The 72,089-nt window shown below is 32.5% G+C and overlaps 2 protein-coding genes and 1 long non-coding RNA gene across 8 annotated transcripts in view; all 3 read left to right on the top strand.

Annotated features, from left to right (window-relative positions):
* The window catches only part of LOC143081616 (uncharacterized), an 18,680-nt gene extending 10,009 nt beyond the window's left edge, over positions 1-8,671 (top strand). Inside the window, exon 5 of the mRNA XM_076257397.1 lies at positions 8,324-8,671. Coding sequence (XP_076113512.1) covers positions 8,324-8,393 — 70 coding nt within the window. The 3' untranslated portion in view covers positions 8,394-8,671. The remainder of the gene's footprint in view (positions 1-8,323) is intronic.
* Positions 8,672-17,665: 8,994 nt separating this feature from the next.
* On the top strand, positions 17,666-52,466 carry LOC143082700 (transmembrane protein 233-like). Of its 4 annotated transcripts, none has more exons than XM_076258512.1 (4): positions 17,666-17,781; positions 50,016-50,131; positions 50,980-51,090; positions 51,983-52,466. In XM_076258512.1, the coding sequence occupies exons 1-4, from the start codon at positions 17,724-17,726 to the stop codon at positions 52,124-52,126; spliced, it is 429 nt and encodes a 142-aa protein (XP_076114627.1). In that variant the 5' UTR covers positions 17,666-17,723; the 3' UTR covers positions 52,127-52,466. The 4 variants fall into 4 exon arrangements, 3 of the variants coding, with proteins under 3 accessions (XP_076114627.1, XP_076114629.1, XP_076114628.1); XM_076258514.1 differs by lacking the exon at positions 17,666-17,781 and adding an exon at positions 28,246-28,286; XM_076258513.1 differs by lacking the exon at positions 17,666-17,781 and adding an exon at positions 42,966-43,015.
* Positions 52,467-58,111: 5,645 nt separating this feature from the next.
* LOC143082699 (uncharacterized) lies at positions 58,112-66,340 on the top strand. 3 transcript variants are annotated; one of them, XR_012980449.1, is made up of 4 exons: positions 58,112-58,221; positions 63,673-63,788; positions 64,944-65,054; positions 65,849-66,340. It is a non-coding gene; the product is annotated as an uncharacterized LOC143082699 (long non-coding RNA). The 3 variants fall into 3 exon arrangements; XR_012980451.1 differs by lacking the exon at positions 58,112-58,221 and adding an exon at positions 58,326-58,424; XR_012980450.1 differs by lacking the exon at positions 58,112-58,221 and adding an exon at positions 59,816-59,937.
* The last annotated feature ends 5,749 nt before the right edge of the window (positions 66,341-72,089 follow it).

Raw genomic sequence — 72,089 nt, 5'->3', positions numbered from 1 at the left:
TTTTGCTAATTATTCAGATATTACATAAAAATGATATTTGGTTATTTGGAGTATGTCTAAACATAAAGTGTTGCACAGCTCCTTTCTTGTTTAAATGTTCAAAATCACAAAGCCTACACTTCCATACTTTGGTTCCTATGACGTCTGACATTCTATTAATAAAAATTTATCAAAAATTAAAAATTTGTTTTAAAATTTACATATTTTAAATATTCTACTGGTAACTTGCTTTTGACCAAATTGGCATGTTTTCCTTACAGGGTTTTAGTCGATCATGGTGAACTACCTCAGTGCGGAATTCGCCGCGAATCTCATATACAACAGGGCTGAGAATTTTCGTTATTACAAAAGGACCAAGCCATGCATGAGGAACGAAACTTTTTATTTACGGTTTTGTCTAATTTATATACCAAGGCCCCTAACTCATATCTATTGTCAGTCCATCGTGTGTCATGGTCACGTTTTTGTCTTTCTGCATTTAGATTTTCCCTCGCAATCTCATAGACGTTTTGAAAATGAGAATTTATTGTTGCAATGTAATCTTCGTTGTTTTGAGTTCTGTTTTCATGACTTCTGAACATTAAGTTCAGAGGAATATTGACCTCTCTACCTAACATCATGTAGTTTGGTGAAAACCCTGTAGCCGGATGAGGGTACTTCTGTAATCAGTTAGCAGGAGATTAATGTATTCATCCCAATTTGTTACGTTCTTGTTGACAAAGGTCTTGATCATACCACCAAGAGTCTTGGTAAACCTTTCTATTAAACCATTTGATGACGGATGATATGCAGTTGTTCTGGTTTTGTTAATTTGAAATAAATTGCAAACAGATTTGAATAGGTCACTTTCGAAGTTCTTTCCTTGGTCTGTATGAAGTTCTAGTGGTATGCCAAACCTAGCAATAAATTCCATCACTAGTTTCGGTGCTACCAGGTCAGCATGCTGATGCGGTATAGGGTAGGCTTCCATCCATCTGGTAAAATAATCGCCTATAACCAGTATAAATTTATTCTTCTTTCTGGTTAATGTCAGTGGACCAATGATGTCTATACCAATTCTGTCTAATGGGTATCCCACTCTATAGTCCATCAAAGGTGCTTTTGGTTTTTTCCCTGTTCCTTTTATTTTGTTGCATATGGTACAATTCTGTATATGTTCTGTTATATCCTGACTCATCTTGTACCAGGTAAAAACTGTCTTCATTTTCTCTATGGATTTCTTAACTCCCATGTGTCCAGAATAAGGGGTGTTATGGCTCAAGATCAATATATCCTTCTTTAATATTTGTGGAACAATCAACTGTAAATGATTTAGTTTACTCTTAGCATATATCCATTTCTGATAAACAATACCATCTATCAATTCAATATTTTCCCAGTTTAACCAATATCTCCTTGTGGCTGGGCTTAAACTGGCACACAATTCTCTTTCTGGTATTTTTCCTTCTTTTTTCCATTGGTGTAAGTATTATAGATCTTGGTCTTCTTTTTGGAACGCCTGCATTTCTTTAACTGAATATTTTGCCAACCAATCTGGCTGTTCTTGAGACCTTGTTACCACAGCCCTTACTGTGACTTTATAATTCAGTTCCTTTACATCATCTACTTCAGTCTTGAAACTTTTCCATTGCTCATTTATCTGTTCACATGCTTTACAGGTGTCTTCAGAACTGTTTGTAGAATGATTACATACTGAAACATCATGTTCTTGTCTAGACAATGCATCATCATTTTGGTGTTTTAAGCCTGGACGGTGTTGTATCTTAAAATCATACTGTGAAAGGGTTTCAATCCATCTGGCTAGTTGCCCTTGTGGATCTTTGAATCCAAATAACCATTTCAGAGACCCATGGTCCGTTCTGACGATAAACTTTCTGCCAAGTAAATAGTGTCGGAATTGGTTGACAAATGTTACCATGGCTAAGAGTTCTCTTCTTGTGACGCTGTATCTTTGTTGAGTCTTATCTAATTTCTTTGAAGCATATGCGATCACTTTTTTCCTTCCCGTCTTGTACTTGGTGAAGCACTGCGACAATACCAATGTTGGAGGCATCTGTGTCAAGGACAAATTTTCCATCTGGATGTGGGTATGCTAATACTGGACTGGTACAAAGGGCTGTTTTCAAATTATCATAACTTTTCTGAGCAAGTGACATCTTTTCTAGTCAAATGACTTTATGGGGCAGCTATCTCACTGAAACCTTTAATAAATTGCCTGTAATAGTTGTTCTGTACTTCTTTCATTGATGTTGGTACCTTCCAGTTCTTAACACTCTCAATAAGCTTACGGTTTGGTTTTATGCCATCTTTTCCTATAATATGTCCAAGATACAGTGTCTCGCTCTTCATCAGGTTACATTTGGATGGTTTTAGTCTTAAACCAGCCTTGATTAGTTGTTGAAATACCTCATCTAGTCTGGACAAATGCTCTTCATAGTCTGAACTGAAGATGATAATATCGTCAAGATATATTAAAAGGGTCTTCCACTGTAATCCTCTGAAGATAAGCTCCATACATCTCTGGAACGTGCTTGGTGCGCTACACAAACCAAATGGCATTTTACAGTATTCGTACAATCCATATTTTGTGATGAACGCTGTTTTTGGCTGATCTTTTTCTTCTAACTGTAACTGCCAATAACCACTCTGAAGATCAAGGCAACTAAATAGAGATGCAGAGGCCAGACAATCCAGACACATATCTATCCTAGGCAACGGATAGACATCCTTAATGGTCAAATCATTCAGTTTCCTGAAATCTAAGCACCACCTAACAGTGTTGTCTTTCTTCCGAACAAGTACGACATTGGAAGCCCATGCTAATTTAGATGGCTGGATTATCCCCTGTTCCAATTGTTCATCTAGGTTCTTCTTATCTTCATTGTCAAATGCTGCTGGTGTTCTTCTTAGTGGTTGTCTAATAGGAGCAGCCCCAGCTGTATTAATTCTATGTTTGACTTGGGAGCATGTTCCCAAATCTGTTTTTGAAGAGGCAAAAGCCATACTGTTCTTCTGTAAAACTTCAGCTAGTTTTTCTTTTATGCTTTCACTCTCTATGTCTTTACTGCTTCTTTCATAACGATCTTTGAGGTGTTCTGGCAACATTTGATTTTCGGCCTTTTTCTTCTTTTTACCATTCAGCTCATTGATTTTACAAATCAATATCTCTGATTCCCACTTTTCTGGTATGATTTGCCTTTTCTATAGTCTCAGACAATGTGAAGTTTTCTTTGGATAACTCATGTGTTTTACATATCTTGAACTGTTTGCTTGTCAAAGTTTCGACTTTGTCATTCTCAAGTTCAAACATGTTTTCTATGTAATCAACAGGATGAAGTTCACCAAGAAGATAGTTTTTCTTCAAACGTATTGGTTCTGAATCTAAATTTATCAGTCTAACTGGAATATTTTTCATGAAGGGGTCAACTAAAGTCTATGCCACCATAAAGTTCATGCTGTCTTCTATAACAGGCTGTATCATGGAATACCGGGTATCTAACAACTCTTGATTTTGACCGCAACCATAAAGAATAACTTCTGAAGATGGTGGAATGGTGAAATTCGAATCCAAGACTACTCTGGCAATTAAGTCCGACTTGCGTTTTACTTCACATTCTATCCATTTTCCATTCAACTGGATTCCTTTTCTAGAGTTAACTGTAATATCCATTTCATCAAGAACATCGCAGCCTAACAATAATTCATCACCTATAGGTGCTACATATACATCCCAGACAAACTGTAAGTCTCCAAGTGTTAACGTCACTGATGCTACCCCTTTGGTTCCATTTGCTTCCCTGCTTCGGCAACAACTAGGTTTTTCAGTGCTGGTTTTAACTTTGATCTGTTTGTTTTTGGAAGGCGGAAAAATATCTCTTCATTTAATACAGTAACTTCTGCCCCAGTATCAATTACAGCCTTGATTTTCTGAATGCTGACCTCCATTGGTACCTTTATACTGGCTGCTGTTATGCGATCAATCACAATTTCCTCTTTAGTGTTCAATATCACATCTACATCAGCACCTGTATTCTGACCATTTTCATCATGTGAAGAAAGACCTTGGTCCTTTTGCACAGACTCAGCAACAAAATCTTGCTTTTGATTACCACTAGCAAATTTCAACATTTCCTCCTTCTTCTCTCTAAGCAACAAACATTGCAGTATCCTTTCTATTGGATCATCACTTGTCTGGTTTATCTTTACTACTTCTGTCTTACTTTTACTATTGTGGGCTGACACTTGGCCGTCAGTTTCAGCCCTCTTTAGTTTAAATCTTCCTCTTTGTCTTGATTTTTTCCTTGGTTCTGCCTCGGTTTAGGACAGTATCTCGCAAAATGTCCTTCTTCTTGGCAATTATAACATCTGTTGTTATTCTGTTTCTGTGTCTGGAAACGGTCTTTATTCTGCCATTTTGATCTTGGATCAAAGTTTCTCTGATTTTGTTTATGATAATTAAAATTCTTTGGTGCTTGTTGGGTGTTCAACTTGGCATCCATAATTCTCTCAACGGACTTGGTAACCTCAGTAGTTATGCTATCTTTAATTTCCCTCCCAAACTGATTCAGCCTCTCTTCAGACACAAAACGTTTCCCGCCAATTCGTTGTAAATCTAACTTTTCAGTTGTACTGTAATTGACATCACTGTCCTCTGTTTCTACTTCTATGTGTCTTATTTGATTTTTCCCCTTTATACCATTTTTACAGGTTGTATGCCATGCGACAAGGTTGATAGTCTCCTCCATTGTTTTTGCTCTTTTCGTCAGAACATCATATGCTACGCTTTGATCTGGCAACCCATTTAACATATGTTCTATGGCAATGCTATTGAACAATTGTTGATTCATTCCTAGATATGCTTTTTTCACCATTGTCTGTATACGTGCTGCATACTCATTGGTTGATTCTTTGTAACCTTTAGTGACTGTCTGCATTTCCTTTCTGTATGTTTCTGGCAAATTATCACCAAAACGACTTTCCATTTCTCTGGACATGAGTCCAAATGAACTTCTTGTGTCATAAGGCAGCTCTGCAGCAAAATTTGCAGCCTCATCTTTCAGGATTAGCAATATTTCTTCAGCCTGGCGCCTTGGATCCCAGTTGTTTCTGTCTGCAATGATTTCAAATTGCATAAGAAATGTGCTCCAATCTTCTTTGCCGTTGTAAAAGGGCAATCTTGATCGATATCCATCCTGCGTGCTCTACATTGACTCTGTTCTGCCTCTTGTTTCCCTACTTGGCATTCGTTGATCTGTTTGACTGTTTTGCCATAGGAAATCTCTTTCTCTTTCAACTTCTATTATCTTCTCTCTCAGTCATTTCTATCTGATTAGTATCCATGGTGTTACTAGGTGGGTAGATATGTGTGTCGCTGCGTGATACCATTCTTGGTGGATTAACAGTCTGGTCATAAGTCATGTCAATACTTGCTTTATTTTGAGTGTTCAGTACAATACGAGGAATGTTCATTGCACTTGGGGCGCAGTGGTATGGATAATTTGTGCTCAGTGCACTATTTGATTGTGGAAAAGTGTTCTGTACACTTTGATTAGACAAATTTGTGCTCAGTGCACTATAATCTGACAGGTAAGTGCTCGGTGCACTTTGAACATGGGCAATTGTGCTCAGTGCACTATTTGATTGTGAAAAAGTGTTCTGTACACTTTGATTAGACAAATGTGTGCTCAGTGCACTATAATTTGACATGTTAGTGCTCGGTGCACTTTGAACAGGGGCATGTGTGCTCTGTGCACCATACGGAAAACTATAAGTACTTTGAATAGGTGGACTAGTTGTATATGCATGTGAACTTTGACTATTTATTGAAACAATGCCTAATGAATTATTACTACTACCCATATTTAATGAAGATGGACCGGCTTGAACTGGCTCAATATCTTTAATTGTTTTTACATAGGCGGTAATGGTAACGTTTTTTCCTGTAGCTCAGTCCATATCGTAAACTTGGATATGTATGATAGCTTGTTTCGAAGCTGTGACATTTTCACATAAGTGGTGAAATTTTCGGGGTACGAAGTGAGATTACTTTTTCCGTAAATTAGCAAACCCCGAACATCCTTTTGTGATGCGGCTCCTTGTGGTAAAATATCCCCTTTTTAACACAATAAGTTCTTTGAAAATTTAATACTTTGAACACATTCAATAGCTCCATAGTTTTTACACATTTATTCTATGTTCCTCTACTTTCCTAATCACCACAAATAATTAAGTTCAGTCATTTGTTAAAAATAGAAACATGTCCAATATCACTACACAGAGATTTTTTCTTTACACGTGCCTTTGGGTTCCTCATTTCGAGGCGCATTAGGGATGTTGTCCCAACTGTGGATGTATGTAAGCTTGGCGTCATTCTAGAATTTCCCTCAATACTTGAAAATATCGGCAATGGTAGCCTTCTATTCCGTAAATTCATACTGACTTTGGGCAAAAGCAAGGTTTATATCTTATAATATACTGTGTGTAATGCTTTAATAAATCTGTGCACTACAGAGGATTGTGTATCTTGCCCAAGTTTATTGTTTTTGTTGGGTTTTTTTACTGCTGAGTATCAGTTACTCTTATTATGAAAATGATTATTAGACTTTAAAATATCAGAAATCATTCTAGTGTTCACCTTTATGGTTGTTTTTTTTTAAATGGAAAAAACGATACACCTTTGAGTGTCAGTCACTCTTTAGTGCTCACTTATATATATGAAATAATACACCTTTGAGTGTCAGTCACTCTTAAGTGTTCACTAAATAATACTTAAATAATACACCTTTGAGTGTCAGTCACTCTTTAGTGTTCACTAAAAATACTTAAATATTACACCTTTGAATGTCAGTCACTCTTTAGTGTTCACTAAAATATATTCTTTTTTTTTTAAATAACACTTTAAGTCTAAAATAAACTTTTTGTGTTTCTTCATTTATACTTTTAAAAATTATCTTTATTTATTTTTCTCCCCGTTTTTGTTAAAACTCTTTGTGTATCAAGTTACACTTTGAGTATTAATAATTTTTAAATCAAAAGAATTTCAGTGGCAATTTAATAAAAATTAAATTCGTTCACCGCTGTCACCAATTGTAACGCCGACCGTTTATTAAGTTTATTAATTTCAAAGCAATGAATGAAAAACTGGTGTAAAATATATTCCGTTTATTATCACAGAAATAAATGTTAAATGTATTGCAATTTACAAAAAAATAGTATTTAAATAGTCTCTATGTGTTTAATTACCTATAAAATAACTAATCTGTGAAGTTATATATAGTCTGAAGTTCGTTTCTGAAAGCAGCTGATCGTTGGCAATCCAAATTTGAAACTGACTATAGTCGACCTAGTTTACAAAGTGAATACACAAAAATAGATATTCCCTACTTCCGGGTAACGGTTACAATGTAAACATGAACGCTGTATAGCAAAAGACTACAATTATGAAAGATTATCGTTATAAATGAATGTGTAAAAGGTAATTTCATACAACTTTAACATATATAAATGATTTGTTATGCAGTTCCTATGAAAATTACTCCGCATAACATCCGAGTCGCGAATGACAACCTAAAATGTGCTACGAACTCCCGGTAAAATCATTACCAAAATATTGCGGGAATTATGAAATATAAAAATACACAAAGCATTTTCATTAAACAACGTAATAACTTCTATCACGAAAGTAAATTCAGTTAAATAGCTTTGGCACAACACCATTATTCAATACTTCAGTACTGAAATGATTTAAAAATACAACTTTCTACATGTGTCTGTAAATGAAGTTATTAAAACATGTAATTCAAAGTACGGTCTTCAACACGGAGCCTTAGCTCACATCGAACAGCAAGGTATAAAGCCCCCCACCCCCCAAGAAAAACCCATTTAAACGGTGAAACCAACGGTATAATTTATATAAAACACTAGAAACGAGACACAATTATTAACCACATCAACAAACGACAACTACTGTACATCAGATTAATATGAATATTTCAATCAAACATATTTTCTAAAACCACTCCTAACCGAACTGAACTAATGTTTATACATTTGACCTAATATAAGGATTCTTGCACATTGCATTTTGACTTCAATGAACAAAATCGAACGTGCGTTAACAATTTGTTTTTGTATTTCAAAATTATAGGATTCTTTTTCACTTTTTCTTCAAGCTTATAAAAATCAGTAAGCTTTACCGGAACAATCGTTGTTATTCAGATTTTTTTTATGCTATTCCTCTTATATCTTTTTATTAATTAGTACAATTTCCTCTTTAGATCACATAATGTTTCATTATCTTATCATGGTCCATTTTATAATGCAGGCAAATGATGCAAGAGCACAAGGACATTTTGAAGAAGCTAGAAAGAAAAATCGTGTGGCACTTATCCTGATTATTTCCTCAGTCATTTCCGGAATACTTATAGCTGATGCATTCGTCTTTATACAATTTTATTTGCAGCAATAACATTAATTGTCTAAACTTTAAAAACAATCTTTTACGTAGTGAGAAAAAAAAAAAAACGTTTGTCACTACTGATATTTGTTTCAGTAGTTTTCCTTATAAGTATTTCTATTAGGTACTTTTATATTAAAGTCACCAACATTCGTTGTTGATACTAAAGATTGTTTTTCATGCTTACTTTGTTAATTGCTAAAACCAGTTAAATAAAACAACATAATTGTATTCTGCATTTGAATTTTAAGAAATTTGAATCGCAGATATACAAATGCAAACCCTTAAATTAAGTTATATCAATTTCATATTGTTCTTTTGAATTTTCTAACGCCACGAATCGTCTGACGTCACGACCTCATTCATAAAATTAAATAAGCGGAGAACAGCCCCATTCATACAAGGCACAATACACTATATCAAGGTTTAAGGTATAAGGAAATGGTACCGGCCGATCAAATTTTAAATATTAGTTTTCTATGAAAGACATAAAACAGCTTAAGCAAAGGGAGTGAGAGATATAGCTGCGAAATATTTTAATAAAAAAAAACCAAGTGTAATGAGACGTGTTATTACTCAAAGTTTAAAGGATTGGTGCAAATTATGACCTGAACTGCAAATCAAATATAGATCTTGTTTATATTGTCTTTGGAAATTAATGCACAGCCGACTATACGGTATGCGTTTTTCTAATTATTAAAAGCCGTACGCTCGATTATAATCACTTACATTCACTCCTCTTGCCGACTTGTTCCTTTATTATTATGAGGCTGACTGCATGCATGAAGTTGTTAGGAAAGAAGTTAGCAATATCCTTTAACTTTACTTTCCGCTAAATAGATGATGTTCTCTCACTAAATAGTTCAAAATTTGGTGACTATGTTGAACACATCTATCTATCGAACTAGAGATAAACGGTACAACAGATACAGTTAAGTCTGCCTCATATCTTGACTTACATCTATAAATTGACAATGAGGGTCGATTTTATATAAGGACCTGATGCACGTTTCGTTTACAAGAGACTTATCAGTGACACTTAAATATATAAAAAAAAGATAAAAGGGTTAAATAAAGTACGAAGTTGGGGAGCATTGCGGACTAAACATGCCTTAATATTTGCCAAATACAACTAAGGTTATCTATTTAGAGGCAGAAAAACCTTAGTATTTCAAAAATTCAAAGTTTTGTCAATAGTTAATTTATAATTACGACCATATCAATGATAATGTATGCCAACACGGAAGTGCTGACTACTGGGCTGGTGATACCCTCGGGAAATAAAAACTCCATCAACAGTGGCATCGACCCAGTGGTTTTAAATGAGCTCTCTTATAGTTGTGATTTCGATACAATAATAACTATTGGAATAACCGGACAACATTGAAAAACATTGAGGGTAGATATCAAATTGATTGTATTAAGTTATTACATCCGGCATGTAAATTATATTATATCCTTCCTCTTTTGCTAGTTTAATTATTAAATATTAGAATAACTCAACAAGCATCATAACTTATATGTAGCCGACTTCATGTCCGTGTGAAATACAACAATCATGTATGTACATGACATGGTTTTTTTTTAATAATAACGACTAGGAATAGAACATAGTATATGTATAGAAAGATATTGAGAATTATAGCAAATTAACAGTTTAAGATATAATAAGTTATGATTTAGCTTGTTTCAAGTTACTGTATTAACCATTGACGATGTAAAACGATGATATTTACCTTAATAGAATTTTTTCAAACAAACTATAAAGGAAAAACTTTGGGGTCCTAAATTGAAATTAGTTGTTTTTCATTTTTTTCACATCACTGGGTCAATACCTCTGCTGGTGGACTATCAGTCCCCGATCCGAGGGTATCATCAGATCTGTAGTCAGAATTCCGGTACTGACATGATTTAACAAATCTCACTAAAATTATCCGTTTATAAATTTTGAAATTATAGAGAAACTAACGTTTCAACTCCCTCAGGCAAAGTTGGCTTTAGATGAATTTGGCTATTTATTTTGGGTATTTTTGACATATAGCCCTTCAACGGTTTCGGTACTTGTACATCCTCCAATTTCAAATGTTTGGCTTTGGGCGTACCTGATGAAGGTAAATGTATGTACTCTCTTGCTGTCTCTTGGAGATTGGTGCTTGATTCGCAATATTGGATGTATTTTTTCCTGGCATGAATATATCACTGTAAAGGTATCGAAGGCCGATATAGAGCTTAGCTAGAGATGTTATTCGTTCAATCCCGTAGGCATTGATACCTTTTTTAGCTTTATTTAACAGTTCGTCCTTTTTCATCTGAATTTCAAGCCACTCACTTGCATTTCCTAGATCGTATTTTAGCATGATTGTTTTTTACTTCAATAAACCAGCTGTTACTATTCATTGACTTGATGCACAATTGCCTCCTTGCTAGTTGTTTTTCTAAACTTTCGTTGGGTTGGGTACATACATTTATGAATAGGGTCATAACCTTTATGTGTATTTGTGCTTCTACTGGTAGTATTCCCGACAAGATGTTAATTGCAGGATCTGGTGTATTAGTTGGTAGTGACATCAGTTGCTTGAGCATTTTCTTTTGAAATTTTTCCAATTTCTCTAGATCCAGAGATTGTGGTGTTTATAGATCCATTCCATATAATGACACCGGCAAGATGTAGATTTTAAACAGGTGTATTATAGTTTCCATATCCAGTCCATTTTCACGAACCACTGCCAAGTAGAGCATAAGCACTTATTGTTCATTTTTTTTTATATTCTCCTCAATATTTGCTATGATATTTTGCTTCAAAGAGTTCGTTCGGATTATTCCTAAATGCATAGCTGAGTCAACTCTTGGCATAATAGCTTCATTCAATGTATATTCTTCCAGCAGCGTTTCTTTCTTTGTAGGCTTTAGGTTTGATGTTAATAGCGACGCTTTTTTCTGGCTGTAGTTTATATCCTTCCATGCCGGCAAAGGTGTTTGCCATATTGATTTGTACTTGAATATCGGTTGTCTTTTTGCTCATAAGTGCGACATCATCTGCACATGCGCTAGTATTGCAGAGTATATTTCCAATTCTACATCCTAAATTTGATGTTTCCAGCATGTTAAGTAGAGGATTGATGTAAAGCTTGTATAGATCCGTACTTAGGATTTCTCCCTGGCGTACTCCTTGTAGTACATTAAATAGCTCGGAAGTTTTGCCATTCTATTTAACTGCACTTGTTGCATTTGTCTGCATACTCTGAATGATTGTCCAGTGTTTATCATCGATTCCAGCATGATAGAGCCGTTTCATAAGATGGGAATATATAACTACATCAAAGGCTGATTTTGCGTCCAGCAGTACAAGTTCATATTCTTGATTGTTATCTTTGGCTTCACGGTATTTTTCTTCGACCGGTAATGCTGCATTTGCCGGTCCTGACCCTGCTGTAAATCCTCGTTGAGTTACATTTTGTGTTATAAGTACTGCTGGGTTGATCCTTACTTTCACAATTGTTTCTATTACTTTGTTTTACACAGGTAATACAGTGATTCCTCTGTAACTAGTTGCTATGTTTTTCTCGCCTTTGTTCTTAAACACGGGGTCGAGTAATCCCTCCTTTAGCATGTCTGGCACCTTGCCTTTTTTGAATATTATGTTGATGAGGTTCAGTAGCAACATTTCCAAATTTTTTCCTGCATGCAATATATGTTCGACAGTGATTCCATAGATATCAGCTGATTTTCCTTTATTAATTGATTTGATGACCTTTTTGTAGTTCTTCTAGTGTGGCCAGTGGTATATTCTTATCTTTCACTATCTCTGTAATTAATCCTTTTTAATATTATTACTTGCTGGTGATATTGTCTATTTTCTAAGACTGTAGATTCCTCTGGAGTTGCTAAGTTTCTAAAGTGCTGTTTGAAGCCTTCCATAACAATTTGCTCATCAGACATACATATGTCTCCTACGTGCAGATCCATGATAGCATTACCCCTGGTCTTTCTATTGCTCTTTACAAGTTGATGGAATAGTTTTGTATCCTTTGTTCTTGTTTCCATTATGCGTTGTTTCTCAGTTTCTTTGACTTTAGCATTTTCAATTTGCACCTGTCGCCTAACTTCTTTTTTGGTTCTCAATCTTTGTTGGTATATATTATTTTCAGGGTCCTTTATTTTTCCTTGCTTGACCCACTGCGCATAATATTTACGCATCTCATCTAGGGCTAACTTTATATCTGGAGACCATACATTCAGTTTAGGTTTTGCGTTGTACCTAGGCTTGTTTGAGGCACATGTAGCGGCATCATCATTTAGAAATCCATGCACCTGCTCTAAGACGGATGTAGCTTGTTCTAATATATCTAGCGGCATGTTCAGTATAGAATCTGACTGTTCATTTGTCATGGCTACATATAGGTCCATATTAACTTTATCCCATTTGACAGCTCGGTTTGTACAGTCCTTAGTTAGATTTTTACAATCAGCATCATTCGAAATTCCATATAATATTTTCATTTTTATAGGATGATGGTCTGACGTGTTGTTCATAATGCTGTTCAACACTTGCTTGTGTGTTGGCTTGATTTTTCCAAGTTTATGTAGGAAGTAGTCCAATTCTGAGCATTCTTCTCCATTGACCTTTACGAATGTCGTTCCTTCATTGTCGTATTTAAGCCTAGTCTTTTTCACAAATTTTTCAAGATAGTCCTTTCTCTTATTTATTCTATCGATGTTTCCTAAGTCTTCGTTTAGATCTCCTCCAATTATTATGTAATGTATATCTTGATATTTTAGCACTATTTCATTAAGGTGGTCTATAGTGTCTTTAAATTCCTCATAATGATCTCGACTTCCAGTTGATGCCAAATAAATAGATATTAATATCAGATTGTTATTATCTTTTCCAAAGACTTCCACGCATTGTATACGCCCTCTTCCGTCATCTAATGTTTTAATTATACTATCCAAATTCATTTTCCATATTATAGCTACTCCTCCATAACCTCTTGGCAAATATATCGGTGGGGGTGGATCATACTTATCCACACCTTTAGCGGTATAGTTCACATTTGCATCGATTTTTCCTATCCTTCAAATAGCCAATGTTCTTATATAAGTACAAAGTCATTTTGTCTAATCAGATCCCTAACAGTTGCACTGCATGATTTAATACTTTTGAAAGATACTATTTGCAGTGTAGTATTCGAGGCTTCTGTTGGTTGTGCTACCTGATCTGCCATTGGAGGCTTGGTTGGCCTTAAAAATGTTGTTGGTGATTTGGAATTAACGGGTTGGCAACTAAGACTTGTTAATTAGTTGACTCTATGTCGGAAACATCGGTTCTAGCACTATCGTTTCTGCTTTGTTCGTTTCGCCTCCGGTCTTGTACCGTAACATGTTTTCTATTATTCGCTTGTATGTACTGAGACCTGTTGCTTGATGTTAATTTTTGCGATAATGATGGTATAGGTCTTTCCTGTGGGGCAGTATTATGTACGAATGGCATCTGGGTTATGATGATAGGTGTCATTTGTCCTGTATTCTGGTGAGCATTATATATAGGCGGCGGAAAGTTGTACCGAACAGTGTCGTTGTTATTGGTAGCATCAGGGCCTAAGACTTGTCCTCTATGGCCTTCATTTACATTATACATTTTATATCCTGGTGTCATTATATTGCATCCTGGTTTTAAGCTTGAAGACTCTACTCTTGGCGGGTAGTTCATATTTACTTGTGCTACGCCGTTGCTAAGTTTGTTCTTAAAAGGGTTCTGGATGACCTCAGGGTTTGTAAGAACGCTCGGGCTTACTGTTGAGGCTATATTCATTGCATCTCTACTATTTTCTTGATTACTTTCATAGCTTGGGTTATTGACCCTATTTTCAATATGTATGTCTAGTCTTGCATCAGTGATGTTAAGGCTCTCCGCTACTTTCTGTAGCTGATTTTCTACCTGGTCCATAACGAGATTTGTTAATTTTTCTAGAAGGCTAGTATTCTGTTGTTAATTTTTCCTTGCATTTGTTCATTTAATGGTGTTGAATGCTCCATGCCTTGCGGATTATTGATATTAGTACTAGTGTTCATGTCAAGTCTACGTTTCATTGTATTGACTAATGATTCCAATTCACAATTCTTGGATTCTAGGTATTGGCAACGAGTTTCCAGGAGCACTATTTTAGACTGTTCGTCTTTGAATATTTTTTCTTTCATTTTCAGATGTTCTTCAGCCTTTCGCAATTTGAGTTCTCTCTCACGGATCTCTCTTAGTTTTACAATTGCAGCCTCATCTTAAAACTTGCTCAATATGCTCTGATGTTGGTTATTCATGAGTTGGGAATTATCAAGGTTTGTTCTTTGTGTTGTTTTTTTAACCATTTCACTGGTTTTTCCTTTTCTCTTGGGAATATTGTTGGTTGTTATTTGCTATTTCATGATCGTTATGCAGTACCTGCCTTTTAGGAATATTTGTTCTTATAATAGACGTCTCATGGGATTGCTCTGGGTTGTTTTCTTCATTTTCAGGCAATTCATAAGACTTTATAAATGTTTGGCTAGTATCAATCTGTTCATTTTCATCTTGAGTTGGTTCCAGTCTATCGATTGTGTTGCAACAGGAGTGGCATGTGAGACTGTTACCACTGATTTTCATGCACTCAGGATGAGCTATATCATTACAAATATCACAGATTTCATATTTATATTCCGTTAACGTTATGATTGTGTCACATATATTGTATGTTTCAGGACTTTTCTCAGTTGAGTCATCATTACGGCTACTGCTTATTTCGTGGGTGATTGCTGGTACGTCATTGTGATGGTAAGAAGTTTTACTGTTTGCAACTTTTTTTACTGGAGACAATACCTTTTCTAATATTTTCAGGTTGACATCTTGGCATATTCGACATGTGTAGTCTTCAAGTTCTTCCTGTTCTAACAATTCGATCTCCTTTGTTGAGAGACGTTGGCAGTTGCAGTGTACCCTGTGTCGACCAGAGCTACAGAATGTGCTTCTTGTTACATTTGAAACATTGAATGCTGACTTTTTCATCTTTATCTGCATATTTCGGTTGTACTCTTTTTCCTTGTAGAGCTTGTTCAAGTTTGCTTTTCATGATCTCATTTAATTTAGTGATGGTTTTGTTCTTATCTCTATTGTTCACATTTGCTATAAACTTATGTATTTCTTTTATGTCTCTGTCGCCAAAATTACCATATGCATTATTGTACAGGTAGTAAGGTATAGGTTGACTGTGTAGGTTTTGCCACATTTTTCTCTCATCTTTATAGTTATTTGCACCGTTGCATTTTTCGAACTGTCAGTTTCTCTTTGGATTGTTGCTTTGCCTATATTGCATGGCTATTCCTCGAAACAAGCAACAGTTGCATGTTTCAGAAGTTCAAATGTTGCTGCATCTGCTTTTATGACTAGTCCTCCATTTGTTTGCTTGTATTCCATGCTTGTGGAGCGCTGAGTTGCATCTAGCTTTTTTAGCAGTGCTTTATCTACATTAAGGGAGTATCTTTTAATGATCTCTCTGTGTATTTTAGCATCCTCTTTCCTTCCTACGACTTGTATTTTAGAATTGCTCACCATTTATATATTTGTTGTCTGACTTGGAGAAAAAAACCTCTTACTACTGATCAGCAAAAAGGTACGTCGTGGATAATCCCACTATCGACTGAAATTCACTGACCAGCAGTCTTTATTCAGAATTTAATATGCGAGAGTCTATACGTACAAAGAGAAGGTTTCAGTCAAAATTATTTCCTTTTCGATTGTTGATTTATGATTCCCAGCTATTTTGTATGCACTATTTTTATATGGTATTATATCAGTATAATGGATGGCACTTTTTAACTCTTTAAGCTATGTTTTTTTTTATCCTTGTTTCCTCAGGTTGGGATATATGGGTCCAATGCACTAGATTACGATTGATCAGCAATAAGGTAAGTCGTGGATAATCCCACTGTCGACTGCAAATTACTAATCAAACGCACTCTGTGTCTACTCGTGGCCTGAAAATTTATGGAAACAGAAAGTTAATAATAATATAGTTGGTATTGCTTTAAAGTTCTTGTTGATATTGTTTTTTCAGTTGTATTCTTTATTTGAATTTAGGCGAAACAGTCAGTTTGCCAATTTTACGCATCTAAACTCGAGCCAGGAGGGGATCTGTCCTTGTATAGAGTAAAGTTGTGCTTGTCTGCTAGCCTTTTGTGGCGATTTTTTGAGTTTTTGCTTTGGCAGTGGCTTAGATCAACGGATAGTGACGGTGATACATTTTCTAGTCCCTGATTTATAGTCCTAATGTTTTGATTTAGTTGGTAGATGTATCTGCATAAGGCACTGTCTTGATTAATGAATTGGTTGGTATCAGGATGTTTCTATTTAATCACTTAATTCCACTGTTGAATTGAGTATGGAAGAGTTTCAATGAAGGTTAATTAACAGTTGGCATATGCACGTAGGAGTTTTGCAATATTTCGAAAATTTTGAGTGGCGGTTTCGACGGCTTCTTCAGGTTAAGGATGCAAAGTGACGTATCTTTTCTTTGGATCGAATGCTGTCAAATATATATATATTGATATATTATCCAGGTGGCCAATTTTGTGGGCTTAATTTTGCTGTAGCCAGTGAAGTCTTTTAGATGTTGTTCTGGGCTTTGCACAACAAAATTTAATGTGGTGGTCAATGCCTGGTTTGATTTGCCTTTCCAGGTAGTTGCCTTTACTGTCTGCAAAGAGTACAGGTGTTAGTTTCTTCTTTCCAGTTATTGGAGTGGTTGGCTTACGTAAGTATTTATAGTTTTGTTGTTGACATACCAGTTATCTCCACTTCATGGGGAGGGGAAGGGGAGGGAAGACAGCGTTCTCTGCCAGACTTTACTCAAATTTAAATTTTAATTGTATTTACCAGAGAATAATTACAGTATTACAGTATTTAATTATATTTTTACAATAAAATTTAGGAAACAATATAAAGGAAAAGAGTTGCCCTTAGTAAAAATTTTACCTTGACAGATATTAACCCGGTAGTTCTACCGGCCCGTAACAATGGATTTCCAAAAAATCGGTTATTTACACACATTTATGGTTATTTATGGAAATATTTATGTCATAAAATGTATTACAATTAATTTATATGTTTTTAAATTATGTGTGTTGTCACAATTGTTTTGTTTCTACTTATATCACAAAATTGTATCCTGTTTCAAGATTACCGATTTCTTTGCATGAGGTGCGGTCATGACACTGATTAATGAATGTTTATAACTAATTAATGACGTATCTACCGATCTTTGCTATAGGATATAATCAAGTTGAGTGTGATACAATGGGTAAGTAAACTATTATTTAAGTATATTTGATTTAAGATAATTTAGTCTTAATCATGTTGATAATACACAATAATATAATTCTATTAAAAACCACTTAAAAGAATTTTATTCATGTCACTTTTCTTTTCCTGTTAAAAGTTCATTACAGGACGCAGAAATTGTTTATGTCTTTATGAATTTCAGTTGTGTCGGCCCGATGTCTAGTACTGTAATTGACACATTTTCAGTAGAATTTCAGTTTATTGTCACGAAATTGTACTGAAACAATTTTTTTTATTTCTTTTGACTTCTTTGTTTTCACGCAGCCACACAGTTATTTTACGTTGGTTCATAAAAATTTTGTTCATATCAGACACTCAATTAAGTTTATTCTAGTATCAAATCACTTGAACAATGAAACATGCATCAAATTATCATAAAAGCTGACAAACACATCACAGTATACAGAACACCGACATACACATCATACTATTAGACATGTTACGAAAAGGACTATTCACGACGCTGAGGTTGACAAATTACACTTTAAATGTGAGGTCTGTGCCAAAACACAAAAAAGATTACCTGTGTATACATTGAATATTATCTAAAAACTGCATTGATCCTTTTGGAGGCAATTGCGTATGGAACGAATATTCGATAACATTTGAACCATAATAAATATAAGAAATAGACTAGAACACACCCGTGATATCGCGGGTCCGTGACTGAATTAAAGTATATAACTATGCGCAAGCCTTATTTCAGTATTATTATTGTCATCTGATAAAGTCATGCTGATTATAAGATACACAGTTTTCTCTGCTTTCAAATCTTTCTGTTTGAACCTGTCGAACTGGAATTTATCAATTATTGGTAAAATTAATTATTTGGAAAACAAAAGGTCCTGGAATGGAGTATTTTTTAATCAACAGCATTGTCCTATATTAGTTATAAATAAAGTTGAATTCTTTGATTCGCTGTTTTACGTCATGCCCGCTAACAAATTGAAAACTGTACCTATACGCCTTATTTTTAGTCCAGATTTTTAGTATTCGTATTGTTTTCTTAGAAAGTCTTACTGATTATAAAATACTACAATAGGTAACAATTTGACAATGATTGATCGAATTTAGTAGTGTCAACCCTGTGATTAGTATTCGTATTGTTTTCTTAGAAAGTCTTACTGATTAAAATACTACAATAGGTAACAATTTGACAATGATTGATGGAATTTAGTAGTGTCAACCCTGTGATTATGACCCGTGTAAATAGCATAATCCTAAAAACACCGTTTGGTGGTGCGCCTGTCAGATGCGGAACGTACATATAAGGTAATAGGTAACAGGTGAATATACTATTGGTATCGGTATCGGACTCGACACGGAACTTCTTAATTATTGGCAATATTAATTACTTGGAAAACAAAAGGGCCTGGAGTGGTGTAATTTTTAATCTACACCTTTGTACTATATTATTTATATATAAAGTTGAATTCTTTGATTCGTCGTTTTTACGTGATGACGGCTGACAAATTGGACCTCGTTATTTTAGTATTATAGATATTAATAAATTCCATAATATTTTGAAGAAACTATAATTCAACAAAAATGGGGGGAAAAGGGGGGGGGGGGGCGGTCATGTAAAAGAAAAAGGTGTGCGGGGCAACAGAGACACGGGTACATACGTGTGTGAATTCTTCGGCGAGCCCTTAATATACCTTGCAAATAATCTGAAGTATTATAATCTGTTTTATACCTACGCGTGAATATACATGTAACAGTATTTTTTATATAGTTATGAAAAGCAAACAAAGGAGTGTATGTATTTTGATCCAGTTGGTTACCTCCTAAATTTATGCAATTTCAACTTGAAACATGTTGCATTATAGTTTTAGAAAATTTACCGCCGATCATATAGCTTCGAAGGCATGCATTTTCTTCCTTCATATCCTTCCAACTGTGTCTTAATTTAAAAAGTTTCAGCTCAATGTGTATTTTCTTTATAAGGGGTTTGTGATTGATTGATTGTTGGTTGCTTAATGCCCAGTGGCAAATATGTCATGCATGTTCAAAACGGTATGAGGTTTGTGTAAAATATGACTCGCTACTCACATGTTGAACATCCCTGCCGAGTTTTAAAAGCATTGCATAATGACTTTGCATGTACAGCTTAACCCCACCTTATGCAGACATTGCATTCATACACAGGTGATTGTGGACAACAAAATAATGTAAGATTTATTCAAAGTGGTTTCCTAGGACACCAAAATGATGCCCAACAGTATAACTTATTGCCTTTAATTGGACCAGGTTTGGAGTTAGATTTCCCCAAGAATTTTGTCATCTTAGCGGATAAAATTCATCGATGTCGATTGCTCTTCTTTATCGCCTACAGACGCCATCAACTAAAAGCTAAACCACGAACAGAAAGAAGAAAATGAAAAAAGGAATTTTTGTATATCAGAGTGTCGGGTATATGTCGAACATGCTATAAGGCGCTTAAAAACTTTTAAAGTTATTGGGAGCTAATTGACACACCCGAGAAAAAAATAAACCTGACTGTAGAGCTTTGTTGCGGGATTAGTGGAGTGACAGATTGAACTTTTTCATGAACTGTATCAATCAACAATAAAACTAATATCTTACTGGCTTACTATATATATATGATTAAACTAAAATCGAATGAACTCTCAGCCCCCTTATTCTAGCCCACATTTCATGTCTTATGATAGCCAGCAATGATATCACAATAGCAATTGTCACTCATAAAGGATGTTACATAATGATGTACTAGATAAATGTGATTTGAATTAACCAAACGCACAGAATTTAATTTTACCTATTTAAATCTATAATCCATGTTTGTACACCGTCCCTAAATCTAAAGTCTAATTTGTCAACCTCAGTGTCGAGAATATACCTTTTCGTAACATGTCTATTAGAACACCGACATACGAATCTCATTATTAGAACGCATCGGATTATTAGAACCACGACAAACACATCATTTTATTGGAATAACGACATACGTATCACATTATTAGACCACCGAATACGCATCATGTTATTAGAACACCGACATACACATGACATGTTAATGTAACTAACATTAACACTGTTTTTTGTATTGTTATTTTACATATTACCATTGAGGCTATACATAAACAAATGTCTATATAATCTACAAGGTTTAACTGTATTCTTCATGTAGTTCCCTAATGCGAAGATATCAATAAAATTGAGAAAGGAAATGAGGAATGTGTCAAAGCGAAAACAACCCGACCATAGATCAGATAACAGCCGAAGGCCACCAATGGGTCTTCAATGTAGCGAGAAACTCCCACACCCGGAGGCGTCCTTCAGTTGGTCCCTTAAAAATATGTATCCTATTTCAGTGTTAATGGACGTTATGTTCTCTGTCTACTTTCTGTCAGTTTGATTAAGTGTTAAAGTTTTGAGGGATGTCGACACTCTGTGGTTGATTAATACATGCGTCTTATTTGTAAGAGCCATAGGTAAAAACTTGTTTAAGACTCAAATCATTTGGTTTCAAAATTACATGTATTGTTATTTGAATGGTCTTGAATATCAACATCACACATAACGATTAAGATTCAACAAGCAGTAGCTGGAAAATCGATATCAACTGGTTTCTTTCAATTTAGAAATAAAGAACTATAATTTCTTGTAAGTTATCAAAGTCATATGGAACGAGTTTCCTGAATTTCTAATGTTATCGAAACTATTAATTTCATGCATGCATATATACTAAACTAAGTCTTGCATGCCTGGGGTTTTGTGATTAAACTAATTATATGATAAATTTAACGAGTCGTTAACAATTAATCACATGATTAGTAAATACAATGATTAAATTTTGTTGTTCAAATTAATTTAAACATTGTATTAACTACTCATTGTATTAGTTTTTAATCTAATGATTAAGTTTGTGTAGTTAGCAAGTGCTTCCCACAATGCATTGTAAGTCAGAATTCTGCTTTGAAAAATAACATATTTCTTTTAACCAGTGTTTGGGTGCCAATAATTATTAAATAAATATTTTATAACATGTTCATATTTTTTATGAAAATATACGCATATTTTAGATTTGTTTCCAGTTCAAAATGAAATATGCTTGAAAGGACAAATAATTACAGCGAATGCAGAAAGTAATATTTTCGTTTGTTTACCATGGTTTAGGATACAATTTTGTATTTATAATATATTTTATTTGTCAAAAATTCAATCCTAGAAATATTCAACACCCAAAAGTTAAATTTTGTTAATGTAAATGTGGTTATAATGAAAAATTTAAACCAACATACCATTACTATAAATACAAACATTTTAACAAAACTGATTATCATGCTTTGTACTTATAACAAAATTGTTTTTATTTGTTATACATGTATGTGTATATGCAAACATGTGTATATACAAATGGTTCTTTTTAAATATGTTTTGAATATGTATTTCAAGTTGAAGTGCATATGTGTTTATATTTATTTGATCCCAACAGACACTGAGTGTACTCAAGTTATGATGTACATGTCAATGACTGTTTTTGAAGTCACAAGGATGACCCAAATAATTGGTTTTGAGGTCAAAGAAAACAACACATTTTTCTCATTTTTGAATATAACTTGTAGTTATATGTCTTCAGTAGAAATAAACTATGCTAATTTTTTACATGATAACACATGTAAAACCAGTAAAATTAAATACGCAGGATGGACAAATCATCCTTTTTGTAGAATGAATTTAAACACAAAAAGTACAGGTAAAAAATTAATAATGTCTGTAAACATTATTTATAAAGTTGATAAGTGTAAAACCTGTAATGATTACACAATAAACACGTTCAGTTACAAATGTAAAAGAATTATAAATATCTTGCTCCTATTTATAATACAAAGAACAAGTCAATTAATAAATAAAAGTCCCTTTTAAAACGGGAATAGTGTCAAAAATAAAACAACTGGAAAAATGTCTATTTATAGTCTCTGTGAAGGTCAACTAAAATGTAACCTAATTATTAACACTCCAAAGGGGATTTACCTAAGTTTACTGAAGCATAATGGATGTTACAAATAAATATTAAAAATACTCAACAACTATATATGGTATTAAACAAACATCTTCATATCTGTACAGTAAATTGTAAAGGCTTACAACAACCTGATAAACGAAAAAGATTGATTGAATGGTCAAAAACCCCAAAAAGTGACATTCTTCTTATGCAAGAAACACACTTTACAGTTAATGTGACAAACCATTTAAATATCGAATTTGAAGGCAAACTTTTACTAAGTAATGGTTCAAGCAATTCAAGGGGCCAAATAATCCAAAAAGCAGAAACATTTTTTTTAAAAACTGTACATGCTGTAATAGAAGAAAAAAGTTTGGGTCAACTAATTCTAGGAGGAGATTATAACGAAATTTTATCCCATATTGATTCAAAAGGCAAACTAAGCACCAAAAAAACAAACTGCTCACAACTTAAATAAACTTATAAAGTCCCTTAAACTAAGTGATGTGTGGAGAAAAAGAAATCCAAACAAAATTCAATATACATGGAGTAGAAAAGATAGATCGGAGTCGACAAGAATAGATTATTTTTTAATTTCTCCTGAGGTATTCAAAAACTGTGTTTCATGTGATATAAGACCAATAGTACTACAATACACAGATCACAACTGTGTTTCCTTAAAAATAAATTTAAGTAGAGGACAAAAAAGGAAGGGGATACTGGAAACTTAACAGTAGTGTACTTCAAAATGAAGACTACATTGAAATAATTAATAAGATAATAAAAAATTCTAAAAACAAGGCAAAAACTAAAACTGAACTTGACATTCTGTGGGACAATTTCAAAATTGAAGTTAGAGACCAGACAATCAACTATTGTAAAATAAAAGCTAAGAATAAAAAAGACCAAATCAGCAAATTGGAAAAAATGATAACGAAATTAAATAAAATTATAGACAAATCATCATGCAATGATAAAAACAAAAGCAATTTAGTACAGAAAGTAGAAAATATAGAAAAGGAAATAGGAAAACTCTATAATGAGAAAATAAAAGGTAATCATATAAGGGCAAGGGTAAAATGGGTTGAAGAGGGAGAAAAAAAAAATCAGCATATTTTCTAGGGATGGAAAAATCTAGACATAGTAGAAAAACAACAATCCAATTATATGATGATAAGGGTCAAGTTTCAAGAGATCAAGACAAAATATTAGAATTAGAACCAAATTATTATAAAAATTTGTTCTCTACAAAAAATCCTGATATAGAAGAAACAAAAAAAGTATTTAGAATCTCTAAAAGAATATAAAAAATTAAATAACTCTGAAAGTAATACTTGTGAAGGGGAAATAACTGTTGATGAATGTACTGATGCAATTTTTAAAATGAAACTTAATAAAGCTCCTGGCATGGGCTTGATGGATTAAATGTTGAATTTTACAGAAAATTTTGGGAAGAATTAAAAACTGTTATAGTCGCTACTTTTAATTATTGTTATGAAAAATGAAAGCGATCAAACACTCAGAAGGTAGTTTTAATATCCTTAATTTATATTAAAAAAAGACCCTCTTTCACTAGATAATTATAGACCTATAACTCTTTTAAATTATGATGCTCACTTATGCATTAGCACAAAGATTAAAACCCCGGCTACCCCAAATTATACACACTGACCAAAAAGGATATGTAAAAATAGGTATATTGGTTTTAATATTCGACAAATACAAGATGTTATAGATTACTCTGAAACTTTTAAAATAGATGGGGCAATCTTATTCCTTGACTTAACAAAAGCATTTGACTCGTTAGATTGGAACTTCTTGTTTGAGACTTTAAAGAAATTTGGCTTTAAAAATAATTTTATTAGATGGGTTCAGACAATGTACTCGGATATTAAAGGATGCCTTATTAATAACGGGTGGGTTTCTGCTCGATTCAGTGCTTCTCGTGGAATCCGACAAGGATGTACGTTATCATCGTTACTATTTGTTCTAGCAGTAGAAGTAATGGCAATTACGATAAGGGAAAATAATTTAAAAGGACTAGAATTAAAACTAGACGGTAAAAGTAATAACTATGAAAATTTGTCAACTAGCAGATGATACTACTTTATTTCTTCAATCAAAAAAAGATGTTACTCTTGCAATTAATTTAATAGAAATATTTGGTACTTTCTCTGGTTTAAAATTGAATCAAACACTATAATTCCTAAAGAAATGTTGCAAAATTTTAAAACTTTGATATATCATTTTATATGGAAAGGTAAAAAAGACAAAATAAAAGATCCACACTTTCAAAAGATTTCTTGGAAGGTGGACTTAAAATGACAGACATTGATGTTTACATAAAATCACTGCATATCAATTGGATTCTAAAATTAAGCGAAGATAAAAATGATAATTGGACAATCATTCCAAAATTTTATTTTAACAAATTAGGGAAAAATATTCTTGTATTCAAAATGAATTTAAAGAGTATTAAAGACATTGATAAAAATAAGTTACAAAATATGCCAGACTTCTATAAGCAACTAATTAAAGATTGGATTAGTGAAAAAGGAGGGAACACAAAAGATCCCAAAAGATTTTTTGAAATTAGAAAACAAGTTTTGTGGGGAAATGATAATATTAGGTTTAACAGAAAATGTCTAAACTTTGACGATTGGATAAAAAGCGATATAATTAATATAAATGATATCATTGATGAACAGGGTAAAATCTCTGAAACTACCATCTTATCTAAGCTTAAATATAAACAAAATTGGATAAACCGAATATATATGTTAAAAAAAGCTATACCAATGAATCGGAAATTAATTCTTTCTACTGAAGAATCCATCAAAACTAAAGTTAAAGTTGTCAACGACTTAAAAATGAGGTACACAACAATAACTCCATTAACGAGCACTAGAGAACTGTATAAAATGTTCAAACTAAAAGAAAATCATGAAAAACCGAACGGTTTTCATTTGTGGGAAAAATTATTTGACAAAAATTTAAGTTACAAGTTCAAAAATAACTTTGTTTTTATTTTTCAATATCTCACTGATAACAGATTGAAAATATTTAGATGGAAACTTATTCACTATATTCTGCCATGTAATGAACTTTAAAAAAAGTGGAAAATTACTGAAGACAACTTATGTAAGCATTGTAAAGAAAAAGATAACTATGAACACTTTTTTGTCAACTGCTTATTTAATACAGACTTCCTAAAAATAGCAATGAAATTAATGAAGGTATAGACAAAAACATTATAAGTCTTGAAAATCTAGTAATAGGGTACAAAATTGAAGACTCAGCATACTTTGATATTAACTTCATATTAACAATAATATCCTTTTCATTATATAAAGCATATTATGTCTCAGAAAAGAAAACAAAAAAAATAAACATTTTGAAATTTTCCAAAAAGAAATTTCAGATATTATTGAAATGAACAATTTTAATAACAAAAATAATAGTAAGACAATTTTAAAAACATATAAATTCATTGAAGATTATAAAAAAAATCAGAATTAAATCAATTTTAAATGTTTGAAACATTATTTTATAAAAAGTACAAAACGTAAGCACTATTGTTGATTGTTTAGAAGCCATATATGGTCATGTTTATTCACAGGTTCAATCATGCATGTCGGCATGTGTTACAGATAGGGTTGTAATAATGTTCAACCATGCATAAGTAACGACATGGTACACATTGTTGTTTTATTCATAAACAATAGGGGAAAAAAAGATAAACATGTGTAATCACGATTATTTAATAATTTATTCATAGTGTAGACAAATTGTGAATTGTGCATGCTAAAATGAATGATTTAACTTGTGTAATACATATACACGACGACATACAATAGATCAGTAGAAACTTAAACAAAAATTGTATACTTACCAAATTTTATAAAATAAGTTAAATCCTGTTTATAGAAGAATATTTAGACACAATCGATAATGTGATAACGTACATGCTTGCCGCACCAACACTATGCCCAATTTCTTTCAATGGAACACGGATCATTTGATAAAATCGATAACGGAAAAGATTCTGGAAAAGCTAATGTATAAATTTTTTTTTTTTTAACAAAGATCTGTATGTATATTCACAATATTTACTTTATATAATTGTGAAATCAAGTATACTATAGCTACTAATATTATGAATAAGTTATATCTTACCAAATAGTTCTTCCCTAAACTATTACGTAAACTAACATGAGGGATACTAAGTTACAAGCTGTAAACTTAGTAAATTGTTACAGCAAATATGCAATAAAGATATTATAACGTTAAATAAAAAAGCAATTTTGTATTTATGACACATCTATAGCATATTATCGCCAAATAATATTTCTTACAGTGGTTATTAGCTTATCAACTTTAGAGTTTGATGCAAGGGGTTTACCGGACCATGACATTGATAAACAATAATAGATAATAAAAAGAGCACGTGGGAAATGTGAAAGATAAGTGAATTGAAAGAGCAATGACATTTGTAGTGATATTTTCCATGGGTTTCCATTTGTTAATTTAAATATTTACAGTTTTTAAATTATGTGTTGTGATGAATTTGTTATTTAAAATACGTATTGCTATCCAAATATTTTTGTGACAAAGTTAAAATGTGTCCATAGCACGATGTCTTCTTCTTCGAAGTGCATATAACAATGATCTATCTTTATTTAAACAATATTTATTGTCAAAGTAAGATAGTTTTTAAGTGGAAAATAGTTGTTAAAAAATGTTTATAATAGGTAGTACCATTCTTAAAGATGCAAAAAAATACTATAAAAAAGTGTAGTTTTTAAAATTTGATCCTTGTACTTTTTTTACAGACGACGGATAACGACGACGACGGACGATCGACGACGATCGACGACGGACGACAAGTAATGGCAAGAGCTTACACTGGCTCTTTCGACCAGGTGAAATAAAAAGTCGAATTAACTATTTGATCAATTTGGATAAAAAGTATTTTAACATGAAAACTCAAAAGGATTTATCATAAAAAAAGATATTTGTTTCAAAACACATTTTGCTAAATTTAATCAAAATGCACAATACATGAACATTTCACAAAGATCTTGTCAAAATACATCTAAAACTACTGGTGTATAACATGATAATTTGACTTTTCTATTTGCCGTATTGTGATCGTTAAAAATTTAATATTCTAAATAAAATGCAAGTGTACGAGGTGTCATATCCCTGCTTTATTAAATAATATCAATCAATGATGTTAAACCATAGACGTCACGGAAAAAGCATTAAATGTTAGAGACATGGGTTAGTTTAAAAGCCTATTGAAAACAAACCATGCACAAAAGATCCTGTCTGTAAAATAAGGAAATTTCACAATTCGTCTCAGGTGGGTGAACAAAAGAGATATTTCTTTCAATGAAATTATGTTCATATATATATTTCACCTCAAGTGAGGGTTTTTCTGTCCACTTCCTCTACTTGTTAACTAGCTTGACGAACACATGTTGGAATAATGGGTAAATACTTTTCTAATATTTAATTAGCAGTGAAATAATTGGTAAGTGACTTATTTTACATCACCAGCTTCCTCCTTTCTTCATACTACAAAGTTGATGCGAAATAGAGAAACTGAAAAAAAAATCGACTTGAGCAAGATATCTAAAAGGCGAAACATTATATTTTCATACTGTATAATAGCCAATTACCCCTATTAATATTACCAAATAGTATTTTTTTTTCAAAATGACCAATCTTGTTTTATCCGTTTCACAAAGGATTGTCTTATCCTACACATACTAGTAGATTACCTTAGACGTATTTGGCACAACTTTTTGGAATTTTAGGTTCTCAATGCTCTAAAACGTTGTACTTGTTTTGGCTTTCCAACTGTTTTAATCTGAGCGGTCATTGATGAGTCTTGCGTAGACGCGCGTCTGGTGTATCAAATTAAAAGCCTGGTACCTTTGATGACTATTTGAATAAATTCACCAAAATAGTTTGGATACTTTATAATATTTTTTTTATGCAGAATGCACAAACGTGTTCGTTTCAATCGCAAACATCCGATAGTAAGTCGCTGGTTTTCGTAAACATCGATGTAAAACGATGATATTTTCCTCAATTTATAGGGATAGGGCAAATACATATAACGGAAGGAATGATGATTAATGACGTATGAATAATAACAGACTAGCTTTTATATGTGTGTAAGCAGTGCAAAATATTGAAAAAACCAACAATTTATACGTTTAACTTCAGAATACTTAGAGCAAAAATGAATGTGACATACCAAATTAGACTATTTACCGGATTTGTTATAACATTCGCAACCCTTCAGGAGCACCTGAGATAACCCCTTGGTTTTTGGTGGGGTTCGTGTTGTTTATTCTTTAGTTTTCTATGTTGTGGCATGTGTACTATTGTTTGTCTGTTTGTCTTTTTCATTTTTAGCCATGGCAATCTATAATGAGATCGCTGCAAACTAGGTCCATTTAGAATCGGAGGTGACACATATGTATTGACACAAGCCCGAAACTGAACAAAATCGTGCCATTTTTCCATGTTGTTGAATTTCGTCTAACTCGATCATGGTACAAAACGGATCATCAAAAGCTATTTCAAAATAGATTAAAAAAACAAATTAATACTCTTGAAACGCTTCTTGTGATTATTTCAAGATACAAAACTGCCAATATTGCAGTCGTTTTCTAACCTAGCTACTTTGCTAAAATTCTCAACATTCAGAACATGCTCACACCTACAGTCAACCAAAGATTATATTTTATTTTAGCCAATTTGAGTAAAATACTTCGCTACCAAGATGATCTATAAACAAACTTTCTTAAAATGTCTGTTTATGAAGTCATTAAACAATCCTAAGGTTTCAACTCCCTCAAGGAATGTTGACCTTAGAGGATCAGGCTCTAGATTGGAGATCCGTTTTGGTCATACAGCTTATCAACTGTTTTGCTAATTATTCATTCTTGACTTACGAATATTCGGCTTTGAAAGAACACATTAGGACGGATTAATTAAAAAAAAAAGTGTTTATTTTCATTTATTAGACTTCTTAACCTAAAGCGGTTGACGTTGATATTTAAAACATCACTCATTATACTGTTAATTTCCATCTGAATAGTCAGTTTTTAATGTTTTTAAGTGCCAGGAGACAACCACCGATCTGTGGTATGAATAATAAGGGCAACAGTAGTATACCGATGTTCTAAAGTCATAAATCGATTGAGAGAAAACAAATCTGGGTTACAAACTAAAACCGAAGGGGAAAACATCAACTTTAAGAGGAAAATACTGTCATTTATAATTATTTAAGATTGAAGTCGAGTACACCTAACACATGTGCATTCGGGATTAGATATCACATCCTCAGTGTTAAGGTTCATCATAAGGAATTGAAAAATATGGCCGTGTTAACACGTCAACATTTACTATGAGTACAGACAAACTGGTACATCTAGGAAAGTTTTAAGGCATGGCAGGAACTAAACATATAAAAGTTATGTGTAGTAAACGTTTCAGAAAATTAAAAACTTACCTGAATTTTTATGTCCATTTTTTCCAGTCTGCAGAAGATAGCAAAATAAACATACACCCGAAATTCATTTGATACGGTTTACTTAGTTACACAGTTTAAATCACATACTGTCTGCAGATGTCTATTGTCCATCTATTGTCCATTCAAATCAATACTACTCACAACAAGTATTATATGAGGGGAGATTCTCAAAACTCTTTCCCAACTAAATTTATTGTGGCATCTTCTGCAGGTACGAAAAAAAAAACAAAACTGGAGAGCAAAATCTAGTAAAGTTTATAATTTTCTAAAACATAAAATGCATTTAAAATTTATATATCTAGTTCCTGCCATCCCTTAAAACTTTTGCAGGTGCATAGGTTTGTCTGTACTCAGAGTAAAATTTGTTGTGTAAAGACGGCCATATTAGCCAAAAGGTTATGATGAACCTTAACTGGCTATCGGTACAATAGTTCGACTACTTGGACCATTCGACCGCTGAAGCCACCTTAAATGGTTTAAATAGCATGAAAAGTGGATAAATATATTTATTAGAATCATATACAACCATTATGTGAACGTTAACATAAAGTTTGTCAGAAAGATACGATTAAACTTATATGTAGGAAAAAATTGTTAAGGCTCTGTTCTTAAATAATCCCTATATTTTTAAGGGATTCGTCCTGCTCAGTCATAAGTTTTCTATATTGTGTTTTGTGTAATATTGTTTGACAGTTTGTCTTTGTCTTTTTCGTTTACCGCCATGGGTTGTCTGTATTTTTGGACTTTGAGTTTGAATGTTCCTCTAATATCTTTCGTCTCTCTTTTTGAAGCATCTAAAACATATTTATAATTATATTTTTTTACCTGTAACATAATACAGCTTCTTATAACAAAATAAGCAAACCATAAATTAAGGGGTGCATCGAAAAAAAAAATTGAAATCTCATAAAACATATCTAACCCCGCTGCATGTGTGTGCCAACCCAAGGTAGTCAGGAGTCTCTGATCTTTGTTAATATTTAGTTCATTTATATGTTTAAGATGTTAGTGTGACGATCTATTTCACTGAATTAGTACAGATTTTTGTTAAGCGGTCATCTGAAGCATGCCTTCTGATGCGGGATTTTCTCACTGTGATAAAGACGTTTTTGTTGGGATTGGCTGTTTTTTGCTCTTTGGTCGGGTTGTTGTCTATTTTACACATTCCCGAATTTCATACTTAATTTAAATAATTTTTAATTGTTTTCTGCTCTCATACTGTTGCGCCTTTTCGGAAAGTTTATTTTTCTAACTTACATAGTTTACGTTGATACACTTATTGACTGTAATTTTTTTTATTATTACTATGTTAATATTATTTATTTATTTATTTTTTGATTTTCGCTTGCTTTACATCCGGCTTCAAATATTTTATTCGTTTTTAGTTAACGGACAAATTACCAATCAAAATAGTATGTAGGGTCTACAAAGAAGATCGAGTGCAATGTATTGTGGGGAGTTAGAACTGCCACTTAGAAATTCGTATACGTTGGGCAAGGGCAGAAATTGTGCATTTGTATAGGCCATCTTTTGACCATAAATAATAATTGCAAGGTGTTTAAACATACAGAGATCATAATAGTCACTCAGTAAGATGAATTCGGGGTTAAATGTCCCCATCCCAGTTCGACTTCTAACATCTGTATTGAAAAAAAAAACACATAACCGTTCCTTAATTGCTGAAGTTAAAGCCAATCAAAATGTGCAAATACACTCAAAATCGATACCAGGATTGAAATGTTGTATTTGTGCCAGACGCTCATGTTTCGTCTACAAAAGACTCATCAGTGACGCTCCTATAAAAAAAAAGATAAAAAGGTAACATAAATTACGAAGTTGAATAGCATTGAGGACCCAAAATTCCAAGATATTTGTCAAATACAGCTAAAATTATCTATTTCTGAGATAGAAAGACCTCAGTAATTCAAAAATTCTATATTTTATAAACTGTTAATTGAGTATGTCCATATCAATTATAATTCATATCAACACAGAAATTCTGACTACTGGGCTGGTGCTACTATCGGGGATAAAAATTCCATCAACAGTGGCATCGACCCAGTGGTTGTAAATAATAGTTATCAGAGGTACCAGGATTATAATTTAGTACGCCAGACGCTCATGTTTCGTCTACAAAAGACTCATCAGTGACGCTCATATCAAAATAGTTATCAAGCCAAATAAGTACGAAGTTGAAGAGCATTGAGGATACAAAATTCCAAAAAGTTGTATCAAATACGGCTAAGGTTATCATCATATCATAGGTACCAGGATTTAAATTTTGTATCTGCGCCGATTCGCGATTCGCCTACAAAGGGCTTATCAGTGACGCTCAAATAAGGGCAAAGATCAAGCTCAAGGTATTTGTAGACAGATACATTTTATTTTTGTTTCTTCACTTTCAATTCAATTGATAGGTATTTTAACGTATAATATTCATGCAAAACAAAGTATAAGACTATACATTTTTTTTCGAAATCAGTCTTTCGGCATGCATCTAAACATGTTCAACATATTGATGTATCAGGTCGGGAACTCTAGATTTCTTGACGTAAGAATATATTTGCATAGTAATTTCCTAAACATAAGGCCAATATGGCCTTGAAAAACTGACAATCGACTCAATGAACTACAATGCGTTGTTGGCTACTACGAGTTCCCTGCACTTGAAAACACGTGGAATTAGTGAGAAAACTGGAAACTAATATAGTGTCTGGGACTCTTATAAATTAATAAATTAATACATTATTTTGTTCTGCGAATATATTTAATGTTAAATATATAACGTTATCTTCAATTTCCATGCTAGATTGTTTACTGGCTTCACGATTCGACTTTCTTTTTCGCTTACTAGTGTAAAACAGTTCATACAAAAAAAAACAATGGCCTAATTTATATACAAAAGGAGAAGAAAAATTATCCAATAATTAAAAGAAATATAATTAGGTTAAGATCCAACAATGTAATTTTTTAGAAAACATGTATAAAAGTTCACGTCCTTTTCGCACCGCACATACACATGGATACTCTCATGAATGATTTTATTAAATTTGGAAAATGCCCGAGTCCGTTAGAATAAACAAAGGAAAATTTCCATTAAAAAGAAACAAAAAGAATTTTGCAAAGACAAAAAGAAATTGAAACTACAGCTGCATGCCATTTAATCTTCAATACAAGAACAGTTTGAAATAGAAAAAAGTCAAAATTACCGAAAAACTTATAGATTTAATTGTCAGACAAGAATTAAAAAATGTCTTGTGCAGTTTTGATAAAATTAAGATGGATCATATGAGCTTTACGCATGTTCTGTACATGTCAAATTCTAAATATGACAATATTACTCAGTATTCTACAGTAAATTTCCATGATGGAAAACCGATCTTTTTCAAAGGTGTTTGTATACAAAAATAAGAAGATGTGGTATCATTAGCAATGGAACAACTATCCACTTAAGTTCAAATGGAGTTAAGGTAAGTAATGATAGGCAACCTTAATACCTTCAACAAGAGAAAATCCATACCGTAAAACGGCTATAAATGGCCCCGGTTGATGATTATACGATGTTGTTTCTTAAAGACAAATTAATAACCATACTTTTGCTCGATTTGAATTACTTTTCAATCATAAAAGAAGGTACAATATCATAAAATCAATTTGAACAACTGTGGAATTTTAGTGACAACAACAGACATTTGACACATTCTATGTCTGCTAAGGTCCCTTTTTCTATATATCTATATGAAAGTTGCTGCCCTCATGAACATTATCAACGACTAAACTTTGAAAAACTAAATCCTAGGCAAACCTTAGCCTTGTTTAGCTCAACTTTTGGAATTTAGGGTCCTTAATGCTCTTCAACTTGTTTGGCTTTCTAACTATTTTGATTTGAGCGTCACTGATGAGTCTTATGAAGACGGAATGCGCGTCTGGCGTATAACATTATAATCCTGGTACCTTTTTACACTAGTAATAGTGTATTATGGGTAATAATGTTTTTTACTATTGTTTCGTTGCCGTCTTGTGGACGAACACCTGAAAGCTCCGTGTCATCATCAACCATAGTAATGGCTATATATCGGGTAATTCAAACAATCCGTTCTTCGCAACGAAACAACTATATGTTAATCTGAGCTTTGAACGAATACTTTATACCACGAACTATAAATGTGGTTTAAAAAAATTAAAAAAACTAAGCGAAATTGTTAATCCCGCTATGCATGAAAAATGTGTTGTATTTCAGTAAAACACACGTGTTCTCGGTTGATTGTAAATACGTAGCAGTCCATCAGGTAGTGATACTGATTAAGTGGATTGGTCAAAAACCCAGGTAAAAATAAATTGCCTCACACGTAAATAAACAATTACATGTGCGAGGACATAAGTATGCTAATTTATACATATCCATATAAGGTAGTGTTCCCGACCTGTGTATATCTGCATATGCATCACGCGGTAATGACACCGTGACAGACATTAACCCACTTAATACAAAAATAAGGAGATGTGGTTCAATTTACTTTAATCTAAAATAAAATGCATAATGCATAATGGTATACGTATATACGTTTATCTTTTTTGATATTTCAAGATATATTTTTTTGAAATGCACTACCCATTATAAATTTAAGGACGCCAAGTCTGTTAAATCTTAAATTCTTAGACACTAGAAAACAGTAATAAAATACCTGTTGTTTCTATTTCAAAGGGAAAAATCAAAATAGGACGGTTTCGTTATGCTTTGAAATTCTTCTATATAGCCTGATTCTTACAAACACTGGCGCGTATTTGCCGAAATAAGGAAGATTCAGTTACAAAAGTAAATACAATGTTTCTTATAGGTAGTTTACGTCTAAATGCAAAACGATTTTTTTAGAACATGTAGATATTGTTAGTCTTGTATGATTTTTCATTTTAGTTTCTTGTGTATAATTCGGAGTTTAATCTGACGTCCATTATCACTGTACTAGTATACATATTTTTGAAGGGGCCAGCTGAAGGACGCTTACGGGTGCGGGAGTTTCTCGCAACATTGAAGACCCATTGGTGTACTTCGGCTGTTGTCTGCTCTATGGTCGGGTTGTTGTCGCTTTGACACATTCCCCATTTCCTTTCTCAATTTTATTGTGATTTCTATACATATATAACTATTAGGATAACCAGAAAAGGTTAAACAGAAACTTGGGGGCAGATACAAGGTCAATTGTATTAAGTATTTGCATCCTTTGTTTGAATAATATTATATCCGTCCTTTTTTATGGTTTTATTATTTAATATTAAAATAACTCAACAAGCATCCTAACTTATATTTGTCAGGCTACAGATAATTTGAAAATTGACGCTCATAAACGGTTTTAAATATAATAATATATTTATTAATTAGCTTGTTTCAATTCTTTCGATGACTATTGTGGATATAATTGTATAAAGATCGAGATCGCATTTTAGTAACAAAAGCACGTAATTGTTTGTATATATCCTGTTGTGACTGTCGTTGAGGGAATGTGTTCGTTGTTGATCTGCAGTTTTCAGTTCTTTCCACTATTATTTTAATTATTTTGTGTTTCTCTTCGATGAATGTTCTTATGTATGTTTGTGCTATATTTCTGTCACAAAGTGTTATCGTTTAATTTTTGTTACATAAAGCGGGAGGTTTGGCTAACCATCAAACCATCATAATAACTAGTGCTGTTCAGCGTCAACGTTTTATATCAAAATATGTCATATATTTTTTTTTTTATTCAAACCTTCAAAAGTATTTTTGTTTTTCAACTTGACTGCCAATACTTCTGAAAAGCAAACTTTTGACGAACGGACGTTACAAATGTTACATGCATGGTTCAAAGTATTATAGGAATGGGGTATTTACCAATCTTAACTGTAGATCAAAATTGAGATATGTTGTTTTCACTTCTTCTAAAAGAAATCAACGAATTAGAGTTTATAATAATTAATGTATAGTTTTATCTACTTTTCTTATTCATTTAATAGGATTGTTTTTTTTGCTCTAAAAACAAAATCGTGCACATCAAGTTTTATTTTATTTTTAAAGTACTTCAAATGGAACTTGAATGGCCTAAAATAGAGAGATTATAAAACAGAAAACTATATCAATCAAATCATATAATCAAATCAAACGCTTACATCGACAATCCACGGTTCCAAATGTTACGGAATGGTGCACATTATGACATGAACTGCAGATTTAAAATCAGATCTTGTTTAATGCAAATACTTCGGTGTTGACATGAACATCAATAATGTGGTCAATTTTATAAATTTCCTGTTTAACTTTGTACTTGTTTGGGTTTATAAATATTTTGATATGAGCGTCACTGATGAGTCTTATGTAGACGAAACGCACGTCTGGCGTACTAAATTATAATTCTGGTACCTTTGATAACTATTTACACCACTGGGTCGATGCCACTGATGGTGGACGTTTCGTCCCCAAGGGTATCACCAGCCCAGTAGTCAATACTTCGGAGTTGACATGAATATCAACAATGTGGTCAATTTTATAAATTTCCTGTTTACAAAACTTTAAATTTTTCGAAATACTAAGGATTTTCTTATCCCAGGCATAAATTATCTTAGCCGTATTTGGCAAAACTTTTTGGAATTTGGGATATTTAATGCTCTCCAACTTTGTACTTGTTTGGGTTTATAAATATTTTGATATGAACGCCACTGATGAGTCTTATGTAGACGAAACGCGCGTCTGGCGAACTAAATTATAATCCTGGTACCTTTGATAACTATTAATGCGCTTTGTAAGTAAATGAATTACCGACTATACGTAATTGGTTTTTCTCGTTATTGAAGGTCGTACAGTTGCCTATTTTTGCTTAAATTCATTTCATTTGAACTCTGGTTGATAGTTGTCTCATTGACAATCATACCTTATCTCTTTTTTTCTATTTGCTATATAATGATGTTCAAATATCTCCCGGGATTCAATAATAATCAAACATCATTAAAACATACATATTCTGGACGATATCTTACTAACAAAAAATGGATAATGTACGTTCTGCGAAGTAGGTCGAGTGAAAATATCCGTTAACTAATTGTTGAAGCTAAAACAATTAAAGTATGGAAAGGTCAAGGTTATTTATAAAAAAAAATAAGGAAGTTGTTGTTGTTTTCCTACTTGAATATCATAGATTCAATTCAAGTTGATTGTCATACAATGGGTAAGTATATACTATTATTTAAGTATATTTTATTTCAGATTATTCAGTCTTAATCATGTTTATAATACACTGTAATTGAATTCTATTTATAAACAACTTAAAAAAAGAGGTTTATTCGTTTCACTTTCCTTTTCATGTTAACAGTTCATTACAGGTCGCAGAAATTGTTGATATCTTTATGAAGTTTAGTTGTGTCGGCCCGATGTATAGTACTGTAATTTACATATTTTCAATATAATTTCAGTTTCTTATCTACTGTCTATGAAATTGTACTGAAACAATTTTTTTTATTTCTTTGCTTATTTGACTTCTTTTGTTTTCACGCAACAACACAGTTATTTTACGTGGATTCATAAATATTTGGTTCATATCAGACACTCAATTTAGTTTATTCTAGTATCAAATCATTTGAACACTGAAAAATGTATGACATTATTATAAAACCTGACAAACATATCACAGTATACAGAACACCGACATACACATCACACTATTTAAGAGATAACTGTATTGTATTTGAAGCTTTAAGGACGTCCATCGGTAGTTTTACTGTCGCAAATTTAGTTTACCTGGCGACGCGGAGCGGATACAGGTAAACGGGTATTTGCGACAGTAAAACTACCGATGGACGTCCGAAAAGCTTCAAATACAATACAGTTATCTCTATTCTAATGCAAAACAAGTTCCTAATTAAATTTCAATCATAATTTCAGTGTAAAATCTTCATTAAAGAAAATTCCGCGAAAAGATGTTATCTTCTTTGGTCCCTACACTACGTGACGTCATAGGTATGCTTCCGCCGTCAAACATAAACACCGGGCTTTTTCTGGCTTCTGTGTCGCTTCAGAATGTAATAAAATTTGATAAAAAGAAGTTTTTTAGGCGCAACAAGTGAGATTTTTGTTTATTATTGTAGAAATAACATGTCAATACATTCCGAAATTCAAAATGTCGGCTTCCTTAGTTACAGACAAGGAGATAGAGAATTTTGCTTGCTGTAATCCAATCAAAACAATTGTTACAAAATACTTGCATTAGAATAGAACACTGACATACTAATCACATTATTAGAACGCGTCGGATTATTAGAACCACGACAAACACATCATATTATTGGAATAACGACATACGCATCACATTATTAAATTGTTGTATTGTTCTTTTATATATTAACATTGCATCGTAAGCCTATCTGGCTGGCTGTAATGTAATATTGTATTGATATGTATCTATTGTATATATACAGGTTGCACTATAATAAATCATTCATTCATTCATATACATAAACAAATGTCAAATATAATCTACATGGTTTAACTCTATTCTTCATGTAGTCCCTTACGCGAAGATACCAATAATTGTTTTATTTTCTCTGTCTTCTTTCTGTCATTTGATTAAGTGTCAACGTTTTGATTTTTAACATTTTTTTGATTAAGATATGAAAAGGATTGAGCAACAGGCACAACCTATAAAAGCTCTCTCCATATTACATGTACAAGGTATAATTCAATTATAACAACTGTATTTAAAATAATGCAATATAGTGGAACATGCATGCGACTTATGAGCACACACGAGCAAATATATGTTTACAGTGTTACTTACTAAATGCCAAGTATATGTAAGTATATAGGCAATAACTCATCATTTATTCAAGAACCTTGAAACATGCAAATATCCTTTATAAGTCATTAGATATATATATATGTGGCTTGAAAGAGACACTAAGCTTGCTTAGTGGACACAATGAATTAATGTTTAAGTGGAGGAGAAAAAAATAAAAATAAAACTAAATGAAACAAAAAATAAGTAACTTTCAAACAAAACGTTGGGTGTCACTGATATATTTCTGAACAGATTTAAAAATAGCAATATTCATATCATATGAAAATAATCTGTTTCCAAAAAGTAATAATTCAATATTTATATCAACATTATCAGGAGTTAATGAAATCAAGAAGGATCTGTCGATCCTGTCGAACATCATTGTACTTATGGCAAATAAAAAACAATGTTTGTTATCCTCAACAGGGTTATTACAGTTTGCACAAAAAGTGTTCTTGGATAAGAACTGATTAAACAAATGAGATTTTAGGTTGCTAGCATTATTTCTGAGTTGACATTGACTTTTATCTTACCTCCTATACATTTCTAGGAATGTAATTGGTTAAAAGCGATCTCGTGGAAACCGTGTATATTTGATATTTGGTTAGTAGGGAGGCGGGGCTTATTTCATACACAGTTAGTAGTAGAGTTACGTCCCTTTATATTCCATATAAGGTAGTAGGGAGGCGGGGCTTATTTCATAAACGGTTAGTAGTGATGTTACGTCCCTTTAGAAAAAAAAAACAGTACTGAGAAAAAAATCTTAAAGGTTTCAACAGACGAAGAAATTGATGATTAAGATTGAAATAAATTCATAAAACACATCTAAATCTAACAAGTTGTCATTGTTGGCATCTGCTTTTGTAGAATCAATGGAGTAGTTTCTTAATAATGTTAATGCTAACTGTATTGAAGACTTGCTCATTTTGACAGGTCACTGGTCTAAATTTCACATGTTAGGATAGTCGGTAAGATAAATTCATTACATAGTGTGCTAGTGACGTAATCCGGTATATATGGGGTCAGTAAATTCCATAAGGGGCTTCGAGCTTCGCCGCTCTCACCGCATATGGAATTTACCGACCCCATATATACCGTATAAGGTCACTAGCACACTATGTAACTAATAATATTAAGTTTTCTTATCCCATAGTTGAATGGTTTAAATATATTATCAGTCCTATAAAACTTTTCCAGTCCACTTCTAAATATACCCAAACTTTGGGATTTTTTGTAAACTCAAAGGAAGACTATTCCAAAGTCTTATAGTGGAAGGAATGAAACTATTAAAATAAGAGCTATTTCTAGCAAGAGGCGGATGAAAAGTGTTATTTTCATTCCTCAAAGTATAAGGAGTTTGTATGGGAAGATATGGCTGGACGAACTCATATAAGTATGCAGGTGTCATCCCATTTAATATTTTATAGAATAGTATAAGCTTATGTTTATTACGTCTATTCTCCAGAGTTTTTAAACCTAATTCAATATAAAGTTTTGTCTAGAGGAATTACGCCGTAAACCTGTAATATTCCCAGCGGCTTCTATCTGAATATTTTCAAGAAACTCAGACTCGTGCTGTGAGCCCCATAAAACATCACCATTCTCTTATATAGGTCTAATAAAAGCATAATAAATACGTCTAAGTTTACTCCTATCTAATAAATGTTTAACTTGACGAAGCACAGATAGTCGAGATCATGCTTTTTTATAAATAATATCAATATGTGAGTTCCATGAAGCTGATGACTGAAATGTTATCCCAAGATGACAGTGAATATTTATTTTCTCAACATCTTCCCCATTTATCCCCAAAAATACAGGTGGGTGCTCCCTTTCCCTTCTAGTAAATACAATATTTTTAGTTTTCGTAGAGTTAAATTGAACAGCCCATGATTTTGCCCAATTTGAGGGACGTTGGCACTCTGTGGTAGATTAATACATGCTTCTTATTTGTAAGAACCATAGGTAAAAACTTGTTTAAGAATCAAATCATCTGGTTTCAAAATTACATGTATTGTTATTTGAATGGTCTTGAATATCAACATCACACATACAAAATAAGATTCAACAAGCAGTAGCTGGAAAATTGATATCAACTGGTTTCTTTCAATTTAGAAATAAGAACTATAGTTTCTTTTAAGTTATTAAAGTCATATGGAACGAGTTTCCTGAATTTTTAATGTTATCGAAACTATTAATTCATGCATGCATATATACAAAACTAAGTCTTGTATGCATGGGGTCTTAGTATTAAACTAATCATATGATAGATTTTAACGAGTCGTTAAAAATTAATCACATGAATAGTAAATACAATGGTTAAATTTTGTTGTTCAATTTAATTCAAACATTGTATAAACTACTCATTGTGTTAGTTTTTAATCAAATGATTTAGTTTAGGTAGTTAGCAAGTGCTTCTCACATGCATTGTAAATCAGAGCCATTTATAACTCACCTTTCTGCTTTGAATAATAACATATTTCTTTTAACCAGTTTTTTGGTGCCAATAATTATTAAATAAATATTTTATAACATGTTCATATTTTTTTGATGAAAATATACTCATATTTTAGATTTGTTTCCAGTTCAAAATAAAATGTGCTTGAATGAAAAAAATAATTTCAACAAATGCAGAGTGTAATATATGCGCCTGTTTACCATGAAAATGGTTTAGGGTACAAGTTTGTATTTATGATACATCTATAGCATATTGTCGACAAATAATATTTCTTACAAGGGTTATTAGCTTATCAACTTTAGAGTTTGATGCCGGGGTTTACCGGACCATGACATTGACAAACAGTAATAAATAATAAAAAGAGCATGTGGAAAACGTGAAAGAAAAGGAAATTAAAAGAGCATTGACATGTGTAGTGATATTTTCCATGGGTTTCCATTTGTTAATTCATATATTTACAGTTTTTAAATTATGTGTGGTGATGAATTTGTTATTTAAAATACGTATTGCAATCCAAATATTCTGTGAAAAGGTTGAAGTGTGTCCATATAACGATGTCTTCTTTTCAAAGTGAATACAACAATGATCTATTGTTATTTAAACAAGATTTAATGTCAAAGTAAGATAGTTTTTAAGTGGAAAATAGTTGTTGAAAAAAATGTTTATACTAGGTAGTACCATTCTTTAAGATGCAAACAAATACTATAAAAAGGGTTATATAAACAAGTGATCCTTTAAGTTGTAAGAAAATTACAGACGACGAAAAAACGACGACGACGGACGACGAAAGATGATGGAAACCAAGTAATGACAAGAGTTTACACTGACTCTTTCGACCAAGTGAAAAAAAATCTTATTTTACTATTTGATCAATTTGGATAAAACGTATTTTAACATGAACTTTTACAACAACTCAAAAGGGGTCATCATAAAAAAAGATATCTGTTTCAAAATACAGTTTGCTAAACATTTTTTGATTCGAGCGTCACTGATGAGTCTTATGTAGACGAAACGCGCGTCTGGCGTAAATATAAAATTTTAATCCTGGTATCTATGATGAGTGTATTCGATCAAAACTCACAATAAATGAACATTTCACAAAGATCTTGTCAAAATACATCTAAAACTACTGGTGTATAGCATCATAATCGGACTTTGCTATTTGCCGTATTGTGATCGTTGAAACTTTAATATTCAAAATTAAATGTGTACAACATGTACAAGGTGTATATCCCTGTTTTATTAGATAATATCAATCCATGGCGTTAAAACACGAAAGTCACGGAAAAAACATTAGAATGTTAACATATTTTCCTTTCAAGTGAAATTATGTTAGCATATATATTACACCACAAGTTTTTTTGTCCACTTCCTCTTCTTGTAAACGGGCTTGACGTATACATGTTGGAATAATGAGTAAATATTTTTCTAATATTTAATTAGCAGTGATATAACTGGTAAGTGAATTATTATACATCACCAGTTTTCTCCTTACTTCATACAACAAAGTTGATGTGACACAGGGAAACTGGTAAACTGGTAAAATTTCGACTTGAGCAAGATAATTTTAAGAAGAAACATTTTATTGTCATACGGTTAAATATACCATTACCCCATTTTATATTACCAACTATTATTTTTTTCTCTAAATGACCAATATTGCTTAATCTGTTTTACAAAGGGTTTTCTTATCCTAGACATAGATTACATTAGACGTATTTGGCACAACTTCTCGGAATTTTAGGTTCTCAATGATCTATAACTTTGTACTTGTTTTGGCTTTCCAACTATTTTGATCTGATCGTCACTGATTATTCTTGTGTAGACGAAACGCGCGTCTTGTGTATCAAATTATAAGCCTGGTACCTTTGATAACTATTTGAATAAAATTAACAAGATGGTTTGGATATTTTGCAATATTTTATACGCATAATTCACATACGTGTCCGTTTCAATCGCAAACATTCTATAGTAACTCACTGGAATCCGTAAATATCTCGTGGCATATCGCAGCAATTTGCAAACACTGTTTTAAGAATTCATGAACTAGAATAAAACATTAAGACATGTGATAAATCTTTTTACGATTATCGGAAATAACTCGTAATAATCTTCTCATAAGCGATTCGCAACAATACATGCCTATCTGTAAACTACTCGTGCTACGTAAATGTCTCGTCACAATCTTTCTCAACGATTTGGTGTGGTTATTTTACGATTTGTTAACGGATTATTTATGGAATATTACAAGTGTTTATGTGCTGCTTACGATTACATTATGGTTGTGTAACAATGTGTTTACGGATTGCTAACGAGTGATAATTAAATTGGGAAAGGAAATGGGGAATGCGACCATTTTACGTCAATATTAAATACTTAACGATTCGATACTAATTCTGTATTTATTCTCATTTATTACAGATGGGTGCAGTCCTAACCTGTACAGCAAGTTAACTTGATAACCAGTCATTTGGACTGGTCAAAGTTAACCTGTGACCAAATTTAGGACTGCCTGACCAGTCCTAGGACCGAAATCTAGTTAACTTGAAAAGCGGACTTGGTCCTAGGACTGTTTATATGTCTGCCAAAAAGTTGACTTCGAAACAGGTCCGCTATTGATATAAGTTAACTTCGAACCAGTCCTGCCGTAAAGTTAACATAAGTTAACTTCGAAACCAGTCCTGCCATAAAGTTAACATAAGTTAACTTCGAGACCAGTCCTGCCACAAAGTTAACTTTTGCTTTGACCTGTTCCCAAGTTAACTTTTGACTGATCTGCTCAACACTAAGTTAACTTGTAACCAGGACCGCTCTACATCAATTTTTTAAAAATATTTTTTAATATCTGTTTCGTAGTATAAACATCGAAAATAAAGTAGAACTAATACTTCCGTTATATAAACAGGATTTAATACAAATATTTGAAAATAATGATCGCATAAAACGTTGCTTGAAACACAAGTTTATCTGTGATCTGCCAATCTATAAATTAAAAAACGATCTTGGTTACAATGATAACGGGCACTGAATATATATTCCAATACCTATCAAATTCAACCATATTTGCACTTTATTTATATGTATATCTATGAAAAGACGTATTTTAGAGGAAAGCATCATTTTAACACATGACTACAAATTTTTGTTCGCATAAATTTAGGGTGCCATCATGTCCTCCTTTTATTCAAAATATTGATGCATAAAAAAATTTAGTTACGTTTTGATACCTCATACTGACTTGTACAACAAAATTATTTGACCGCGTTGACCAAAACTGACCATGTGTGCACTTTTATTTATAAATCTATATACCTGCATAGTAAATCAGCCATATTTATTCAAATTTTTGTTCGCATAAATTTAAGGTACCAGCATGTCCTCCTTTTATTCAAAACGTAACAAAATTTCAGTAGTTTTGATACCTCATACTGACTTGTACAACAAAATTATTTGACTGCATCAACTAAAACTGACCATATGTGCACTTTAATTTGTAAATCTATATACCAGCATAGTAAATCAGCCATATTTGTTATGTCAGGATTCAATGTATATTACAATGGACAGCACTATTGCTATACAATAACAACAATGTTTTGTTTGCATAAATTTAGGGTGCCAGCATATGTCCTCCTTTTATTCAAAATATTGATACGTCACAACTTCCGTTATATAAACTTCAGTAGTTTTGATACCTCTTGCGGATTTGTGCAACAAAATTATTTGACCGTGTTGACCAAAACTGACCATGTGTGCACTTTTTTTTATAAATCCATATACCCGCATAGTAAATCAGTCATATTTTTTCAAATTTTTGTTCGCATAAATTTAGGGTACCAGCATGTCCTCCTTTTATTCAAAATTTTGATACGTAACAAAATTTCAGTAGTTTTGATACCTCATACTGACTTGTACAACAAAATTATTTGACTGCATCAACTAAAACTGACCATATATGCACTTTAATTTGTAAATCTATATACCAGCATAGTAAATCAGCCATATTTGTTATGTCAGGATTTAATTTATATTACAATGGTCAGCAATATTGCTATACAATAACAACAATTTTTTGTTTGCATAAATTTAGGGTACCAGCATATGTCTTCCTTTTATTCAAAATATTGATACGTAACAAAATTTCAGTAGTTTTGATACCTCATGCTGACTTGTCCAGCAAAATTATTTGACCGCATCAACTTAAACTGACCATATGTGTACTTTAATTTGTAAATCTATATACCAGCATAGTAAATCAGCCATATTTTTATATCAGGATTCAATGTATGATACAATGGACAGCAATATTGCAATACAATAACAACAAATTTGTGTTCGCATAAATTTAGGGTGCCAGCATGTCCTCCTTTAATTCAAAATATTAATACGTAACAAAATTTCAGTAGTTTTGATACCTCATGCTGACCATGCTGACTTGTACAACAAAATTATTTGACCGCATCAACTAAAACTGACCATATGTACACTTTAATTTGTAAAGTTATATACCTGTATAGTAAATCAGCCATATTTGTTGTGTTAGGATTCAATGTACAATACAATGGACAGCAATATTGCAATACAATAACAACAAATTTGTGTTCGCATACATTTAGGGTGCTAGAATGTCCTCCTTTTATTCAAAATATTGATACGTATAAAAATTACAGTGTTTTGATACCTCAAGCTGACTTGTACAACAAAATATTTTGAGCGCTTCCACCAAAACTGACCATATGTGCACTTAAATTTGTAAATCTATATACCATATATACCCGCATAGTAATTCAGCCATATTTTTTATGTCAGGATTCAATGTATAATACAATGGATTGCAATATTGCAATACAATAACCAGCTGATAACAACAAATTTTTGTTTCGCATAAATTTAGGGTGCCAGCATGTCCTCCTTATATTCAAAATATTGATACGTAACAAAATTTCAATAGTTTTGATACCTCATGCTGACTTGTACAATGAAATAATTTGACCACATTGTCACCAAGACAAAAACTGACCATATGTGCACTCTAATTTGTAAATCTATATGCCAGCGTAGTAAATCAGCCATATTTTTTTATGTCAGGATTCAATGTATAATACAATGGACAGCTATATTGCAATACAATAACAACATGAACAACAAATTTTTGTTTGCATAAATTTAGGGTGCCAGCATGTCCTCCTTTTATTCAAAATATTGATACGTAACAACATTTTAGTAGTTTTGATACCTCATGCTGACTTGTACAACAAAATGATTTGACCGCATTGACAAAAACTGACCATACATGTATGTGCACTTTAATTTGTAAATCTATATACCATGTATACCCGCATAGTAAATAAGCCATATTTTTTATGCCAGGATTCAATGTATAATACAATGGACAGTAATATTGCAATATAATAACAACAAATTTTTGTTCGCATTAATTTTGGATGTCAGCATGTCCTCCTTTTATTCAAAATATTGATACGTAACAAAATTTCAGTAGATTTGATACCTCAAGCTGACTTATACAACAAAATTATTTGACTGCATCGATCAAAAACTGACCTGCATATGTGCACTTTAATTTAAAAATCTATATATATCCGCATAGTAAATCAGCCATATTTTTGATGTCTGGATTCAATGTATAAAATAAATGACCGCTGTTGGGATGGCGCCTAATTATGTCTTCTCCTGGCACTCCTGTGAACATGTTAGTAGGACGGCAAATGTAAGTAATAAGGAAAACAATTAATGCAACTTTTTTCCGCATACATTGAGAATGTCAGCGTTTCATCTCTGTATTCATAATATTGAACAGTCACTAGGGTGTGTAAAACGAAACTATTAGGCCGCATCATCCAAGTACATGTACCAACACTGACATGTCTGAATTCATTTGTGATTTTTAATAAAAAATGTATTTGAGGTTCTCTTCTGGTAATAGTATACTGTTAATCTATTATGTCGGTTGATTGATTTTGTTTGTAGTTAAACGTCAAGTGACAACTATTTCATTCATGTGCACAAATCTCTCGACAAATCTGACGAATTTGACGAGATTGTTGGTAGTTGTACCACATCGTACATATCCGGACACTGTACAACTGTACAATTTTCGTTAGAATATTCTGCGGAAAAAGAATAGTAAATCCAATCCAAATAAGTAGAATAACAATGAAATATCCATGCATGTATAAATGCGTAAAGTAAAAATTATGAAGGGACAGGTAAAAAACGGGGAACGAAGTAACGTCGACAAAGATGTTGATATCCCATGATATACGAATGTTGTTCCGATGCGTTGGATAACCCTAATTTCTATCCGCCTTCTAATTAAAAAAATATGATAGCTCTATGTAATTGACTAGCCTAATGTTTATAAAAATATATAAAAATAAAAAAAGAAAGAATTGTGTTGTTATTAATAATGTCTAGTAGAGTATAGCGAGTAAAGAAATTTGCTATCAGAGGCCTTCTTGGGAAGAACAATGCGAATGTTGTTTATACATATTTTAATAAAGCTCAAGTCTGATATGAAAAATCGCAAAAACGATAACATTTCATAAGCAGACATGTCCCCAGGTCTGGTCAATAGCAGACTTGTCCACAGGTCTGGTCAGAAGCAGACCTGTCCACAGGTCTGGTCAGAAGCAGACCTGTCCACAGGTCTGGTCAGGAGCAGACCTGTCCACAGGTCTGGTCTGGGGCAGACCTGTCCTCAGGACTGGTCAAAAGCAGACTTGTCCACAGGTCTGGTCTGGAACAGACCCGTCGATAGGTCTGCAGCAGTCATAAAAAAGCGGACCGTAGGTCTGGTCCACCGTAGACGAAGTTAACTTGCTGGTCTGCTTAAAAATTCTCAAGTTAACTTAAAAAGCAGTCAACAAGTTAACTCTAAGTTAACCTTTGTCAAGGTTAGGACCGCACCCATCTGTAGTTTACCTTTTGGGGAAATGTATATCACCTGTAAAGTCGTAGATATTCTGAACAACATGTTAACAGGTCATAACCAGCATTCTTTCGCTTTAATGAATAGAAACACGCCGTAATTTACTTATAACAGTCGGTAAAATGCCCGAAAGGAGCTTCCAGCTATCAATGACAACTCGTTACTCTTTGTTGAATTTTCCAGTTAACACATCGTAATAACTCGTTATTATCACGTAATAAACCGAATACAGATCTTCTCAAATCAATAACTAAAGTTACAAAATCGTTAAGATTAGTTAACTAAGGCGATTCGTAAAACCTCTTTAGAAACCTCCGTGTATTATGCAGGGGGAGGGGCAAAAGTGACCATACATTTACTGATATGGGCTAGTTTGCTTTTGCCTAACAGTTTTAACCGTGTGAAGTTAGACAGTTTAAATGAAACCTCTAGACTTACCGACGTTAAAATCTATATTCGAATATACAAACAAAAAATAAAAGAATGAGTTAATGTATCTTTCAAATGTCAATGATACTATATCCTTCCTCAATTGATAGATTTATCAAATATCAAAATAACTCAACAAGTTTTGAAATTAAATTGAAGCTTACGTTATTTCTTTGCGAAATGCAGCAATCTCTTACATGTTAGCTGCTGTCGAAGTTTTGAGATAAAACTTTCAAATTCAGTCAATTTGTAAAATTACTTTATTACATAATCAATGTGTGGTAAAATAAGTCGCATGTGTCTTTATTTAATGGTGCATTTTCTTATACCCTATTGTAATCACGATGCCACTCACAAGTAATAACGTTTTAAAGTACTTAAATAGGAGAACCGTGATAGTCAACAATAGGGAAGCCGGAATATAACATATATGTGTGACTTCGAAATGAAGAATAGCAATAAAAGCCTTGTTCTTTTGCTTTTGTGTGTGCATGTACTGATTTAGTGTCATTGATGGTGACCCCATAACTTTTAGTTTTCTTTTATAAACAATTCAGTAGACTTTTAGTTGAAACATTTCCAAACCTTTAAATAAACTCATGGTTACAACTATGGGAATAAAATTGGTTTTACGGGTTTTTGTTTTTTATCTCAGGAATATATTACCTTAACTGTATTTGGCAAAACCTTTAGGATTTTTTGTTTCAATGCTCTTTAACTTGGAACTTGTGTTTGGTATTTGATGAACTTAATGAAATTTGACAATAAAAATTCTCCAAATTAAGCTCGAGAAAATAAAATCGAGCTGCATTATGAAATAAACATGGTTCAAGGTTGGAAGAATTTGTCGAATATTGACTTGAATAGCATATCAAAGTTAAAATTTATGTTTTTATCTTATTTCTAAAGAATACTACAAACGCGAAATTACAAGCATATTCAGGTTTTGGTTCATTTTAATGACATTCTTTGCTTCTAGTGAAAATTCAACATGTATCTGCCTGTTTAATACCTATGCATTGTTTTATCATTTCATAGCTCAGATACACAACGACAGACATATTCTAGTGAATGCAGACGAATTGCAACATACTGACCGCTATATTTCACCCGAGAGTCAGTATTATAGAAATCAAATTCAAACTGGAAGGAAGGTAATTTAAAGTTGTTAAAGCTCGTTACTGATGAGTTTTTTGTAGACGATACGCGCGTCTGGCGCAAATACAAAATTTGAATCCTGGTTTATTTCCACGTCATTTGGTTTCTGTGGATAGGCTTATTCGAAATCATATTACATTTCCTTATTTTATGACACCCTTTTGTGTATTCTTTTACTAGAAAAAAAATTTAAGAAGACAGGCAAAAGATAACAAAGTGAGGTGTAAACTCAACAGTCGAAAACAACATGTCAAAAAATGAGAGAAAAAACAAACTGAGAAACAATGTAACATTAAACACAACATGTCAAAAAATGAGAGAATAAAACAAACTGACAAACTATGGTACACCAAACACAGTTGAGCAGTGGTGTTAAAATAAATCCAAAGATCTCAATAATTATTTGTTAGTAATCCGTTGAAATCTCGTTGAAATCTCGGGGAGGGGAGTCGCTTACCTTTTAATGAGAAGTAGGGATGAGCCGCTGGAATATATCTCTTCTTTCGGCTTGACGCAATATAATGAGATAGTGATATCAAGATGAAATATATGACAAAGTTGATTATTGAATCGTAAGTTTCTGAAACTAATGAGATTTCAAATTCTCCATTGATAAGATTTAAACCGAAGTCGTAAATGCATAAAATGTTTGTCAAATATGTTCATGTTTTGGCATAAGCATGTACGCTATTGGTATATGTTTGCTTAAAAATAAAATTGGGTTTATTTTTGTTATTCGATATATATGAAAAAAGGTAAAATCAGAAAAATACGCTCAGCATTACGTTAAGGTCTGAATCCCAACGGAGAACAATCATTTTAAATCAATATTCACTTTTTTCAGATTGAAAGGGGACATGAATCAGAACCTAGTGACTATATGTGTTCTGCAATTATGGCATGCCTTTGTTGTTGCTGGCCGTCAGGGTTGATTGCTATGTATTTCGCAAGTAGTGTAAGTGTTTTGTTATTAAAACAAAGTTTCAATCAAAAAGACCACGGTTTATATATTATATTATTGTACAAAACAATAACAGTAAATGTCTATAATCCATGTCAAAAGAAGTATATGTTATGCTAGTATGCTATGAGAAAATTGAATGGAGATATTTTTTAAACGTTAAGTGTCATAACAATTGATAGCTTGTTATATCTATTAATTGAAGCCTTTATTCATAACAAAATTGAAAACAACACGTTCCATTACTTCTTGCGTCCGAAGCGCTTTTCTTGATATACCTTCATCAGGAACGGTCAAAGCCAAACATTTGAAATCCGAATATGTATAAGTACCGAAAACGTTGAAGAGCTATATGTCAAAAATACCTAAAACATAAATGACAGTAAGTTCTAGAATGACTATTTGTGTGCTAATGTGATTATAGGTGCTGTTTCATTTAGTTGCAACACCACCATGAAGAACTGTTCCGTCAAAAAATTAGTTTGCAAAGTTTATGTACCCTTAGCATTTATTATTATTATATAAACTATTTTGTTTATTAGTGAAGGATTTACATATTCATAAATGATTCAAACAAATGATCAAAAAGCACTCCTAACCAAACTGACTACATCTTAAATTTTTAACTTAGAATACGGATACTTGCAGACTTCAAATTGACTTCATACAGCAAAGTCGAATTTGCGTTTAGAATATCTTTGTAGTGTTTTTTTTTTATTCAATAGTAGAATTCTTTTTTTTTCTTTGGGACAAAAAAAATAATAAAAACCTATCATTCTTTATATTTTTTTTTTTTAAATTTGTGCATTCCCTCATTTGTTTACACAAGGTTTTATTGTTATATGATCCTTCATAGTAATCACAATGGTACATTTTTATCTAACAGGCAAATGATGCGAAAGCAAAGGGAGATTTCGAAGAAGCCAGAAAGAAAAATAGTCTTGCACGAGCCATGATTATTGCCTCAGTTATATTCGGAATAATTATAGTTGGTGCTATCGTCGCCATACGTGTTTATAAAACGCAATAACAATTATTGGGGTCAATAAATCATTCTTATATAAACTTTACAAAACAATCTACGTATTAGTATTATGTTCTAACAATTGCTTTAATTAGTATTTCTATTCTGAAATATGTCAAACAGTCAGACGAATGAAGAGGTTGGTGAAATTACGAAGACTGTCGACAAAAAAATCGTTTGGCATTACTAAGACCTACTAGTATTTGTTTCAGTTATTTTCCTTATATCTGTTTCTATTACATTGGTACTTTTATATCTAAGTCATTAACATGCATTGTTGTTACAGAAGATTATTTCCTTGCTAACGTTGTAATATATCTATATAAAATAAAACAACATAATTGTACTCTGCATTTGATTTTTGAAAATTTTAATCACAGATATACAAATGCAAACCTTTACATTAAAATCAATTTTAATATTTTGATACAAGTGAATAGTCTATCGCCTTGAATTATTTTACACGACACGACCTCAGATATAAAAATAATAAATAAGTGGATAACTTTCTTGTTGGTTTAAGGCAAGTATAAAACTCACGGAAATAGATATAGGTTGATTTTGGACAGTTAAGACCTCACAATCTATGTTGTTTTTCGGACGAATCGATGGAAATGTTAAACTGTTGAAAATGTTTCAAGTATCTATATATATACCCACTATTTCAATGTAACCGCTTAATTTCAAATAAGGACAAACAAGAGTCGTGTTCGTCTTACAACGAAGAACAATTTCTGGTGTGTCAAACAAATCATAATCTTGGATAGTTTTGATAGATTTAAGTTTAACATCGCCCTATATCAAATTCAGGACGAGAACGCATTCATAATAAATACACAGTGCAACATATTTTCAGTAGGGCGACTGGTTGGAAATAAGAACCGTCATTAACTAGTTAGGGTATGTTGGATAAGGTAGACATTTCGTAGCGTTACAGGCCATATTACTATTCTTCAGGAATTCAGTTTTAAGTTCCCATCGGTTTTTGACTCCTGACATCTATGAGAACAGCATAAACGTTCACTTATTGTTGACTTAAAACCAATCGAAATGTGCAACAGTCAAGGCAGGCTATTTTGAAAATAAGGAAATTATTCTTATTTCCTCACTTCAATATCAAAAAACCAATTCAATAGAATATGTAATATGGGTAATTCATATTCAGTGTATTCATTATAACATAGTTCAGACTTTACCAATTGAATTATAATGATACACACTTTACAATTGGCCTGTGTTATTCTTGTATGTTTTTTTTAATTATAGTTCATTCATATGTTTTGCAGTTTAGTGTGACGTCCATTTTTACTGAACTAGTAAACATTTTTTTAAAGGACAGCTGAGGACCACTTCCGGGTGTGGGATTTTCTCGCTGCGTTGAAGACCCATTGGTAGCCTTCGTCTGTTTTCTGCTCGTTGGTCGGGTTGTTATCTCTTTGACATCTCATTTCCATTCTCAATTTTATTTCCTGTTTAAAGAGCATTAAAGAATGCATAGATAGCAATGGTTTAGAAATAATAGTCAACAAATGAAACGATGCACTAGTTTGAACTAAAATTATAATTAGATATTACCAAAAAAGGAAAAACTGTTAACTTATGATATGAAAAGCATTCATTTGCAAAGCAAATGCATATCATTAAAAGAATCTGAAAAAAACCCCGGAAAGTTAGAAAATATCGAGTTATTTAACACTGGTGTCAAATTTATTTTGCGGAAAATGATGACAAAAATCTACACTTTATTTCGGAAACGAGAATTAAGTGTTCAAATATCTGCAAAAGCATTCAATATTTTAAGCAGAACAAGTTCAAATTTATTGTTCTAAGTTCTAATTTCGATTATGACAAAAAAAAACAACTGACAATGCCATAGATATAAAAACAACAGAAAAACAGAAAAAACCATTGGTACATAAGACACAACAGCTAGAGAAAACTAAAGACAAAGCAACACAAACCCCATCGTAAACTAGGGTGATCTCAGATGCTACAAAATGGTAAGAAGATCCTGCTCCACATGTGCACCTGTCGTGTTGCTCGTGTTATTACGTTACTACAAATCCGTAAATTGTCTTATTCGGTAGGCAACATTCGTGGAAAGGGAACAGGGTTGTAGTTACATCATTAGGAACATACCCGATATCATCAAGGACGTGAAAACCCATACTGGCATATTAAAAACATTTTTATTAGGTTGTTGTATTCTGCATGTAAAATATACTATATCCTTTCTCTTCATTAAGTTTAATTATCAAATACAAAAAATGAAGCCGATGTCATGTCTATGTGAAATACAACAATCATTCATACAAATGACATGTTTACCGACAAAAAATGACAGGTAGAAATAGTCCATGAAAAACAAAAACAAATAAAGAGAGGTTGCATAGTCATGTAGATGTATATTAGACAATCTAGTTATGAAATAGCTGGATTCACATGGTGTAAGTGATTGTTGACGATGTAAATAAATTAAAAAAAAATGAAATGAAAAAAAAACACGTCTCAATTTAATTTTTAAGGTATGTTTTTTTAACTGGTTTAAAAAAAAACCAGTTTGAAAATTTGTATCCATCCTTCTCGTTAATTCCTATAGTTTAACAAATGCAGCTTCAGGTCAGGGACATTTCGAAGAAGCTATAGAGAAGAATAGCACGATTGTTACTAACTATTGCATATGTTGTTTTTGTAATAAGCGCTGCAACTTTTATGGCAGTTATATATTCACAGCAATAACATACAGTGTTTTCTTACATTTTTTTTATTGTTCCCACTTCTTCTCAGCCGGAACCTACAATTTCTTTATATAAGTTTCAGCTTTCACGCTACATATATATGTGCCATTACCTATTGCACTTGTTGATATCACTCGTCACCCCTCGTTTTCTGATATTTGATTCAATTAACAGACATTCATTTCTATAAAAATGTATAATTTGGATTCATCTTCTATGCTAAACAATGCACAGTTTCTGAGTGGTTTGAAATGAAGTTTGAGATCTACTTCAACCTAATTCAATGTCGTCATGTTATTCATTTTGGTTTAACAATAAATCAAAACAAAAAGACAATTAAAAAAAATCTAAATAACATTGCTCAGTTTTGGTTTACAAGAAATGTGTTCTTAATAGTCAGTTGTATTATATATGTTTATATGGTATTTTGAATAATACAAACCCGAACCCGAACTCCACAAGAAACAAAGGTTCATCTCAGGGTGCTTCGGAAACTGCTGAACATGTCACAACACACCTGTTGATAAGTCTTTATCGCTAGAAAGTAACAAAAATACACTTCAAGGTCGGAAAAAGGGATTATTTGCGGTTACTACTTTTGAACATGTCCGTCGTCATCTGTGAAATAATTATCAAACGGTTAATCAACTCGTGACAGCGTCCGTAAAACTTACGAAAGGTTTATTTCACCTGAACCACTTGGAACCTATAGTCTAATTACTCTATTGTGAGCTGAAACTCTCTAGCAAGGGAACAATGATAGGAAAATCTAGCCCTATGAAATATTTACTCGATATGCAGGCGATGCTGAATGGTGCTACATAGAAATGGAAAGTTCAAAATTAGAAAGCTGAAATCATCTCTTTTGACGAACGGTTTTCTTTTCCTTCGATATCCATTGTCAATTTTTAGAGATATAAGACAATTTATGAGGCAGACTTAACTGTATCTATTGTATCTTTTACACTAAGTTCGATGAGATAGTTTCGTTCAACTTAGTCACCAAACTTTGAATTAGTTAGTGAGAGAACATTATCTTTAAAACGAAAATAGAAGTTAAAGGATAATGAAAAAATATACCTCGTTTGCACTGATAGATAAAACGTTTTTTTAAACAATCGTAGATTATAACATTAAATTACGATTAACCCATTTGTCGACTTCGTAGTTAAAATGACGAGACCATGCAGTTAGTCTTATTATTTGCACATGCTGTTCTAAATAATAACAAAAGGTATCAGTAGTATTAAGATAATTTCCAAGACAGAACAACGAACAAGAGTTTTACTCTTCCGGAACACCTGCATGAGGTCATCACTGGTCTCGGATGGGTTGGTGTTTCTCAGTCCTTAGTTTCTTGTTGTTTGTACTGTTTGCTGTTGATCTTTTTCTTTCTTTATCCATCTGGTTGCCATTTAATTTCCACTTTAAGTTTGAATATTCATTTGGCATCTTTGGCCTACTTTTATTAAACATATTCTGTTATCTGCATCAGGATCGAGCATGACGAAACAAATGTTGACAGCTGAAACATATCAAATAAAATATTATGAAAATTGTATAACTAGTTTTATAGTTGGCTCTATTGTAAAACAGATAATCATGTGTTTTCAAATGATTTGGTGTCGATACAGAAAAGACAATATTAGAAGAAATGCTTATTTTGTGCTGCTGAAATTGTTCAGTTTAAGCCTGACTTACATGTATACAAAAATTGTTTCCTCTTGTTACGAAATGATGTAAATTCCAAACAAAAACTCCGATCAACAACAAATCACCAAATTCACAACAACTCAATCTTCATCTCAACGCCAAAATCATGGTACTCCAGTGAAACCAACAACTAGCAGTGGACTTGAAAAGTCACCAGTTACCCCTACAGAAAAACTTCATGATGGTGCTACAAATAACAGTACAAAACGATCAAGAACCACGAAAAAAAATATTTAATTGGTCTAAGTGTAATCAGCAGTCAATACTAGTGAACACTGTAATATTGTATTAAACCTATTTTATTATATATTATAAAAAAAAATTTTAAAATGCAGTTGTACATAATTATATTTGTTCTTTGTGTACATATTGAGCTTTTCATATTTTACCCATATCTTATGAGGTTTCAACTTTTTGGAAGCCAGAGAGTTTATAATAATTAATGTATAGTTATTTATCTTACCTCCTATACATTTCTAGGAATATGATTGGTTAAAAACGTCCTCGTGGAACCCGTGTATATTCAATATTAGGTTAGTTGGGAGGCGGGGCTTATTCCATACACGGTTAGTAGTGGAGTTACGTCCCTTTATATTCCATATAAGGTAATAAGGAGGCGGGGCTTATTTCATACACGGTTAGTAGTGGTGTTACGTCCCTTTAGAAAAATAAAACAGTACTGACAAAAAATCTTAAAGGTTTCAACAGACGAAGAAAGTGATGATAAAGTGAAATAAATTCAGAAAACACATTTAAATCTAACAAGTTGTCATTGTTGGCATCATGTTAATGCTAACTGTATTGAAGACTTGCTCATTTTGATAGGTCACTAGTCTAAATTTTACACGTTAAGATAGTCGGTAAGATAAATTCGTTCCATAGTGTGCTAGTGACCTGATACGGTATATATGGGGTCAGTAAATTCCATATGGGGATTTGAGCTTCGCTCTCACCCCATATGGAATTTACTGACCCCATATATACCGTATTAAGTCACTAGCACACTATGTAACTAATAATATCTACTTTCTAAATCATTTGATATGATTCTTTTTTGCTCTAAGAAAATATTTGTGCAACTCAAGTTTCTTTTATTTTTGAATTACTTGAAAAGTATTGCATGGCTTAAAATAGAGAGATTATCAAACAGAAAACTATATGAAAGAAATTTTATTATCAAATTAAACGCTTAATCGACATTCCAGTGTTATGGAATGGTACAGTTTATGACATAAACTGCAGATTTAAATTCAGATTTTTGTTTTATGGTGTTTTTAAGTTAATGAATTACCAACTATACGTATTGGTTTTTCTCATTGACAATCATACCTAATCTCCTTATTTCTATATGCTTCAAACTGATGTTCAAAACTCACTCGGGATTCAATATTAACTAAAACATTTGTAAAAGTCACTACAATAAACATATTCTGGACGATATCTTACTAACAATACATGAGCAACGCACGTTCTGCAAAGAAGGGCGTCGAGTGAAAATATCCGTTCACGAATTGTTGAAGCTGACACAATCAAAGTGTGGAAAGGTCAAGGTAATTTAAAATGAAAATAAGGAAGTAAATCTTGTTTTCTCACTTGAATATCATAAAATCAATTCAATAAGATATACTTAAGTTAATTGTGAAACAATGGGTAAGTAAACTAGTATTTAAGTATTTTTAATTTCAGATTATGCAGTCTTAATCATTTTAATAATTCCCAGTAATTGAATTCTATTAATAAACAACTTAAAACTTTCCTTTTCCTGTTAAAAGTTCAGTACAGGACGCAGACATTGTTTATGTTTTTATGAATTTCAGATATCAATAGGATGTGTGTACCCGATGTCTAGTATTGTAATTGACATATTTTCAATCGAATTTCAGTTCATCATCTACGAAATTTTACTGCAACAATTTTTTTATTTCTTCTGAAAAAAGTGCTTATTTGACTTCTTTTATTTTCACGCAACCACACAGTTATTTTACTAGGAAAAATTTCAGTCAATGCAGAAAGAAACATATGCGTTTGTTTACCATGAACATGGTTACGGGTATATTTTTGTAATGATGACACATCTATAGCATATTATCGACAAATAATATTTCTTACAGTGGTTACTTGCTTACCAACTTTCCAGTTGGATGCCGAGGTTTACCGAGGTTTACCGGACCATGAAATTTGTAACCAACTTTCCAGTTGGATGCCGAGGTTTACCGGACCATGAAATTTGTAACCAACTTTCCAGTTGGATGCCAAGGTTTACCGGACCATGAAATTTGTAAAAAAAATAAAAATATTATTAAAACAGCACGTGGAAAACGTGAAAGATAAGTGAATTGAAAGAGCAATGACATTTGTAGTGATATTTTCCATGGGTTTCCATTTGTTAATTTATATATTTACAGTTTTTCAATTATGTGTTGTGATGAATTTGTTATTTAAAATACGTTTAGCAATCCAAATATTCCGTGAAAAGGTTAAAATGTGTCCAAAGAACGATGTCTTCTTTTTCAAAGTGAATACAACAATGATCTATCGTTATTTAAACAAGATTTATTGTAAGATAGTTTTTAAGTGGAAATTAGTTGTTGAAATTTGCTTTTTAATAGGAAGTATTATTAAAGATTCTTAAAGATGCAAAAAAGTACTATAAAAAAGTGTAGTTTTAAACAAGTGATCCTTGTAAAAAATTTAAAGACGACGGATAACGACACCGACGGACGACGATATACGATGGACGACAAGTAATGGCCAGAGCTTACACTGGCTCTTTCGACCAGTTGAAATAAAAAGCGGAATTAACTATTTGATCAATTTGGATAAAAATATTTTAACATGAAAAGTAACAACAACTAAAAAGGAGTTATCATCATAAAAAAAGATTTTTGTTTCAAAACACAGTTTGCTAAATTTGATCAAAATGCACAAAACATGATTATTGCACAAAGATCTTGTCAAAATACATCTAAAACTACTGGTGTATAACATGATAATTTGACTTTTCTATTTGCCGTATTGTGATCGTTAAAACTTTAATATTCTAAATAAAATGCAAGTGTACGAGATATTAGATCCCTGTTTTATTAAATGACATCAATCAATGATGTTTAACACAGAAGTCACGGAAAAAGCATTAAATGTTAGAGGGATGGGTTAGTTTAAAAGCCTATTGAAAACAAACAGAGCACAAAAGATCCTGTCTGTATAATAAGGAAATTTCACAATTCGTCTCAGGTGGGTGAACAAAAGAGATATTTTCTTTCAAATGAAATTATGTTAATATCTATATTTCACCACAAGTGAGGGTTTTTCTGTCCACTTCCTCTACTTGTTAACTAGCTTGACGTACACATGTTGGAATAATGGGTAAATACTTTTCTAATATTTAGTAGTGAAATAATTGGTAAGTGACTTATTATACATCACAAGCTTCCTCCTTTCTTTATACTACAAAGATGGTGCGAAATAGAGAAACTGAAAAAAATTCGACTTGAGCAAGATAATTAAAAGAAGAAACCAAATACCCCAATTTATATTACCAAATAGGTTGTTTTTTTTCAAAATGACCAATCTTGTTTAATCCGTTTCACTAGGGATTTCCCTATCCCAGACATACTAGTAGATTACCTTAGAGTATTTGGCACAACTTTTTGGAATTTTAGGTTCTCAATGCTCTAAAACGTTGTACTTGTTTTGCCTTACCAACTGTTTTAATCTAAGCGATCACTGATGAGTCTTGCGTAGACGAAACGCGCGTCTGGTGTATCAATTTAAAAGCCTGGTACCTTTGATGACTATTTGAATAAAATCACCAAGATGGTTTGGATACTTTATAATATTTTTTACGCAGAATGCACATACGTGTTCGTTTCAATCGCAAAAATCCGATAGTAAGTCGCTGGTTTCCGTAAATATCGATGTAAATTTAGGCAACAACCATTTTCTTATCTGGGGGGCTGGGATTTTTTTGAAAAAAATATTTTGATGGCCTAGCTGACAGAAAAAAAATCATGTTTTGCACTGTAGCTGGAAAAAAATTTATGCTGTCACCTGCTTGAAATTTTTTTTTGCACTGCTGAATTTGAGAATAGTGAAAATAACAACAGTTGAGACAGTGAAACAGCAGATTATAAACATCTGTACAGTCTACAGATTACCCTAAGATTTCTATTTATACCTTTATTACTTTTTGTATTTTCCTGTAATAGTGTTTGATCCAGAAATATTTAAAAGCATTCCAAATCTCCCGCATGTATGCTACTACATTAAGACATACTTAAAACTGCAACTATTATAAACATGAAATGGTAATTTTATAACAGGGATAGATATGGTATCATAAACAGTCTTTCAAAGAAGCCCTGATTGTGTATGACACAGACTTGTATACCAGTAGTATTTTCCTTTGTATCATTCTGTATCATTCTTTATACCTCTTTTTTCAATGGAATGTCAATTATCATAGTTGGAATCAGTGGATGTTTATAACTTGGAGCTACTCACTCTTTGTCATAACATATGGCAATGGTGGCCACTCCAATTGCAGTATTAAAATTTAAGGACTGTGGTACCTGTATGACGGACTCAGAGAATATCATAATGTAGAAAGTGGGCTAATAAAAACCCCAGAGACAACAGCCAATGCCAGGATATAGACAGAGCCATTTTACATTTTACATCAATTAAAAAATTAAAATGAATTTTATGTAAATTTTATGGTTTTGAGAAAAAAAATGTATTTCTGTTCCACATTTTAGGGAAAAAAAATTTGCTTTCCTTCTCATAAGAAAAAAAATAGTTTATCGGAGGAAGGTTCGGAAAAAAAAATTATGAACACAATAAAAATCCCAGGCTCCACCCCCCCCCCCCCCCCCCCCCCAGATAAGAAAATAGTTGTTGCATTATAGGGATAGGGCAAAGCAATATAACGGAAGGAATGATGATTAATGACGTATGATTAATAACAGACTAGCTTTTATATGTGTGTAAGCAGTGCAAAATATTGAAAAAACCAACAATTTACACGTTTAACTTCAGAATACTTAGAGCAAAAATATATTTTATTTGGGGTATATATTGCAAATATCGAACAAGAAATGAAGAGGTGTTAAAAAAAACCAATATTTTACCAGATGATTAGTGGAAGGAGTAGGTCCGGTAAGGGCCCATTTTGGCCTTAAATTTCAGGCTCATCTGATAAAAGATTTTGTACACTTTTTAAACACCTAAGTGGCTACTTCAGTCGATTCAATTAGTTTGTGTAAAAGATTTAAACTGATTTAGTAATTTCAGACGTTCATATTCTAGCATAAAGATGACAAAATCTATCAAATATGCCATAATATGTCACTTTTCAGATAGTTTTTGTCAAAAATGAAAGTGGCCGCATCCGTGTTCATCCTCAACCTTTTTATATGTAATGTATTATCATAAAATACAACTTTCATTTAAATATTATAAATGAACACGAATGCGGCCACTTCCATTTAAGACGAAAACCGTCTAGAATTTAACTCAAATGATAGAATACTGAAGATCTTATCAATTTAGCATGACTTAATGTTGCTAGTAACCGATATATGTGCATTTTATTGTCAAAAACAACCCATATTAATGTAGTAGAAGTATTATACTTACCAAAAAATAGCTTAAAATTTACATTATAACAATTTTGAAAAACTGATATATTTTGGGGCCAAAAAGGGGTCTTACTGAATCTACTCCTTTGCTTCTATTTCAATAAAGATATTTTTTTAATTTACACGCATGATCGTCAAGTCAGTTATCTCTCTGGCAATTTATTAACTTTTGAAACACCGAAAATTTTACAATCGGACGAAAGTTTATTAAAACCTTTTAAAGGAAAAGGCAGACCCGACAAACTTACATCCGTCGACCAATTCTTAAAAAAAACTACTTTTACATACATGAATCTTTTTCGTGGCGATTTTGGTGTATAGTATTCTTAACACACGGAACGTCATTTTTATTAAGTAATTTTTCAAATCCGTCTACATTATGCAATTTTCTTTCACGTAATGGGATGGTGGATTGGTGACCCTAAAAGAACAGGAACAAATAGTTCTTCAATAGCTCTAACTGATAACCTATGTTTTAAAAGAAATTTCAACGGTGTCTTAATAGAACTGTCCATGTTAATAAAGTTTATTTCTGATAACAAACATATTTAGCTGCTGTCTGAGTTTTAAGATAAAACTTGTAAGTTCAGTCAATTTGTAAAATTACATTATTAACATATGGTTAACGAATTCGACTGTGTCTTTATTTTATAGTTCATATACGCTATTTTAATCACGATGCCACTCACAAGGTATGACGTTTAAAAGTACTTAAACAGAAGAACCGCGATATGTAACAATTAGATAACCGGAATATTACATACATGTGTGACTTTGAGATGAAGAACAACAATAAAAGGGATAACCCATACCTTTTTTCTATTATAAAAGTTTCATTAAACTTTAAGTTAGAACATTTCCAAACCTTTCAATGAACTTGTGGTTACAACTACGAGAATAAAATTGGTCTATGTGGGTTTTGCTCTTTTTGAAGACAAGAAAAACATACACTAATATAACGAAAAGAAGATACTGAACAAGCTACATACATCGCTTTCTTTTTGACATCTTTCAAAAGAAATGCTTATTGTAAAAAGGCTAGAGAAAGATTCAATTCTAGAATCAAAATTTAGCAATTTAAAAAAATTTGGAAAATAATATTTTTTTACGATTTTGAATTAAAACCTTCATAATGAATTTCCGACCTTCTACTAGAATGACTATACATCTGAAAGTTAGAAGGAACATAAAAAATGTAAACTTTTTTTGTAGAATTTTGTAATCAAATGACATGCGTTATGAAATATACATGGTTCAAGGTCAAGGGGGAATCAGTCAAACATTGACAAGAACTGCAGATCAAATTATTTTTTTGTTTTTATCTTATTTCTAAAGAATGCTACAAACGTGAAATTAAGAGCATATTTAGTTTTTAATTCATTTTATTACATTATTTGCTTCTAGTGTCAATTCAATATTTATCTGTCTGTTTACTTACTTTGAATAATTTGTCATTTTATAGCTCAGATATACAGCGACAGACATATTCTAGTGAATGCAGACGAACTGCAAAATACTGAACGCTATATTTCACCCGAGAGTCAGTATTATAGAACTCAAATTCAAACTGGAGGGGAGGTAATTATAAATTGCTAGCTTCCACGTCATTTGGTTTCTGTAGAAAGGCAGCTAATATGAAATCATTTCACATTTCCTTATTTTTACAAACCCTTTTGTTTATTTTTTAACTAGAAAAAAAAAGTTAAAAAGACAGGCAAAAGATACGAAAGTGAGATTCAAACTCGCAAGTCAAAAATAAACTGACAACAGTCACATCACCATTGCATAAAATGAAAAAAAAAAATCTGACAAACAACAAAACTAATAAACAGTGGAACAGTGATGTAAAAATAAATCCAAACATCTCAACAATTATAAATAAGTGATCTGTTGAAATATCGGGAAGGGTGCACTTACCTTGTAATGAGAAGTAGGGATGAGCCGCTGGAGTATGTCTCCTCTTTCGGCTGCACGTAATGTAATGAGATAGTAATATCAAGATGAAATATATGACAAGGTTGATTATTGGATCATAAGTATCTGAAACTAATGATATTTCAAATTCTCCATTGATAAGAATTAAAACAAAGTCGTAAATGCATAAAACATTTGTCAAATATGTTCATTTTTCCATGTATTTGCATAAGCATGAACGCTATTGGTATATGTCTGCTTAAAAATAAAATTGGGTTTATTTTTGTTATTCGAAATATATGAAAAAAGTAAAATCACAAAAATACTGAACTCCGAGGAAAATTCAAAACGGTTAGTCCCTAATCAAAGGCAAAATCAAAGGATAAAACACATCAAACTGATGGACAACTGTCATATTCCTGACATGGTACAGGCATTTTCAAATGTAGAAAAATGTTGGATTGAACTTGGTTTTATAGCGCTAAACCTCTCACTTTAATGACAGTCGCATCAAATTCCGTTATTTTAACAACGAAGAGTGAACAAAACAGACATAATCGGTAAAAAAGTCAAAATATGGTTACAATAGTCATCACTGTGTTACAATCTCAAGACAAATAAAGATGTACAAAAAAACGCAAAAAGCATCGATCAAATTGAAAAAAACACATTCCTTGTTTCGAGTGCTGGGCTTCAGAAAATGTAAACGTCACATAAAAGAAATGTTTTCGTTTAAAATGTTGGTACTCTATGTCGCAATGTTCAGCTCACCATTACGTTACGGTCTGAATCTCAACGGAGAAATTTTTTTTTTTTCAGATTGATAGAGGACATGAATCAGAACCAAGTGACTATATGTGTTCTGCAATTTTTGCATGCCTTTGTTGTTGCTGGCCGTTAGGATTGATTGCTATGTACGCCGCAAATAGTGTAAGTGTTTTGTTATCAGAACAAATTTTTAATCAATAAGACCACGGTTTATATACTATAGTATTGTACAAACAATGACAGTAAAATGTCTATAATCTATGTCAAAAGAAGTATATATTATGCTAGTAAGCTATAAGAACATTGAAAGGAGATATTTTTTACACGTTTAGTGTCATGGCATTTGATAGCTTGGTATATCTATTAATAGAAGCCTGCATCCATAAATGACAGTTAGTTGACCTCTAGAAGGACTATTTGTGTGCTAATGTGATGATGGATGATGTTTCATTTAGTTGCAACACCACCATGAACAATTTTTCCGTCAACAATTTAGTTTGCAATAACCCAACAAGATAATGCATAAATGTATGAATAAATGCACCAAAGTTTATGTACCTTTTGAGAGCATTTATTTTTAAATTATTATTATATGAAATAGTTTGTTAATTAGTGAAAAATTTACATATTCATAAATGATTCAAACATATGATCTTAAAGCACTCATAACCAAACTGACTACATCTTAAAATTTTAACTCAAAATAAGGATACTTGCAAACTAAAAATTTACTTCCTACAGCAAAGACTAATGTGCGTTCGGAATATCTTTGCCGTGTTTTTTTTTTTATTAAATAATAGAATTTCATTTTTTTATTGGGGACAAAACAATTAAAAACCTATCATTCTTGATATTTTTATTTTTTTAAACTTGTGCATTCCCTCTTTTGTTTACACAAAGTTTTATTGTTATATGATTCTTCATAATAGTCACAATGGTATATTTTTATCTAACAGGCAAATGATGCGAGAGCAAAGGGAGATTTCGAAGAAGCCAGAACGAAAAATAGTCTTGCACTATCCATGATTATTGGCTCAGTTATATTCGGAATAATTACAGTTGGTGTTATCGTCGCCATACGTGTTTATCAAACGCAATAACAATTATTTGTGTCAATCAATCATTCTTATATCAACTCAACAAAAACAATCTACGTAGTAGTATTATGTTCTAACAGTTGCTTTGATTCGTATTTTTATTCTCAAATGTGTCAAACAGTCAAACGAATGATGCGGCTGGTGAAATTACGAAGACTGTCGACAAAAAAAAATCGTTTGGCATTACTAAAACCTACTAATATTTGTTTCAGTTGTTTTCCTTATATGTGTTTCTATTACAGTGGTACTTTTATATCTAAGTCATTAACATGCATTGTTGTCACTTAAGATTATTGCCCTGCTAACGTTGTAATATTTCTATATCCGGTAAACTAAATCAACATAATTGTACTCTGCATTTGATTTGATTTTAAATTTTAATCGCAGACATACAAATGCAAACCTTTACATTAAATATCAATTTGTTTTATTAATGTGAATTGTCTTTCGCCTTGAATTATGTTACGACACGACCTCAGACATACAAAATAAAGAAACATAGAAAACTAAAGTCTAAGCAACACGAACCCAATCGTAAACTAGGGGTGTTCTCAGGTGCTACGAAATGGAAAGCAGATCCTGCTCCACATGTGCACCCGTCGTGTTGCTCGTGTTATTACGTAATTACAAACCCGTCTTATTCGGTAGGCTCCATTCGTGGAAAGGGAAGAGGGTTGTAGTTACATCATTAAGAACATATCCAATACCATCAAGGACGTTAAAACCCTTACTGGCATATATAAAAAACAATTTTATTAAGTTGTTGCATCCTGCATGTAAAACATCTATATCCTTTCTCTTTATTAAGTTAAACTATCAAGTATAAAACAAATAATGCTTTTCATTTAAATGAATATAAAAAAAGAAGATGTGGTATGATTGCTAATGAGACAACTCTCCACAAGAGACAAAAATGACCCAGAAGTTAACAACTATAGGTCACCGTACGGTCTTCAACAACTGAAAAATGAGAAATGACAATGTAAAACAATTCAGACAAGAAAACTTACGGCCTTATTTATGTACAAAAAAATGAACGAAACACAAATATGTAGCACATAAACAAACGACAACCACTGAATTACAGTGTTGATTTCATGTCTATGTGAAAAACAACATACGACAACCACTCAATTACAGTGTCGATTTCATGTCTATGTGAAATACAACAAACGACAACCACTGAATTACAGTGTCGATTCATGTCTATGTGAAATACAACAAACGACAACCACTGAATTACAGTGTCGATTTCATGTCTATGTGAAATACAACAAACGACAACCACTGAATTACAGTGTCGATTTCATGTCTATGTGAAATAAAACAAACGAAAACCACTGAATTACAGTGTCGATTTCATGTCTCTCTGAAATACAACAAACGAAAACCACTGAATTACAGTGTCGATTTCATGTCTATGTGAAATACGACAAACGACAACCACTGAATTACAGTGTCGATTTCATGTCTCTCTGAAATACAACAAACGAATTACACCGAATGAACCACTGAATTACAGTGTCGATTTCATGTCTATGTGAAATACGACAAACGACAACCACTGAATTACAGTGTCGATTTCATGTCTATGTGAAATACAACAAACGACAACCACTGAATTACAGTGTCGATTTCATGTCTATGTGAAATACAACAATCGACAACCACTGAATTACAGTGTCGATTTCATGTCTATGTGAAATACAACAAACGACAACCACTGAATTACAGTGTCGATTTCATGTCTATGTGAAATACAACGAACGACAACCACTGAATTACAGTGTCGATTTCATGTCTATGTGAAATACAACAAACGACAACCACTGAATTACAGTGTCGATTTCATGTCTATGTGAAATACAACAATCGACAACCACTGAATTACAGTGTCGATTTCATGTCTATGTGAAATACAACAATCGACAACCACTGAATTACAGTGTCGATTTCATGTCTATGTGAAATACAACAAACGACAACCACTGAATTACAGTGTCGATTTCATGTCTATGTGAAATACAACAAACGACAACCACTGAATTACAGTGTCGATTTCATGTCTATGTGAAAAACAACAATCGACAACCACTGAATTACAGTGTCGATTTCATGTCTATGTGAAATACAACAATCGACAACCACTGAATTACAGTGTCGATGTCATGTCTATGTGAAATACAACGAACGACAACCACTGAATTACAGTGTCGATGTCATGTCTATGTGAAATACAACGATCGACAACCACTGAATTACAGTGTCGATGTCATGTCTATGTGAAATACAACAAACGACAACCACTGAATTACAGTGTCGATTTCATGTCTATGTGAAATACAACAAACGACAACCACTGAATTACAGTGTCGATTTCATGTCTATGTGAAATACAGCAATCGACAACCACTGAATTACAGTGTCGATTTCATGTCTATGTGAAATACAACGAACGACAACCACTGAATTACAGTGTCGATTTCATGTCTATGTGAAATACAACGAACGACAACCACTGAATTACAGTGTCGATTTCATGTCTATGTGAAATACAACAAACGACAACCACTGAATTACAGTGTCGATTTCATGTCTATGTGAAATACAACAAACGACAACCACTGAATTACAGTGTCGATTTCATGTCTATGTGAAATACAACAAACGACAACCACTGAATTACAGTGTCGATTTCATGTCTATGTGAAATAGAACAAACGACAACCACTGAATTACAGTGTCGATTTCATGTTTCTGTGAAATACAACAAACGACAACCACTGAATTACAGTGTCGATTTCATGTCTATGTGAAATACAACAAACGACAACCACTAAATTACAGTGTCGATTTCATGTCTATGTGAAATACAACAAACGACAACCACTGAATTGCAGTGTCGATTTCATGTCTATGTGAAATAAAACAAACGACAACCACTGACTTACAGTGTCGATTTCATGTCTCTGTGAAATACAACAAACGACAACAACTGAATTACAGTGTCGATTGCATGTCTATGTGAAATACAACAAACGACAACCACTGAATTATAGTGTCGATTTCATGTCTATGTGAAATACAACAATCGACAACCACTGAATTACAGTGTCGATTTCATGTCTATGTGAAATACAACAAACAACAACCACTGAATTACATTGTCGATTTCATGTCTATGTGAAATACAGCGAACGACAACCACTGAATTACAGTGTCGATTTCATGTCTATGTGAAATACAACAAACGACAACCACTGAATTACAGTGTCGATTTCATGTCTATGTGAAATACAACAAACGACAACCACTGAATTACAGTGTCGATTTCATGTCTATGTGAAATACAACAATCGACAACCACTGAATTACAGTGTCGATTTCATGTCTATGTGAAATACAACAAACGACAACCACTGAATTACAGTGTCGATTTCATGTCTATGTGAAATACAACGAACGACAACCACTGAATTACAGTGTCGATTTCATGTCTATGTGAAATACAACGAACGACAACCACTGAATTACAGTGTCGATTTCATGTCTATGTGAAATACAACAAACGACAACCACTGAATTACAGTGTCGATTTCATGTCTATGTGAAATACAACAAACGACAACCACTGAATTACAGTGTCGATTTCATGTCTATGTGAAATACAACAATCGACAACCACTGAATTACAGTGTCAATTTCATGTCTATGTGAAATACAACAATCGACAACCACTGAATTACAGTGTCGATTTCATGTCTATGTGAAATACAACGAACGACAACCACTGAATTACAGTGTCGATTTCATGTCTATGTGAAATACAACGAACGACAACCACTGAATTACAGTGTCGATTTCATGTCTATGTGAAATACAACAAACGACAACCACTGAATTACAGTGTCGATTTCTTGTCTATGTGAAATACAACAAACGACAACCACTGAATTACAGTGTCGATTTCATGTCTATGTGAAATACAGCAATCGACAACCACTCAATTACAGTGTCGATTTCATGTCTATGTGAAATACAACGAACGACAACCACTGAATTACAGTGTCGATTTCATGTCTATGTGAAATACAACGAACGACAACCACTGAATTACAGTGTCGATTTCATGTCTATGTGAAATACAACAAACGACAACCACTGAATTACAGTGTCGATTTCATGTCTATGTGAAATACAACAAACGACAACCACTGAATTACAGTGTTGAGTTCATGTCTATGTGAAATACAACAAACGACAACCACTGAATTACAGTGTCGATTTCATGTCTATGTGAAATAGAACAAACGACAACCACTGAATTACAGTGTCGATTTCATGTTTCTGTGAAATACAACAAACGACAACCACTGAATTACAGTGTCGATTTCATGTCTATGTGAAATACAACAAACGACAACCACTAAATTACAGTGTTGATTTCATGTCTATGTGAAATACAACAAACGACAACCACTGAATTGCAGTGTCGATTTCATGTCTATGTGAAATAAAACAAACGACAACCACTGACTTACAGTGTCGATTTCATGTCTCTGTGAAATACAACAAACGACAACCACTGAATTACAGTGTCGATTTCATGTCTATGTGAAATACAACAAACGACAACCACTGAATTACAGTGTCGATTTCATGTCTATGTGAAATATAACAAACGACAACCACTGAATTACAGTGTCGATTTCATGTCTATGTGAAATACAACAATCGACAACCACTGAATTACAGTGTCGATTTCATGTCTATGTGAAATACAACAAACGACAACCACTGAATTTCTGTGTCGATTTCATGTCTATGTGAAATACTACAAACTAAAACCACTGAATTACAGTGTTGATTTCATGTCTATGTGAAATACAACAAACGACAACCACTGAATTACAGTGTCGATTCATGTCTATGTGAAATACAACAAACGACAACCACTGAATTACAGTGTCGATTTCATGTCTATGTGAAATACAACAAACGACAACCACTGAATTACAGTGTCGATTTCATGTCTATGTGAAATAAAATAAACGAAAACCACTGAATTACAGTGTCGATTTCATGTCTCTGTGAAATACAACAAACGAAAACCACTGAATTACAGTGTCGATTTCATGTCTATGTGAAATACGACAAACGACAACCACTGAATTACAGTGTCGATTTCATGTCTATGTGAAATACAACAAACGACAACCACTGAATTACAGTATAATAATAATAATAATATCTTTATTTAGAGAGAGTAACTCATTTGGATTACACCAATTTTCAATAAGGCTCTCTTAATACAATAATAATTACATTACAAATAAACAATGCATCAATAATAATGGTAAATAAAGATTATGTACAATTTAAAATACAATAAACAATTATGATATGGCATTACAGTAAAAATATGATGGTAATGTTAAAAGTACATAGATTTGTATTTATGTTTAAATTCGGATACTGTATTTGATTTTTTTATTGAATTAGGAAGAGCATTCCACACTTTTGGTCCATTGTACGAGAAACTAGACTTATACAACTCTGTATTTGGTTTTGGAATAATAAAATTATCTGAGGATGAAAATCTCGTATTATATTTTTGGTTTGCAGAAGCTGATACAATAAGACTGGACATATATTTTGGAGCTAAGCCATGTTTTGCCTTATACATTAGTAATGATTTGTGATAAAGTATTCTTTGTGTGATTGGCACAATGTTACATTCGTGAAATAATTCTCTTGAAGGTTTGGTGTAATCATGTTCGTCTAAAATTATTCTTGCTGCCCTTTTTTGCAGTTTTAGTAAACTATCTAATAGAAAGTTTTTACAGTTTCCCCATATTGAACAACAATAATCTAAGTGAGGTAAAACGTAAGCGTTATAGTTCATTTGTCTAGCTTTATGATTTAGATATTTCTTTATCCTTTTTAGTAAAGCTAAAGAAGAGTTAACTTTTTTGATTATATAATCGATATGAGAAGACCAAGATAGAGATGCATCAATAAAAACACCTAGAACTTTTTCACATGTACTTTCTATAATTTGTTGTCCATTTAAAGCAAGATTAATGTTTTCATTTGATGT

This window comes from Mytilus galloprovincialis, chromosome 7, assembly GCF_965363235.1.
Source record: "Mytilus galloprovincialis chromosome 7, xbMytGall1.hap1.1, whole genome shotgun sequence".
NCBI lineage: Eukaryota > Metazoa > Mollusca > Bivalvia > Mytilida > Mytilidae > Mytilus > Mytilus galloprovincialis.
Note: the sequence above shows the minus strand (reverse complement) of the source record. Positions and strands in the feature narration are given on the sequence as shown.

Coding starts and splice junctions, on each gene's coding strand:
- LOC143082700 (XM_076258512.1), top strand. CDS start 17,724: ATGACGTATCTACCGATCTTTGCTATAGGATATAATCAAGTTGAGTGT. Junction 17,782..50,015: donor AGTTGAGTGTGATACAATGG/GTAAGTAAACTA, acceptor ATCATTTCATAG/CTCAGATACACAACGACAGA. Junction 50,132..50,979: donor AAATTCAAACTGGAAGGAAG/GTAATTTAAAGT, acceptor CACTTTTTTCAG/ATTGAAAGGGGACATGAATC.